At 38.5% G+C, this 60,547-nt stretch overlaps 1 protein-coding gene and 1 non-coding gene across 3 annotated transcripts; both read left to right on the forward strand.

Annotated features, from left to right (window-relative positions):
- Nucleotides 1–8,947: 8,947 nt before the first annotated feature.
- Nucleotides 8,948–50,652, forward strand: REL (REL proto-oncogene, NF-kB subunit). 2 transcript variants are annotated; one of them, XM_003262422.4, is made up of 10 exons: nucleotides 8,948–9,303; nucleotides 19,167–19,309; nucleotides 21,944–22,092; nucleotides 28,533–28,624; nucleotides 44,607–44,747; nucleotides 45,980–46,084; nucleotides 46,180–46,392; nucleotides 47,675–47,743; nucleotides 48,206–48,274; nucleotides 49,393–50,652. In XM_003262422.4, exons 1-10 carry the CDS (start codon nucleotides 9,294–9,296, stop codon nucleotides 50,163–50,165), a joined length of 1,764 nt encoding a protein of 587 aa, XP_003262470.1. In that variant the 5' UTR covers nucleotides 8,948–9,293; the 3' UTR covers nucleotides 50,166–50,652. The 2 variants fall into 2 exon arrangements, with proteins under 2 accessions (XP_003262470.1, XP_030683049.1); XM_030827189.1 differs by lacking the exon at nucleotides 48,206–48,274.
- Nucleotides 39,081–39,218, forward strand: LOC115838516. Its single transcript, XR_004033531.1, has one exon. It is a non-coding gene; the product is annotated as a U4 spliceosomal RNA (small nuclear RNA).
- Nucleotides 50,653–60,547: the final 9,895 nt, after the last annotated feature.

The raw sequence follows: 60,547 nt of genomic DNA on the forward strand, positions 1-60,547 counted from the left end.
CAGTCTGGAGGTCTGGTTTCAAGTTTCAACTCAGCAATTAACTACCTAATGAACACGGGAAGGTACTTAAACTTTCTGTGCCTCATTTTCCTCATGTGTAAAACGAGGGAGATGAACTAAATGATCTATAGGGTTCCTTCCAACCTTAAAATTGAACTAACTCTCTCCTGTTGAGACATAAAAGAGGCACCATATGACTTGAAGGTGATGATGACTTCATTACCCGTTCTGAAAAATGTTAATTCTAAATCGGAACAAGTAATCACTGGATCTCACGGTCGTGACACATCAGACATTACTACAGTTAGAGAAACCCAAGTTAGCACACTGTGTCATACTTCTAAGGAGTGCTATACACGCAAAACTAGCATACCACAGTATAGGGCCTACACAATATAAACAAAAGATTAAAAAGAGATTTTTTTTTTTTTTTGAGATGTAGTCTCGCTTTGTCGCCCAGGCTGGAGTGCGGTGGCACGAGATTGGCTCACTGCAACCTCCACCTCCCAGGTTCAAGCAATTCTCCTGCCTCAGCCTCCTGAGTAGCTGGGATTACAGGCGTGCATTACCATGCCCAGCTAATTTTTTGTATTTTTAGTAGAGATGGGGTTTCACCATGATGGCCAAGCTGGTTTCAAACTCCTGACCTCAAGTGATATGCCCGCCTCGGCCTCCCAAAGTGCTAGGATTACAGGCGTGAGCCACTGTGCCCCGCCGATTTTTTTTTTTTAAATAGAGACAGGGTCTTGCTATGTTGCCCAGGCTGGTTTCGAAATCCTGGGCTCAAGCAATCCTCCCGCCTCAGCCTCCCAAAGTGTCGAGGTTACAGGTGTGAGCCACTGTGCCCAGCCAAGAAAATTTTTAACAATGGATATTTTACAAATGCTTTTTGGAGTTTTTATGTACTAAGATTTCATTTCTCTGGGTGTTCATTAATCTTATGTTTCAGTTCCTTAAATGAAAATAGGTGAGTGGGGCAGGTTTCCTCAGAGGTATAGTTTTTACTTTAGGGACTATCCCTTTCTCCTGAAGTGTGCTTTAAAGACGGCGGCACATGAACTTGTCTTAGATAGGAGGGATAAAGCAGGCAAAACTGATGACAGGATCTGGGTCTGCTGCCACACGCCAAACTATTTATGAAATTTTTTTAAGAGACAGGGTCTCTGTCACCCAGACTGGAGTGCAGTGGTGTGTTCATAGCTCACTGCGGCCTCAAACTCCTGGGTTCAAGTGATCCTCCCACCTCAGTCTCTCAAGTAGCTAATATTACAGGTGCACGCCCCCACACCTGGCTAATGTTTTTTGTTTTTTTTTGTACAGATGGGGGTCTCACTATGCTGCCCAGGTTGGTCTCCAACTCCTGGTCTCAAGTCTCAGTCTCAAAGTGCTGGAATTACATGGGTGAGCCACCACACTTGGCTCTCATTCTTTATGGTTTTTTGTTTTTTTTTGCCCTTAGTTTTGTCTTTTACAATCTTATAAATCACATAATTGAGTTTCAGAGATCTCAAACAATACTAATACAGTAAGTAAACAGGAGAACAGGAGTGGGGTTTGGCCAACAGTACTGGTAAAATTCACTCATAGTGGTTGAACCCAGCTGTTGCAGCTATTTGTCCTTAATAGTGGAAGGACACCTCCTCACTACAGAGAGTTGGGCAGTGACTTGTAGTATGCTAATTGGGACTAGGGCGTACTCTCGATAAGGTTTAATTTTTTGTAAGAGAACCATGTGGCTTAAATTGATGTAAAGTATCTACATAAACTACATAACGGAAGACAGGTAACTCAGATAATGGGGGTATCAAAGATGAAATTTGGCCATTTATCTAGAATTATCTGAGGGAGAACCCCATTGAATCCAACAGATACAATCATTCTGGTTATTAGAGAAGTGTAAGAATCACAGTTATACATGCTGACTTATTCAGAGGGAAGAGTACCAGTGTCTGCAACTTATTTTGAAATACATTTTTAAAAACCAGACAGATGAATGGATAGACAGAAGGATGGAAAAACAGATAGGTGATAAGGCAAGTGCAGCAAAATGTTAATGGTGGAATCTAGTTAGTGGGTATACATATGTTCCCAGAAAAAAAAATCTTTCAGTTTGGCTATATATTTGAGTTTTGCTTTTTTTTTTTGGAGACGGGACTTTCTCTTTTGCCCAGGCTGGAATGCAGTGCCAGGATCATGGCTCACTGTAGCCTTGACATTCTGGGCTTAGCTGGAACCACAGGTATGTGCCACCACACCTGGCTAATTAAAAAAATAATAATTCTTTTGTAGAGATGGTGTCTCACTTTGTTGTCCAGGCTGGTCTTGAACTCCTGGATCAAGTGATCCTCCCACCTTGGCATCCCAAAGTGCTAGGATTACAGGCATGAGCCACCATGCCTAGCCCCAAAAATTTTTATGATAAAACAGGAAAAAACCTGCCAACATTTTTGAGTGCTTTCCCTGTGTCAGGCACTTTGTATTAGTGATCTCAATCAGCCCTCACAAGAAGCCTGTGAGGTAGGTACCATATTACTACCCCTTTTTTACAGATAAGCAAACAGGCACAGAGAGGCTAAGGGACTTGCCCTGAGTCTCACAGCTAACAATCTAGGACAAGCTAAGATTCAAATCCAGGCCCATGTGTCTGCAAAGCCAGGGCCTTTAGCTGTGGAACACAGGGAATTCAGCAGATGTTTTTCAGAGCCTCCATTAAATATTACTGAGTATTATAAAACTTCTAGAAGAAAACATAGGAAAATATTCTTCATAACCTCAGTCCAAGAAGAGTTCTCTAACATTCACAAAAAACACTATCAAAGAAAATAAATCAGACTTAATTAACATTAAGTTAAAAAGCTTCACTAAGATAATGAAAAGGCAAGCCACAGACTAGGAGAGGATACTTGCAATGCATATAACAACTCTGTGGCATCCATAGAGGTGCTCTGCTCAGATCTCCATTCTAGAGAGGATCTGCCTCAGCTTTCAAGCCAAGGCCACAAATTTCCTTGGAGCCACCTAGCCAATTATAAGCACAGAGGTAGTACAAAGGCTAACTATCTCTGTGCACAGTGTTTGTGTTAGAGCTCCCCATTGGATTTACTGAGACTTCCTCAAAGATGCACTCCCATCTCATTTTCTTTCTACCAAATTTACCTTCCTTCCCTCTTTCTTTTCACCAGTGTCAGACCTGCATCTTAAGATTTTCCCTACCTGTAACTTTTTTCTTTCCCCTTTATCTTTCATAGATGTTACCCCCAATAAATCTCTTGCACTGTTAATTTCATATTAGTATTTGCTTCCCAAAGGACCCAACTGGTATACTCATATCCAGAATATATAAAGAATGTCTACAAATCAATAAGAAAAAGATAGATGATCTGATTTTTCTTTTTTTTGAGATGTTGTCTTGCTCTGTCCCCAGGCTGGAGTGTAGTGGTGTGATCTCGGCTCACTGCAATCTCTGCCTCCCAGGTTCAAGCGATTCTCCTGCCTCAGCCTCCTGAGCAGCTGGGATTACATGTGCACGCCATCACGCCCGGCTGATTTTTGTATTTTTAGTATAGACGGGGTTTCACCACGTTGGTCAGGCTGGTCTCGAACTGCTGACCTCATGATCCGCCCGCCTCGGCCTCCCAAAGTGCTGGGATTACAGGCGTGAGCCACCGCGTCTGGCCCCAATTTTTTTTTTTTAATGTGCAAAAGACTCAAACAGGTACTCTGCAAAGGAGGATAGTCAAATGACTAGTACATCTGTAAAAAGGTGTTCAGCATCTTGGCCAGGCACAGTGGCTCACGTCTGTAATCCCAGCACTTTGTTAAGCAGAGGGGGGCGGATCATGAGGTCAGGAGTTGGAGACCAGCCTGGCCAATATGGTGAAACTCCGTCCCTTCTAAAAAAAAAAAAAATACAACCAGGCGCGGTGGCTCATGCCTGTAAGCCCAGCACTCTGGGAGGCCAAGGCAGGCGGATCACCTGAGGTCGGGAGTTTGAGACTAGTCTGACCAACATGGAGAAACCCCGTCTCTACTAACAATACAAAAAAAAAAAAAAACTAAAACAAAACAAAAATACACAAATTAGCCGTGCGCAGTGGGCGTGCCTGTAGTCCTAATTACTTGGGAGGCTGAGGCAGAAGAATCACTTGAACCTGGGAGGTGAAGGTTCCAGTGAGCCGAGATTGCGCCACTGTACTCCATCCTGGGCGACAAAGCGAGACTCCATCTCAAAAAAATAAATAAATAAATAAATAAAAGAAGGAAAGAAAAGGAGTTCAGCATCTCTAGTTATCAGGGAAATGTATATAAAAACCACAAGAAGGTACTGCTACACCTCCATCAGAATGGCTAAAATTAAAAGGACAATACCAAGTGTTGGTGAAACAAATGGAATTATCTTAAGTTTTTTTTTTTTAGATGGAGTTTAGTTTCACTCTTGTTGCCCAGGCTGGAGTGGAGTGCAGTGGCGCAATCTCGGCTCACTGGAACCTCCGCCTCCCGGGTTCAAGCGATTCTCCTGCCTCACCCTCCCGAGTAGCTGGGATTACAGGCATGCGCCACCATGCCGGGCTAATTTTGTATTTTTAGTAGAGACAGGATTTCTCCATGTTGGTCAGGCTGGTCTCGAACTCCCGACCACAGGTGATCCACCTGCCTCAGCCTCCCAAAGTGCTGGGATTACAGGCATGAGCCACCGTGTCCATCTGGCCTCTTAAGTTTTCTTGTGGGAGTATAATTTGGTACAACAACCTTGGAAAACTGGCAGTGTCTACTAAAACTAACATGTATTTACCATATGATCCAGCAGTACTACTCTTGGGTGTATATCAACAGAAATAAGTGCTTATATACACCAAAAGATGGACAACAATGTGGACACAACTCAAATATTTATCAACAGTAGACTGGATAAATAAAATGTGCTATATTCATACAATGGATTTCTCCCCAATAATGAAAAAGAATGTACTACTGTCACACAGTATAGACATGACACATAAACATAGTGTTAAGTGAGAAAGTCATACTTAAAAGAGTATACACTGTATGAATCCATTCATATCAAGTTCAAAAACAGATACAACTAATTATTGTCAAGGAGGTCAGAATAACGGGTACCTTTTGAGGGTGGATATTGACTAGAAGCAGCTCTGAGGCAGCCTTCTGAGTGGCTGGCTGGAAGCGTTCTGTATCTTAATTCGGGTAGTGGGTTACAAAGACTGTCCTTGATGACACTCTGAAGAGGCCTCTCTGAGCCCTGTTCTCCACTAGGCTTCAGCCTTGGCCTGTAACTACTGCAGATTCTGAGCACACATTATTTTATCCATGCCCCACACTAAGAGACCTAAACAAATACTAGCATGCCCCTAGGATGATGACTTCGGTCACCTTTAGCTACTGCCTGGGAAAGCTCAAGACTGCCAAAATAACATATGTTTGTTCCAGTTCTATGAACCTACGGTGACCACGACGTTTGATTTTATTCTGAAACTGTTGTAACTGTATCCATTCAGTTTAATGATGGGTGTCTTGTTCTTTCAATAACAAAAAAATACCTTATGGAGCAATTTCACTTTTGACCCCTCACTCTTACTTTTTCATATTCTGCGATCACAGACTCAGAACACATCCATTTGCTAATCAGATTTGTTTGTTTCCTGGAGGATTGTGACTTTGTGACTGCCGCATCATTAAAAAAATTTTTTTCATATGTTTAAGGTAAGTTCTTTAGCATCAACAGTTCTAAAGGTTCTCTGCCCTTTCAGATCAGTGCCCACTGTTTTATAACATATATTTGTAACATCCCCTTTAGTAGCTTGAAGTGAAATTCATAATCTACCTTACATGAATATTTTCAAATAAATAAAAATTATGTTCTAACAGCAATATTAAGAAATAAAAAGGAATTTATAGGAAAATAATATCGACTTCAGTATGTAAATGCTTGGGCATAACTACATTAAAAGACATAATGGGGCCAGATGCAGTGGCTCATGCCTATAATCCCGGCACTTTGGGAGGCTGAGGCAGGAGGATCATTTGAGCCCAGGAGTTCGAGACCAGCCTGGGCAACATAGCAAGACCCCGTCTCTTAAAAAAAAGAGACATAATGGGCTGGGTGTGGTAGCACACGCATGTAGTCCCAGCTATTTGGATGAGGTAGGAGGATAGCTTGAGCCCAGGAGGTGGAGGCTTCAGTGAGCTGTGTTCATGCCAGTGCATTCCAGCCTTGGTGACAGAGCAAGACCCTGTCTCCAAAAAAAAAAAAAAAGACATACTGAAGTTGCCAGATGTTTGTACTTGTACCTAGAATCAGTGTGAATGCAAGTGCTGCAAATGCAGCCTGATACTACTGTGGTTTTTTGTTTGTTTTCCGAGACACAGTATTGCTCTGTCATCCAGGCTAGAATGCAATGGCGTGATCTCGGCTCACTGCAACCTCCGCCTCCCAAGTTCTAGAGATTCTCGTGCCTCAGCCTCTCAAGTAGCTGGGATTACAGGAGCACACCACCACGCCCAGCTAATTTTTGTATTTTTAGTAGCGACAGGGTTTCACCATGTAGCCCAGGCTGGTCTTGAACTCCTGACCTCAGGTAATCCACCCGCCTTGGTCTCCCAAAGTGCTGGGATTACAGGTGTGAGCCACCACAGCTGGCATACTGTGTTGTATTGATGAGCGGTCAGAGTTACAATTTTCCAACTTTTAAAACATTTTTTAATAAAAGTCTGCCCTCAATTTACACAATATTTGCATTCCTGGGAAATTCAGTACATATTAAAAATCATACAAAAATATTTTATATCTATATATGAAAGGGAGTTGTGTTCTAACCATATATTATTAAAATAGGCATTTCAACTACATGAATGTGAATGTTTGATGAGACGTTTGAAGGTCATGAGGATGCGGGACAATTCTTGACTGTGCTCTTTCCTATCTCAAGGACCTGCTGCCTGCTGTTCCCCCAGCTGGAATTTTCTTTCCCTGAATCTCCCTGTGAATGGCTTTTTTTTTCTTTTTTTTTTTTTTTTTTGAGACGGAGTCTCGCTCTGTCACCCAGGTTGGAGTGCAAGTGGCATGATCTCGGCTCACTGCAACCTCTGCCTCCCAGGTTCAAGCAATTCTCTGCCTCAGCCTCCCGAGTAGCTGGGGTTACAGGCACCCGCCACCACGCCTGGCTAATTTTTGTATTTTTAGTAGAGACGGGGTTTCACCATCTTGGCCAGTCTGGTCTTGAACTCCCGACCTCGTGATCCACTTGCCTCAGCCTCCCAAAATGCTGGGATTACAGGCGTGAGCCACCGCGCCTGGCCGGCTCTTTCTTATACTGAGGACTCAGCTCAAATGTCACCTCCTCAGAACATTCCTCTCCCCCAGTCACTTTTCATTTTGAAATTCCTTCAGAGAATTGAAAATGTTTTCCGTCTCTTTGAAATGTACGTACATATTTTAAAAAGCTAAATAAGCCTCTTGCTAGTTTTGCGTCCTCATAAGGTCCTTCTTGCGGGCCTTGGAGCCATCTCTTGGAAATGTGAACATCAAGGATGGTGCTCCATGTCTCTGTCTCTAGGGGGTTTAAGTGTTGGCTCTTGGTTCAAGATAACTTTCCATTATTTTCCTTTGCATAAAGACAATTAATAGGTACGTAATGGATTGTACGTGCCTGACCATATGAAAGGGTGAGATTTCTTTTTTTTGGTCTTTGCACTCTCTTCAGTGGATTGCCTGTGATGTGCATCATGGTACGTTTTAGTACATATCCAATAACAAAACTGTTTCATTCTTTTGTTGTACATTGCGCATTTCGTGGAAAGAACAGTTTGGGGTTGGCAGGATATTTTAAATTATTTGCCTACCTGGGTCTCCCAGTTTTGGGCACTTGTATGGCAGGCTGATATTCCCCATTACCTCTCCGTACTTATTTTAACTAGAAAGAGACAGGGGCAAGGGCATGGAGCTTTGGAGTCAGACAACCCTGGCTTTAAATTGTGCCTTTTATCAGCATTCTGAAGTACTGTATGTTGAAGCAACTTCTCTGAACCCCGAATACTTCATCTATAAAATTAAGAATAATAAATACATCACAGATTAAGTATGGACATTATCTGATGCATAGCAGGTACTATTCAAATGAAGGAAACGAAGTTATCCTAGGTCCTTTCATGCACTAAATGTTTGCTCCATTTCCCCCTTTCTTGGTATCTGTGTGAAATCTCAATATATAGTGTCCACTAAACTTCAGTGCACTGCCTAATGAGACAACGAACTCGAAGTGCGGACCTTTTGAGTTTAAACGGGTTTCAGTAGGTAAAATACGTAAAGTTCACAGTACCCTCGCAATTTAGATAGAGGAAAAAAAATCAGTCGGGGGGGGGGGTCCCCGTATGCAAATACAAGAATTACAGAAGAAGACAGACCCCCCGCCGCAGCCGCACTTCCCCCTACAGGGCCCAACGTCCCGCCGCTAGCGCGGGGGTGGAGATTTGCATGTGCGAAGTCGGGAAGAAGGGGAACCACCTCTCGAAAACCCCGGCCGTCGCCCTCCCCGGCCGGGAGAGTCGGCCCCGCTCGGCCGCTCGGCCGCCCGGCGCGCCCCCAAAAGCTCCCCAGCGGCCGGCCCTCTCTACGTCATCCGCACCCTCCCGCCCGCTCCTGAACTTTAAACCACACTCGGAAGAACAACCTGGAGGAGGGGGATTTCTCAGGAGCCAGCGGCCTTCTCACGCTGCGAGCCGTCACCTCCCGGCTCCCGCCGTTCCCTGCGCTCCCGAAGCCCACCCCAAGCTCCCGCTCCCTCGACCCCCTCCCAAGCCAGCCGCCACAGCAGCGCCAGGGGCGTATGCGAGGGGGCGGGCGGGGAGCGTGCGCGGGGGCAGGCAGAGGCGGGGCGCTGGGGGCGGTCGCGCGCGCGGCGGCCGCCAGGTCGCCCCGCCCACGCCTCCGGGTGAAGGTTGCTGCGTCGCGCCTACGTCAGCCGCGGGAAATTCCCCTCCCGCCAGGCTGCTCGCCTCTCGGCCGGGCCAGCACTCGGCTCTCCCCGCTCCGCCCCCTGCCCCTGGCTCCCGCACGGTAGACGGCGACGCTGGGTGACCCGGAGCGCAAGAATTAAGGGGGTAGGAAGGTGTGAGCCGCAAACCCAGCGGAGGGCGGGAAGAAGGAGGAGGCCTCTAGGGTGGTCGAGGGACTGGGGGCCCCGCCGGCAGAGGTCCCTCGGCCTCCTGACTGACTGACTGCGGCCGCCTCCGGCCAGGACGCTGGGAGCTGCCTGCGGGAAGGTGCGGGGAGCGGAGCCATGGCCTCCGGTGAGTGCTCACGGGGCGCGGGCCTGGGCCGGGGAAAAGGAGCTCTTCTGGAGGGGGTCCTGCCGCTGTGAGTTTAGGAAGCTCAGTTTTTGCTGGGGCGCGTTCTGTCTTTAAAATCTCATATGGTAAAATTGTCAGCTTTTAAAAAAGTTACCTGCTTCAGGGTTTGCGTGCAAAATCCAAGCCATGCTCTGTAATTTGATTCTGTTGTCATAGCAGGAACCTTAGAAATTCCCAACGACTTGATTTTAGGATTAGGGAAGTCATAAGCGAACTAAAGGAGGACGAAGAGTTCTCATTAAAAATGTATATGTATTGAAGATGGTGGTTTTATGTTTTAGAACAGGAATGAGGAACCTTCAGACCTCCGGCAAGCTCTCTCCCCCTTTTTAATTTCATCAAATGCAAAGAGGTGATCCCCCTTGTACTGACAGTTGTACGAAATGTGGCACGGCTTTAAAAATCATCCGTGGTATTTTAACACGAATTACAAAATCCGTGGTATTTTAAGTGTTAATGTTGCTTTGACCAAGTGTAGGCCGGGCGCGGTGGCTCGTGCCTGTAATCCCAGCACTTTGGGAGGCCGAGGCAGGTGGATCACGAGAGGTCGGGAGTTCGAGACCAGCCTGGCAAACATGGTGAAACCCCGTCTCTACTAAAAATACAAAAATCAGCTGGGCGTGGTGGCGCGCGCCTGTAATCCCAGCTACTCGGGAGGCTGAGGCAGGAGAATCGCTTGAACTTGGGAGGTGGAGGTTGCAGTGAGCCGAGATCGCGCCCCTGCACTCTAGCCTGGGCGACAGAGGGAGACCCTGCCTCTATGTTAAAAAAAAAAAAAAAGAGTGTGTAGTTTTTACTGTGAGATAAAGCTCCAGGTTCCTAATCTGACGAATAGAGACGTTGAATCCCCCTTTCTCCTTGCTGGAAATAAGGGGAAAGAGGAGTTTTATAATATCCGTGCTTTAAAATAATGGGTAGGAATGAATACAACTTTATCACTTATGTGACGATATATTTTCCCTTAATAAATGCTCGATCTATCCCTTTGGGGGGAAATAAGTTTTTAAGAAACACTGCAGAGCAAGAAAGTCTCCTATATACACAGATGTGGTTTGGGGCTGCCTGGAGCTTAAGGTTGGGACGGGAGAGCCGGGGCGGGGGGATAAATCAAGTAGCCTGGGGTCGAGTTGGTCTTTTACTAGGATTTTGGCAAGGCGAGTGGGGGGCACTTTCCAGACAGAGGAAGCAGCGTGAGCAAGGGCAGGGAGAGCTAAACGCATATATTAAATGCTGTACTAAGAGAATGAAGAGGGGGCCCCGTTTATGAACTTGACTCTCATCCCCAAACTGCCTGGTCCAGTGACCCTCAGAAGTAGGCTGATGTCTACTAGAGATGAGGAAGTAGGAAGCTTAAAAAACCTTTTTAAAAGGTTGAGCAGAACAATGCCATAGCTATTGCTGTAGGCAGAAAAGGAAATTGGGGTGTTTCACATGACATTTGATTTCAGTTTGTCTGTGGTTGTGAGAATACTAAGTGTAGTTTAAAATGTTTCAACTTTCCCTTTTCCCACTTAAGTGACAAATTTCAGATAATCCTGTAAATTTATGAATTCAAAGCATGTGTAGATTAGAAGTGCTAAGATGACTTCAAATATTTTGTTAATGTATTGGTTATCAGAAAGATTTTGTTTGGAAGTAATGGAGAATGCCTAGCATTGTAAGTAAGTTCAGCCTCTTGGCGATTTAATCAAACTTTATTGATATATTGCATGAATGTAATACTTCTAATTTTTTCAGTTGAGAGAGGAAACAACCATTTCTATATAGAGTATTGTAAGACCCACAGGATTTTAAAATGTGATACAATTTAAATTTTTGACACCGTATTTTGTGCTGTTGTGAGGAGGAAGGATTCCCTAAAAGTGAGGAGGAAGGATTCCCTAAAAGTAAGGAGGAAATGTTTAAAGAAATGGAAAGTTTTAAAGGTTTAGAAATTGAAGTGTGATTAACTTTTTGTTTTTTGTTTTTTTGGTCTTTTCTAAGAGTTGCATTAAAATGGGACTATTTAAAATGTAACAAGTTATTTAAATTGTAATTCAGTTGTTAGAAAACTGCCAGGCCTGGAATAAAAAAAAAAAAAGTTTAGAGGAATTTGTGTACTTTTCCTTAATCTGTTATAAAGACCTTAGAGACAGAAAAAGATTCACTAATAAAATTCTAAATTCCTATTCTGTTTTGAAACAGTAATTTAACCGGAAGAGTGACCAAAAAAAAAAACAAAAAGAACTTGCTTAGTTTTTCATTGTCTAGTTTAGATTCTGTTTGTAGTGAGGTAGTATTAAAATCTCAGAAAGTACTTTTATTCATTACGAAGCATTTAAGAGCATTTCTTCATTTCTTACCAGATGTCATATGTAAATAGGTATATGTAGTTGAATATGTGATAGCTATAATGTAAAAGTAACATAAATCATAATCTTACAAGCAAAATTATGTAATTTAGAATGTAGTTTAAAATCATGTATATAAATATTCTAAATTTTGTTTAGATAAGTTAGCAGGTTAATTAGGATTTCACAGCTTGTATTAAGCTGCTTTTCATTGCTTTTTAAAAAAATTACACCTTGATTACAGGCTTTTGACATAATTAATAATAGACATAGTGAAGAAAAATGTTCCCAAACCCGTCTAAGGTATGCATAGTAGGCAGTCGTTGCTTTTGTATGTTTATTCTATTTTATTTAATATAAGTAAAATTAGATATTTTATGTCTGAATTTAAACCTTCTCATTGTTCCAGTAAAAAGAGCAAAATGTCTTCGTGTGGCACATAGCTCTGTTAACTAATAATTAGTGCTGTCTTTGGTAAAATGTTTTAAAATTTAGATAATTTATTTTTCTTCACATTTTTCTTTAGTATGGTTCTTCTGTGTCACACAATAGGAAGTACAGAAATGAATTGTTTTTGTAAACCTCACTTCTTACCAACTATTTCTAGTGTGAATTTCAAGAGAACCGTTATTTTTCTCGATTAAAGGGGAGAAATGGAAGTAAGTGTGATGCAACTTAATCTTTAATGACAGAGCTGAAAGTTAGGAATGGATAGCTACAGCAAATGACTTCTTTTTTAAGTAAAATGCCACACATGAGCATGAATGTTTCAGAAATGCAACACATGAAAAAATAGAAATAACAGTGGAGTTAAATAATTAAGGTGACGTATGATAGGCACAGATAAAGGGAATGAGTTAATGTAATGACTAGGGAGGAGCCAGACAATGAATCATAATTAGGAACATCTAGGTTATGCATAGTATCTTTCTCAAATACAATTTAAGGGACTCAGAATTTCATTTTGTTCCAACTTTCTCTCATATGGGTTCTCTGAAAATGATTTTGTTTGTAGGCACATGACCCAAATATTGCATGGGATAAAATTGTTTTTCTGAAATTCATATTGCTCTGGTCCTCCTCTGTTTTTATTTTTAGAACAGAGGTGATTTGGTCTTGCCATTTGTTTTTAACTTTAATACATATATAATCTAGGACAGCTTTTAAAATTTCTTTATTTTACCCTGGCACGTGCAAGAGTTTTTTCAAGACTTACCTTCCCCGCCGCCCCCTCCCGTGGTAACAGAATCCCTATTGCCAGAATCTTTTACAGTTTTTACCTTGTAGTGCATAAATCAGCTGAATACTCATCTGAAAATTTCCTTTCTTTGATTCCTTAAGGCCCAGTTGAAAGTCAGCCTGATGTATTGGAGTAATAAAGTCAGCCTGATATATTGGCATAGCCTTTGGCTGATGAGAGACCTGGTTTGAGGAAAAAAATAATAGATCTTATTTTCTTTTTCTCCAAATTGAGTAGAGGTGATATTTGGAAAAATATATATTGTTAGCTCCATTGGCTCCTTTAGGTCTCAGGCAAAGTCTGTCACCCAGGACCTTTATGAGAGACATGCAGCCTAGTCAGCTGTTCTCAACTGTGGTGTTGACACACTGGTGTGACAATCATTTGTGTGATGTGTTGCAAGAGTTAAAATATTTGTGTTGTAAATTATTTGCTTTTTAAATAAATGAGAGCATTTGAAGGCTATCTCTATATTGTCATTTTTCTTGCTTGCATTTGAGTAAGGTTCTTTCTTGAGTGGGAGATAAAAACAAGTTGAAGTTACAAGTAGCCAGAATTGCTTTGCCTTATTTACTCATGTCCCAGTCCATATTTGTACCTGAATTTTTAGATTGCTTCTCTCAATATGTGCATTGTTGCTTCCACTTCATGTTTTAAGACAGTTATTCTTAATCAGGAGTGTGCTAGAATTTCTTGGAAGGCTTTTTCGGAAACATGTATTTGGGCTTTAAAATCTATGAAGATTTCTTTCTCTTTTAAACATCTCAAGTGGGGTAAGGACGTGTGTGTTTTGAAAAAACTACCTAGGTGATTCTGATGTACATCCCCAGTATGAACTCTGTTCTAGGGATTTCTTTGGATCTAAATACTCATTTGGCTATACCAGGATGCATTATCTTCTTAAATTAAGTTGCATTTATTTTAGATTGCAGATTATGTGCTGTATCAGTTATTACCTCCAGTTGCTTTTATGCTTGTTTTTTAAATTTGGCACTGCCATATTAGCATACCATTCATAATTCATTTTTATTATAACTTCATATAATTTTCAACTTTAGTTTTATCATCTGTAAGATGGGATAATAATTTCTATTGTTTTTCAAATGGAGATTAAAGTTAAGAGGATCAAATGAGAAATGTATATAAAGGGGCCTTAATGTTTTAATTACAATAATTAACTTTTTTTTCTGTATACTTGATGCTGGTTGCTAATTCTAGCAATAAGGTGTTTGTTAATAATGTGTCTATTTCTGATAATTTATGATCCATTTAAACATTTATTTCAATGTAATTTTTTATTTTAAAAACATACTTTATTAGATAGGCACTATGTTTTAAAATAGCACTCTTTCTTGCCTAAGTGCAAATAAAAACATAAATATATCTTACGAACATTTTGGCTGTATTTTAGATGTTATTCTGATGTATATTAGCGTTTTAAAATACTATTCAGAATATAGGGGTCAGTCCCAGCTTTGCATAGTATGCTTAAAGAAAAATACAGTAATCAATTTGTTTAGAGCCAATTTTGGAGACGTTTTGGTGCTTTTCAAAACTGTGGCGATTTGAGGTTATCTTAACTGAGTACTTATTTTCCCTACAATTTCCTGATTTATATTTTACCCTCTTCCACTCCATAGATGACTACATTTCAACACATTTTATATTCAGGAAGAATGGCACTGCGCAAAGCACAGTACTGAGGAAGGAGATAACTAGTGTATTGTACTGATGCATTATATGAATGATTTATAGCTGGGAAGTTTTTTAAAAATCATAAACACAGATAAAATAGGAATGAGTATGAGGAAATACTGAGGTGTAGCAATCCTGGTACCTACAAAGCACTATTTTTTTTCCTTAGTAGTGGAATCTAATTAAAAAATCTGACTAATCACTTATATGATTATGTAACGTTTGAATAACTTGTATAAACAAAAGACCTTAAGATTTTTTAGTCATTCATTCAATAGATGTTTAATGAATATCTCTGTACAAGGCAGTGATGAGTTAAACACAATTTCTGCCTTCAAGTAGCTTGAAGAAATGAAACAAGTACCTTTATCATCAAGAAGAAATAAGACGGTAAGTTTTCCCTAAATTACAGTTACTTGGAATAATTGCCATACACAGAATACTATGGTAGTTTAAAGGAGGGGAGATTATTTCCAGTTGGGGGAATGTAGAGTATTACAGTATACTGTGTTACTTGGTTATAATACTCTACATTCCCCCAGCCTGTTAATTTTTACCAATTAAGAGCTTCTGCAATAGGAAAAATAAATTCCAAGGACTTTAAATACTTAATATTACACGATAACTGATATTTATTAATTTTTACTCTTTAAAAATATTTTATTTAATCTTTTCAACAACTACTTTTCTGTTCTTTTTATAAACAATCTAAAGAAGTGTCATGTAACCAATGAAGTTTTGGGTTTTTTTGTTTTTGTTTGTGTTTTTTTTTTTTTTTTTTCTTTTTTGAGACGGAGTCTCCCTCTGTCACCCAGGCTAGAGTGCAGTGGTACAATCTTGGCTCACTGCAGCCTCCGCCTCCTGGGTTCAAGCAATTCTCTTGCCTCGATCTCCCAAGTAGCTGGGATTACAGGTGTCTGCCACCATGTCCAGCTAATTTTTTGTATTTTTGGTAGAGATGGGGTTTCACCATGTTGTCCAGGCTGCTCTGGAACTCCTGACCTCAAGTGATCCACCCACCTTGGCCTCCCAAAGTGCTGAGATTACAGGTATGAGCCACCATGCCCAGCCTCAGTGAAATATTTGAATGTTCACTATGAACCTAGCAGTTTTATTCACACTCTGTCCTCCCAAAGTTAAACACTTATCATTAATGATGTCATTTTATATTAGTTTCCCACCAAGACACCTTTAAATAAGTGTGGGCAGGGATTTATTTGGCCTTTACTTCAGCCACATAAATTATTTAAAATGTGACTTAAAAATAATGTTGATTTTAACAGTTTTTAAGAGGAAAATATACTTTCTTAAATACTCCTACAAGGATATATAAGGGTATGAAATATTTGAAATTTGCAATGTGAATATAAAATATTTAAAATATGCAAGGATAAAATTGTGAAATACTCATCTGCATATCTTATGTTTTTGAGCAAAACTGAAATAAGGATTATGAACTTGTTTAGGTTAAAGTCAGTTTTCTCTGGCTCTTCATCTTTTGAGTAAACAAATAGGTAGTAGATTCAAACACAGGGAGTTTGCACCATACAGAATAAAATTGAAAGTTACAGTAATACTTTATTCAGTAACCCAAAGTAGAAGCCATGGAATCATCAATGATTCTTTAATTTCTGAGCTATCAGTGATTCTTTAATTTCTTTTAACCCTAATGTTCAGGCACCAGGTGCTGTCAATTTTATCTTTTAAATAATCCTTCATTCCTTTTATGACTGCCATATATCGGACATACCCTCATCATTGCCCATGTTATTATAGTGGTCTCTAAACTGATCACGTTGCTTTCTTTTTTCTCTCTGTCTGCTGTAACTAAAAGTTTTACTCTAAAATGCAAATCTGATCATGTGATTTGCCTGCATCAAAATATTCATTGATTTCATCACACATAAAATGAAATCCACATTGCCAAGTGTGCTCTGACTTTTAGTTCTCTTTTTAAGAGAGAAAGTGTATTCCATTTACGTTGGTGATTCTTAAATAAACCCTCCTCTGTGGACACACTGTTTCCTTTTCCCTGGAATACCTACCTTTTTCCTCTTCATTTCCTCTGCTCTTTTGCTTCATTAACCGCTCTTTTTCCACTGACACAGTTGGGCATTCCTGACTCTTTCGCCCTTATTTCCGCAGAATTTTATTAGTGCTTTCCTTCCTTCTGTAGTCTAATAATATATGTTGTTTGCCCTGCTCTTCTGTAAGGTCCTTTAGAGTGATAGTTGGGATACCACCATGGTATCACTAAATCATTTTTATCAAGAAAGCATCTGAAATAATAGACACCATTTTTTTTTTATACTTTAAGTTTTAGTGTACACGTGCACAACATGCAGGTTTGTTACATATGTATACATGTGCCGTGTTGGTGTGCTGCACCCATTAACTTGTCATTTAACATTAGGTATATCTCCTAATGCTTTCCCTCTCCCCCTTCCCCCACCCCACAACAGGCCCCAGTGTGTGATGTTCCCCTTCCTGTGTCCATGTGTTCTCATTGTTCAATTCCCACCTATGAGTGAGAACATGCGGTGTTTGGTTTTTTGTCCTTGCGATAGTTTGCTGAGAATGATGGTTTCCAGCTTCATCTATGTCCCTACAAAGGACATGAACTCATCCTTTTTTATGGCTGCATAGTATTCCATGGTGTGTATATGCCACATTTTCTTAATCCAGTCTATCATTGTTGGACATTTGGGTTCGTTCCAAGTCTTTGCTATTGTGAAGAGTGCTGCAGTAAACATACGTGTGCATGTGTCTTTATAGCAGCATGATTTATAATCTTTTGGGTATATACCCAGTAATAGGATGGCTGGGTTAAATGGTATTTCTAGTTCTAGATCCCTGAGGAATCGCCACACTGACTTCCACAATGGTTGAACTAGCTTACAGTCCCACCAACAGTGTAAAAGTGTTCCTGTTTCTCCACATCCTCTCCAGCACCTGTTGTTTCCTGACTTTTTAATGATTGCCATTCTAACTGGTGTAAGATGGTATCTCATTGTGGTTTTGATTTGCATTTATCTGATGGCCAGTGATGATGAGCATTTTTTCATGTGGACACCATTTGTTGAATGTATATGTATATATGACACTTGGTAAGAATTTAGCACATATAATCTGTCATCTTCACAACAACCCAGTGAGGTAGGTGCTATTATGATTATTCCTATTTTACAGAGGAGGAAACTAAGAGATTTTTAATTTTAATAACATTTCCGTGGTCTTACTGTTAAGAAGTAGCTGGGGTAGGATTCTAAAGGCCTCTTCTCCATACTGTTCTGATAAGGCCCACTGTGTTACCATTTCTCAGGATTGCTTGCATTCTAACAGGATAAGCCTTAGTCAGCACTAAACTGATTAAGGAACACTTATTATATTTTAATGGAAAACATCTTCACACCCCTATTAACTCCCCTACTTGCAAGTACAGTTGAGTGTCTATTTACCTTTTCCCCCACAATTTGGATAATAAAAGATAGTAAAGTTGCATATATTTTAAATAGCTTTATTGACATATAATTTATGTACAACAAACTGTACTTTTAAAGTATGCAATTTGATAAGTTTTGACATATGTATACCACCTTGGAATCATCATCACAAGATAATTAACATGTCCATTGTCCCCCCTGCCTTTCCTATCCACCATATTATCCCTGTTCTTAGGCACCCAGTGATCTGCTATCATTCATTGTGTATTACTTTACATATCCTAGAGTTTCATATAAATGGAATTATGCAGTATGTGCTCTTCTGGTCTAACTTCTTTCACTCAGCATAATGATTTTGAGAGTCGTCCATGTTATATGTATCAGCAGTTCATTCTGCAGATGCATATTTTGAATTTTAGTTATTATAGAAAGTAAATACTTTTTTTTCTCTGTTGTATCTTTAGAAAAGGTTTACATGGGACTGATTGCACATTCTTTGAGCCTAAAGTCCCTCCTGGGGCTTGTTTTGATATACTATATGTAAGTCCTTTAATATTTCAATGGAGATATAAAAAACTTACATATGCTTCTGCAAGGATTTAAATGCATTTTCATTTTCAGTGAATGGTCTTTTCATTCATTATTATGAATATGATGTAAAATCAAGCAGTTAAATATATTAAACTCACTTTAGGAGTGTAATATTTTACTTCTGAATACTATCTTCTTTACCCTTCTTGGGGAATCTTGGGGGAAACCCTTTTGCTAGGTCTCACGTGGGAGGCGGATATCTCTGAAGTGGTTATCTCAGAACTTCATATTGACGTTAGCTATAGATATTAAGCTATAAAGTGCTAACCAATCAATATGGTTTGAATGACTTGTTTTGACACTACATAGGGACTCAATTTGAATGGAAAAAAAAAGGTACCTCTCCCAGCCAATCTCCAAGATAACATTTCATCCTTGTTATTTAATGTTAGGAGGAAAAAATCTTTGTTTTAGTCTGCTGTTATGAAAATACAGAAGTGTTAAAATCCATTATTAATTGCTATATTAATCTCACTGACCTCCTCCTTTTTAAAAACTTTTCAGGTGCGTATAACCCGTATATAGAGATAATTGAACAACCCAGGCAGAGGGGAATGCGTTTTAGATACAAATGTGAAGGGCGATCAGCAGGCAGCATTCCAGGGGAGCACAGCACAGACAACAATCGAACATACCCTTCGATCCAGGTAATAGAGTCTTCTTCTGTGTCTATCTCGCTATTAGTTGCTTCATATATTAGCTATAGCAATTATTTTAAAGGGCCAGTTTCTTCACAGTCATCTCCACAGGTTTATCTTTTTCTTTTTTCCTTTTTTTTTTTTTTTTAAACGGATCTGTTAAAAAGACATCTGTTAAAAAGACATTAAAAAAATGTCTAAGGACATTTCTTAAATATAAAATGGAGTCTTTCCCACTGCAGATAGTTCTATGGTGCTTGTGTATTAACCTAAGTAGAGTGACTCAATGTTGAGAGTACACTGGCAGCTTTTGGATCATGTTCTTTTTCATGGAACACAAAGATGATAAGGAAAATCCATTCTCTACAGAGGTGAGTGATATTATTCTGTAGATTAAACATGGATTTGAGAACTCGATCATAATTCTTCTTGGCTAGTCTTAGGGCTAGAACATTTTTTTCTCCTTTTTCTTAACTTTATTGCTTGTCTGTGATTCTCTGGGTCATTGACTGATTTGAAATACCATTTTGTAAATACAGTTTTTTCACATTAGCATAAACTTTAAAAAGCTTTTGACCAAAAATGACTTTGGTAAACATACTAATAGTTATAAGATGTACTAAATTTATTTATTTATTTATTTTTGAGACAGAGTTTCACACTTGTCACCCAGGCTAGAGTGCAATGTCACGATCTCGGCTCACTGCAACCTCCACCTCCTGGGTTCACGTGATTCTCCTGCCTCAGCCTGCCGAGTAGCTGGGATTACAGATGCCCACCACCACCCCCAGCTGATTTTTGTATTTTTTAGTAGAGACGGGGTTTCACCATGTTGGCCAGGCTGGTCTCGAACTCTTGACCTCAGGTGATCCACCCGTCTCAGCCTCCCAAAGCGCTGGGATTATAGGCGTGAGCCACTGCGCCCAGCCAAGATGTACTAAATTTATTTATTTTTTTATTTTTTATTTTTTTGAGACGGAGTCTCACTCTGTTGCCCAGGCTGGAGGGCAGTGGCGTGATCTCGGCTCACTGCAAGCTCCGCCTCCCAGGTTCAAGCAATTCTCCTGTCTCAGCCTCCCGAGTAGCTGGGACTACAGATGCCCGCCACCATGCCCAGCTAATTTTTGTATTTTTAGTAGAGACAGGGTTTCACCATGATAGCCAGGATGGTCTCGATCTCCTGACCTCGTGATCCGCCTGCCTTGGTCTCCCAAAGTGCTGCAATTACAGGTGTGAGCCAACATGCCCAGCCCAATGTACTAAATTTATATTTTCTATTTGTAAACTATTTTTCTTTGACTTTCAGCAAAGGGTTTATCCTTTAAATGCCAATTAAAAAACTTTAATGGCAAAGTAGATTTTGAAAAGTGTTGCTTTTTGTTTTTGTTTTTTTTTTTTGAAAAGTGTTACTTTTATCAACAGATCTTAATTCACTGTTTTATAACTAGATTATTTACAAAATCTATTCTGTTGATGAACTTAAAGGGAATTGCTGAATTATAGAATAAACCAATGGCAAAATTATATATTGAATTCCAGATTTCTATTTTTATCACATTTTTGGCAGTAATATGGATTTGGGTTATCTAAGTCTTTTAAATGTTAAGATGGATGAGATGCTAATAAAAAGGAAATAAGGAAATACTATTTTTCCAGTTTTTTGAGTCATTTTTAAACTTTTTTTCATAATTCATCTTTTCCTATGCATCTCTATTTCTAAGATACGTATTTTTACCATTCCAGTAGGTCCTAAACACTTTACAGCTTGAGTTTTGTATTTGCCTACTTATAGTCTTGAGCAATTACCTTCTCTTTCATACAGAAAGAAATGTAATACTTCCTGGTTACTTTCAAATTCTATTTAAATTCAAAATTGTGGATTTTAGTGCCCTCTACCTCGTAAGCTACCCATTCTTACTTTACCTTGCTCCTTTGTGGTATGCTGGTTTTTATATTCCCTGCTTTGTTCTTGCAGATTTACTAGCTTTCAAACTAAGCATTAATTCCTGTCCTCCTTCCTCTTCCATGTTAAACTCTCCATTTTACTCTGTGTTCTAGCTATACTTTCTATGTGAAATTTGTTGTTGTTAAACTCAATTTGATTTATTGCCTATTCTAGAGTAAACACTTGGGGTAAGCTTACTGAACCAGTATTTTTGTGAAGTGAAATGTCACATATTAAGTAAAATGATTATATTTATGTGCTATCCTTTCCAATATGGCTTAAATATATTTTCAAGGAATGTTTATGGTATGACAGTACGTTAAAGAGCTGGGCATTTAGTGACTTAACATCTGTTTTCTCATGTTCTATGGGTAAAATTTGGGTAGAGTTTTACTTGTTTTGAAAGGAAAATAAGCCCAGGCAAATGATATGACCAATTGAAATTAGGGCAGAAAATATGTCAAGAAACTGAGAGGTAAGTTCTTCTGTACTGGTATTCTCTGGAAAGTTTCATCTAAACTGCAGTTGTTCGTCAGTTGGATTTTATCTATCTAGTGCCAGTTCAATTTACATTAGTTATAATATAATTTAATTATAATTATTTACATTAATTATAATGTAAATTGAACTCTCATTTAGTAGATCAGTTTATAATGCAATCTATTTGGATCATATATTTAATTTCCCCGTTTTTTCAGATTATGAACTATTATGGAAAAGGAAAAGTGAGAATTACATTAGTAACAAAGAATGACCCATATAAACCTCATCCTCATGATTTAGTTGGAAAAGACTGCAGAGACGGCTACTATGAAGCGGAATTTGGACAAGAACGCAGACCTCTGTTGTAAGTACACAGTTACAGACATCTTCAGAAATAAGATATAGGATGTTCTGTTTCTTCTCCATGACAATCTGTTACTTTTTAGCAGAATAATTTTCTCATTTTACTTCTATTTACTATATTTTACACTTACATTTTTACTATTTGCATTAGAACTACCCTTTCATTCTTCATTAGTAGACACATCTTATGATGGTCAGCAGGAAGACATTTTTATTGTTATTAAAAGTAAACGTAAACTTATTGTATACTGTGATTTCCTTTCTTGGGGTGGACAGTTTTTGAAATAATTTTTCACTCTGTCCTTTTTTTTTTTTTTTTTTTTTTTTTGAGATGGAGTTTTGCCCTTTTTGCCTAGGCTAGAGTGCAATGGCACAATCTCGGCTCACTGCAACCTCCACCTCCTGGGTTCAAGCGATTCTTCTGCCTCAGCCTCCCGAGTAGCTGGGATTACAGGCATGCACCACCATGCCTGGCTAATTTCTTTGTATTTTTAGTAGAGATGAGGTTTCTCCATGTTGGTCAGGCTGGTCTGGAACTCCCAACCTCAGGTGATCTGCCTGCCTTGGCCTCCCAAAGTGCTGGGATTACAGATGTGAGACACCACGCCCGGCCTCTGTCTTTTCATTTATAGTTAACTTATTATTATTATTATTATTTTGAGACAAGGTCTCACTCTGTTACCCAGGCTGGAGTGCAGTGGCATGATCTCGGCCCATTGCAACCTTCACCTCCAGACTCAAGCGATCTTCAGCCTCAGCCTCCTGAGTAGCTGGGACTACAGGCATGCACCACCATGCCTGGCTAATTTTTGTATTTTTTGTAGAGATGAGGTTTTGCCTGTTGCCCAGGGTGGTCATGAACTCCTGGACTCAAGCAGTCTGTCCACCTTGGCCTCCCAAAGTGCTTGGGATTACAGGTGTGAGCTGCTGTGCCACGCCGATTTACAGTTAACGTAAAATTGCCTGGATGTGAGAAAAATCAACTGGAAAACTCTATAGAGTTATTATTTAGAAAGTGGCAAGTTATGGAATTAACATACAACAATAGTTCTAAGATAAAAATAATCATGTAATACTTCATGATAGTGAGGCTACCAGAAGATGGGCCCATTCATCATGTTAGAATATAAATTAATAAAGACGTCTGGTGGGCAATTTAACTACATAGCAAAAGCCCGAAAAATATTAATGCCTCTTGAGCCAGCCATTGCACTTCTAGGAGTTTAGCCTCAGAAAATAATTAAGTGTATTCAGACGTTATGCTCTAATGCTGTTCATTGCAGTTCTCTTTGTAATGGCAAAAAGCTAGAAGCAATCCAAATAGTTAGCAAAGGGGATTAATTAAATAAACTGATACATTCATGCAACGTACTCCTGTACAGCCTTAAAAATCATATTGCCAATATGTCTATTGGTATGTAAAGATAGTGACAATATATTAGATAAATAGGTTTTCTGTTTTTTGTGTTTTTTTTTTTCTTTTTGAGACAGTCTTGCTTTGTTGCCCAGGTTGCAGTGAAGTGGTGTGATTTCGGCTTACTGCAACCTCCACCTCCCTGGTTCAAGCGATTCTTCTGCCTCAGCCTCCCATGTTAGCTGATATTACAGGCATGTGCCACCATGCCCAGCTAATTTTTTGGTATTTAAACCATTAGAGACAGGGTTTCACCATGTTGACTGGGCTGGTCTTGAATTCCTGACCTCAGGTGATCCACGTGCCTCAGCCTCCCAAAGTGCCGGGATTACAAGCGTGAGCCACAGCGCCTGGCCAGATAAATAGGTTTTAAAACAACACGTAAAGAATAATTTTATTTTTGTCTAAGATAAATTTATACATATGCACGATATGTATATGTTAATACTAAGGTATTAATAGTAGTTGGGTGGGTAAGATTGTAGGGTTTTATGTTTTTCTTTTAACTTATATTTTATAATTCATTTTTGTAATGAACATGTATTGGCTTTTGGGGAAAAATGAACTAATTGCAACAGAAAAGAGATTAATAGTCTCCAAATATATTAGTAATAACCGTTTAGAAAAAAATACTTTAAATGCTCCTCTTACAATAATAACACAAAACAAAATATCTAGTATTATACACACTTGGCAAATATTTGTCTGTATTACTTGACCTCCCAACAACATTTTACACGTGATCACTCCTTATTTGAAACATTTTTATTCCTTGCTTTCTGTGAAAACAAACTTCCATTTTACTTCCTGCTTTTCTGGCTGTTCTTTCTTAGTTACAGGCAGTTAAATTTTTGGATCACCTCACTTATTGTCCTAATAATGCTCTTTATGGCTGTTCCAACTCTCTCCCCAATTCAGGATCCCATTAAGGATTACACATTATAGGTAGCATTATATTTAACATGAATACTATTTTCATGTTAACATGAAACATTTTGGGCAAGAAATCTATAGAAGCGATGCAGTATAACTCTCAAAATATCCCTTCAGTTTTTCACATTATTGGCAATATTATCTTGGCATTCTATTATAAAGAAGAACTTTCCCTTCCTCTGTTTCGCCATTTAAAAAGTATCACTGTAAACTCATGCATTCTTGTATTTAATGTATTATAGTTATTCTGTTATTCTTTTGATTTTCAAATTGACCCAGATTTGACTAATGCAAGCCTCTTCAAACTGTCTCCTGTGTTTTTTTGATATGCCCTCATCTTTCTTTGAGCACTTTTTTACTTTTTGACAAAACAAAATGTTCAAGACTTGTGCTTTTCTTTTTTCTTTTTTTTTTTCCTTTTTTTTTTTTGAGACAGAGCCTCCCTCTGTTGCCCAGGCTGGAGTGCAGTGGTGCGATCTCACCTCACTGCAACCTCCCCATCCCGAGTTCATGCAATTTTTGTGCCTTGGCCTCCCAAGTAGCTGGAATTACAGGCGTGCACCACCACACCCAGGTAATTTTTGTATTTTTAGTAGATACGGGGTTTCATCATGTTGGCCAGGCTTGTCTCAAACTCGTGACCTCAAGTGATCCTCCTGCCTCAGCCTCCCAAAATGCTGGGATTACAGGGATGAGCCCCTGTGCCTGGCCAACTTGTGCTTTGCTTGCCCCAGCCCTGAAGTCATCAGCTTTTTCCAGAGATTCTTGGTTCCTTCTGGTAGGAAATGGTAGTAAGTCTGATTGCCTTCTCAACATATTCCCTTAAATGTCTCAAAAGTACCTTAAGTAGCCAGGCACAGTGGCCCATGCGTGTAGTTACAGCTACTCAGGAGGCCGAAACAGGAGGATTGCTTGAGCCCAGGAGTTGAGTCCAGCCTGGGCAACATAGCGAGATCCTATCTCTTTAAAAAAAAAAAAAAAAAGCACTTCAAATAGAATATTCCCCAAACATGATTTTACGGTGATCATATCTCTTTCCCCTCATAATTGGTCTTCTAATGTGCCATATGTTAGTGATTGCTATAAAAGACCTATAGGTGTCATCTCTGGCATTCCTCATCCAGGTGTACATGTTGATCTACTAACAGTTACCTTCTCAAGTGGTTTTGAATCTATCCACTTCACTCAGTGAAATTCATCACCATCATACTACCACTATAGCCTAAACTGGGGCTGCTGGAATAACCTCCTGAGTGGTCTTGCATCAACCATTTTGTACCTTTTCCAAACCCTCTATCTTTCCTCACTTTAGCCAGTGTGATCTTTTAAAATACAAACGGAATTGTCTTTCCCTTGCTTAAAACATTTTAATGGGTTTATTTGGCTCTTGGAATAAAGACAGCATTCCTTCTATAGCCTGTAAGGCCCACATGACCCACCTTTATTTCTAGCCTTTTATTAAACTCTGCTTTCCTTAATTTTTATACTCCACTCACAAAGCCTTCCTTTAGTTTCCTCTGTTTCCAGTGCTCTTTTCTAGGGGTCTTTGTGTGGCCTGTTCCTTTTGCCTGGAAGTGTCTTTTCTTCTGTTCCAGCATAAGCTCCCATAACATCATGTATACCTCCTTCATAAAACTTGTTATGATTGCAGTTTAGCATTTGTGTATGTGTGATTATTTAATGTATATCTGCTTGACCAGAGACTACCACACTTTTTCTGTAAAGTACTAGATAGTAAATGTTTGGGGTTTTGCAAGCTGTATGGTCTCTGTTGCTCAGCTCTGCTGTTGTAGCATGAAAGCAGCCATAGATAATATGTAAACATCAGTTTGGCTGTGTTCCAATAAAACTTTATTTGCAAAGACAGACAAGATGTTGGATTTGGTCCATGAGTTACAGTTTGCCAATCTTTCCACTAGAAAGCTTCTTGAGGAAAGGGATTGTATATCCCCATTACTTTGCAGAGTTTTTGGTATATAGTACGAACCCCAAAGCTTGTTGAATGTCTGTGAATGAATGAATGAATAATTGATTCAAACAATCTTTTGATCCTTCATTTCAGAATTTCAAAAATTACCACCACCCCTAATATTCTGTGAATAGCAGTCAAATATGAGATTATTCAGATGAAACAAAATGAAGTAATATAAATGTATTAATATGAAGAATTCTGTAAACTCTTTTACCAAAGAAAAAGAATCAAACCAAGAATCTTTCAAAGAAGTGGAATGCTTTTGAGGAAGAGGATTATAGTTGCAAGATTTCAAGAAAGGATTAAGAATTCAAGATTTAGCTGACCAAGCATAGTGGCTCATGCCTACAATCCAAGCACTTTGGGAGGCTGAGGCAGGCAGATTGCTTGAGTCCAGGAGCTTGAGACCAGCCTGGGCAACTGGTGAAACCCTGGCTCTACAAAAATACAAAAATTAGCTGGGTAGGGTATCATGTACCTGTAGTCCAGCTACTCAGGAGGCTGAGGTGGGAGGATCACCCGAGCCTGGGAGGCAGAGGTTGCAGTGAGCCGATATGGTGCCACTGCACTCCAGCCTGGGTGGCAGAGTGAGATCATCTCAAAAAAAAAGTTTTTTAAGATTTATTTTTGTAGTTATTGAAGGCAGAGGAAGGAAATGTGAAAGATATTTTAGATGCTAGCAAAATTGTAAGTGTGTTGAATGTGAAGAGCATGAGCATAAGACAGCATGAGTATGGAGACAGGCAGACAAAGTAGCCTCCGGTTGCAAGTGCCATGTGAAGTTTGAACAATAGTAATGTTATTATAATTGAGTTTTGCTTCCTTATTCACACCCACCCAATTTTACTGATGTCATGGTTTTTCCATGTGGGAACAAGTATGACTGGTGGTGGTGGGGGAGTTCCCCCCACCATCATCTATGCTACACATATGCAAATTAGTAGTATTTGTAGCTATTGGGAAGTTTTTCATAAATGACATTTTGAAACTTGTTAAATATTGTTAGCATTAAACTTCTTTCTAATACAAAAACGTTTTAGTAATTTTTTATGATGAATGGCTATAACTTTATATAATATGGCACAAAACATATTCTACTGCTAGTAACAGTGAATTCAGGGCTCAAAAAGCAAATCTCTGTGGAGCTAGGCAAGCAGCGTAAATGAGTGGTGTGGATCAAGTGTAGGAGGACTAACAGGCACTGTAGCAAACTAAAGAGCCCTGCATAAATGGGGCTCAGTCCCTAGCCTGTTGTTTCTGTGCCAACCTAGTATTGCCAGGTCTTTAAAATGTAGCCGGAAATCCAGATGTTCATATGCAATTACCTGATTTCTAAATGTAGATAACCTGTGCAGATTTTTTAAAATATAGGCAACACTTTTTGAGCCTAGCAAAACATACCTGTGGGTTTCAACCTGTGAGCATCTCTTTACAGCTTTTGCTTTACATTGTCAAACATACAACTTTATTGATTTGATTCTGAATTTGTTTGGGAGGTAAATTTTACTATTTGGTATTGCTTTACTGTTAATCTATGTTTTGGTATGTTTGACATAGGCATATTAGTAAGATGTAATTGTAAAACACTGTATGTTAGAATGATATAGTATATATTATTTTTCTTTTAACAGTTCTTAGAAGTACAACCCTACTTCTTTTTTTTTTTTTTTTTTGAGACAGAGTTTCGCTCTTGTTGCCCAGGCTGGAGCGCAATGGCGTGATCTCGGCTTACCGCAACCTCTGCCTCCCGGGCTCAAGCGATTCTCCTGCCTCAGCCTCCCGAGTAGCTGAGATTACAAGCATGCGCCACTATGCCTGGCTAATTTTGTATTTTTAGTAGAGACGGGGTTTCTCCATGTTGATCAGGCTGGTCTCGAACTCCTGACCTCAGGTGATCCATCCGCCTTGGCCTCCCAAAGTGCTGGGATTACAGGCACGAGCCACATGCCCAGCCATATAACCCCACTTCTTACTCTCATCTTTATCAGAGCAATTGGAAGCACATTCATGCTTTGGTATGTCCAACTGACAGCATGATAACTTCAGTGTTGCTGTATGTTTGATTTTTGCAATATTCCTTGTGTTTATAATGCAGTTTTGAATATTGTTTTTTTCCTGCTAGTTTCCAAAATTTGGGTATTCGATGTGTGAAGAAAAAAGAAGTAAAAGAAGCTATTATTACAAGAATAAAGGCAGGAATCAATCCATTCAATGGTAAGTATGTTTGATAAAATCATTTCTATTTATTTGGGTGTTGATTTCTATTTCTTTTTTCTTTCCCTTTTTTTTTGAGACAGAGTTTCGCTCTTGTCACCAGGCTGGAGTGCAATGGCATGATCTCAGCTCACTGCAACCTCCACCTCCCAGGTTCAAGCGATTCTCCTGCCTCAGCCTCCGGAGTAGCTGGGATTATAGGCGCCCACCATCACACCCAGCTAATTATTGTATTTTAAGTAGAGACGGGGTTTCACCATGTTAGCCAGGCTGGTCTTGAACTCCTGACATCAGGTGATCTACCCGCCTTGGCATCCCAAAGTGCTGGGATTACAGGCGTGAGCCATTGTGCCCAGCTATTTATATCTTGAACCTGTGTTTTAAGTTCTGTGTTTACTTTTCTACTTGTTGACATGTACCTGTATCTGAGGAATGAAGTATACTATTTAAAATAGTTTCTTCACAGTTGTTGAAAAAAATCTTATGCACAGAGAGGTTTCTGGTATTGTTGGAGAGTGTCACCATTTTATATAATAAAACTTCAAAATGTTGTGATCCTTTTTGAACATGACCTTCTTTATGCCACTTCCAGCAGACAACATACACTCCCCCTTTTGAATGTTAAATAGGCACTGTGTTTATAAGGTACTGGAGTGCATTTAGCTCAAGGGTATATTCACCGGTAATACTTAATCCCAATGTGGAAGAAGAAGCGTAGAAATAATAGAAATTACACAAAGTATTTTCATAGCGTATTTGTGTATATGACTAGATATCTACTGTTCAGTGAATTTTATTGGGGATAGCATTTATTAAGTATTTATACTTACGGTACTATCTGTCTCATGCTGTAAGTATAAATGCTTAATACTCCCTGGCTAACTGTTACTTGTAAGCACTGTGTATTGTTTGAATAGATAAGTACTACCACACTAGTTGCTGGCATCCTATACTTAGAATAGCCTCCATTCTGAAGTCTTTGCAGCTACTTAAATATGCAGAAGTCAGGAATTAAATGACTATAATATTTTCAAAGAATATATTTCTTGGTCATATTTGAGACATCCTTATACTGTTGGTTTGTATTTTTCCTGGATGTATAAAAATAATTTAAGAGATACGTTGATAATTTAAGGAATATATTCACAGATAATTACTGTTTTATGAGCCATAAAATCTGCATCTCTTTTCTCTAGGTTTTATTTTTCATACTTCTTCCCTTCCAGTCTTACCAGTCCCCTTCTTCCCTTCCAGTCTTACCAGGGGAGACTGCTATTAAGTTTGATGTATATTTTTCTAGAATTTTCTTTATACATGTGTAGTTATATGTAGACATGTATATTTTATAAAAAAGGAATCATGCTATATATCCTATTCTGCTCCTTCATTTTTTTCCACTCAGGAATATACCTTAAACTTTCCATGTCAATACTTACAAATCTGTTTTTATTTTTTTTAACAGAATATTTTATTGTTTGGATAGAACATAATTTGTTTATTTAGTCATCTTTTTTCTTTTTTTTTCTTTTTTTTTGAGGTAGTCTTGCTCTGTTGCCCAGGATGGAGTGCAGTGATGTGATCACAGATCACTGCAGCATTGACATCCTGGGCTCAAGTGGTCATCCCACCTCAGCCTCCCAAGTTGTTGGTGCACCACCATGCCCATGCCCAGCTAGTTTTTGTATTTTTTGTAGAGACAGGGTCTCGCCATGTTGCCCAGGCTGGTCTCAAAACTCCTGAGCTCAGCAATCCACTTGCCTCGGTCTTCTAAAGTGCTGGGATTACAGGCATGAGCCACTGCACTCGGTCTATTTAGTCTTCTATTAATGAACATGTATGTTGTTTTCATTTTGTTTTAAAAGCTCCACTGAATATACACTTTGAGCTCTTGTGTGATCATTTCCCTAGGATAAATTTTTGGAAGTGGAAAATTTCTAGGTCAAGAGTATGCTCATTTAAAATTGTGATTCATTGCCAAATTAATAGGCCAGACTTTTAAAGAGGCAGGTAAGTCTAGATGCAATATAAAACAAGGAAATTATAAGTGATAGCTATCATTTATTAAGCACTTCTTGTATGTCAGGGAGTAAACGTTAGTGCTTTATGCACACTACTTTATTTAATCGTTGGAACAATTCTGCTTTATGGAAGAGAATACCAAGGCTTTTGTTATTTAACTGTCCCAAATCATGCTGCAAATGTAAGTGGCAGACCTGGAATTCATATGCAGGTTCCTTGACTCCAGTGGTAAAGGCATTAAAAAGGAAAATGCTGTCTGTGGAATTTCTTTTTCTTAGTTTTGGCAGTTCAGAATCAGGCATGTTTTTTGAGATGCCCGGGCTGGAGTGCAGTGATGTGATCACAGCTCACTGCAGCCTTGACCTCCCAGGCTCAGGTGATTCTCCCACCTCAGCCTCCTAAGTAGCTGAGATTACAGGTGTGCATCACCATGCCCAGCTAATTTTTTTTTTGAGACAGAATCTCACTCTGTCACCCAGGCTGGAGTGCAGTGTCACAATCTCGGCTCGCTGCAACCCCCACCTCCTGGGTTCAAGTGATTCTTGTGCCTCAGCCTCTCGAGTAGCTGGAATTATAGACGTATACTATGCCTGGCTAATTTTTGTATTTTTAGTAGACACAGGGTTTCATCATGTCGGCCAGCCTGGTCTTGAACTCCCAACCTCAAGTGATCCTCCTGCCTCGGCCTCCCAAAGTGTTGGGATTACAGGTGTTAGCCACCACGCTTGGCCAGAGTTTTTGTACTTTTTTGTAGAGATGGGTTTTGTCATATTCCCCAGGCTGGTTTCAAACTCCTGGGCTCCAGTGATCCACCTGCCTTGGCCTCCCAAAGTGCCGGGATTATAGGTGTGAGCCACTGGGCCCAACTCGGGCATGATATTAATAGCGAATTCTCAATAATGGCACTTAAAGTAGTTCTTGGTAGATAGTAAGTGCTTTATATATTTTATTTCATTTAATCCTTATAACAGCCTACGAAATAGGTACTATTAATAACTCAATTTTAAAAATAAGAAAATGGAAGCATAGAAAATTAACTCAGGCCTGTAATCCCAGCACTTTGGGAGGCTGAGGCGGGGGGATCATGAGATCAGGAGTTCGAGACCAGCCTGACCAACATGGTGAAACCTTGTCTCTACTAAAAATACAAAAAATTGGCCAGACGTGGTGGCACGTGCCTGTAGTCCCAGCTACTTGGGAGGCTGAAGCAGGAGAATTGCTTGAACCCAGGAGGTGGAGTTTGCAGTGAGCCAAGTTTGCGCCACTGCACTCCAGCCTGGGCAACAGAACGAGACTCTGTCTCGATTAAAAAAAAAAAAAAATTCGCCAGGCGTGGTGGCGCACACCTGTGATCCCAGCTACTCAGGAGGCTAAGGCAGGAGAATCGCTTGAACCCAGGAGGTGGAGGTTGTGGTGAGCCGAAATCGCGCCATTTGACTCCAACCTGGGCAACAAGAGTGAAACTCCATCTCAAAAAAAATAAATTAATTATTTAAGAAAAAAATCAAGTAGGCCAAGCATGGTGGCTTACGCCTGTAATCCCAGCACTTTGGGAGGCCAAGGTGGAGAGGATTGCTTGAGCCCAGGAGTTTGAGATCAGCCTGAGCAACATGGTAAAACCCCATCTCTACAAAAAATTTTTTTTAATTAACCAGATGCAGGGGCACACAACTGTGGTCTTCGCTACTCAGGAGGCCGAGGTAGGAAAATTGCTTCAGCCTAGGAGGTCAAAGCTGCAGTGAACGGTGTTCTCACTATTGCACTTCAGCCTGAGCGACAGAATGAGACTCCGTCTCTAAGAAAAGAAAAGGAAAGTAATTTGTTCAAGGTTATATAGCTGATGAGTAGTAGAGCTAAGATTTGAACATAGGGAGCCCCTGACTCTAAGGTCATGGTTTTAACAACTCTACCATGCTGCCTGGATGAATATTGATTTGGGGAAGGAACAATCCTGCCAGTTAATCCTTCCCACTATTTATGTTTCCTGTTGTTACTTGTTTTTGTTTGAGACGGAGTCTCGCTCTGTCACCCAGGCTGGAGTGCAGTGGCACGATTTCGGCTCACTGCAAGCTCCGCCTCCCGGTTTCACGCCATTCTCCTGCCTCAGCCTCCTGAGTAGCTGGGACTACAGGCGCCTGCCACCACACTCGGCTAATTTTTTGTATTTTTAGTAGAGATGGGGTTTCATCGTGTTAGCCAGGATGGTCTCAATCTCCTGACCTCATGATCCGCCCACCTCGGCCTCCCAAAGTGGTGGGATTACAGGCGTGAGCCACCACGCCCAGCCTGTTTGCTTGTTTTTTAAACGTTCATTCCTTCCCGTGCCCTTCAGCAGTGGTTCTCAATTTGAATGTGCATAGGAATATCTTAGTACTTGTTAAAAATGTAGATTTCAGGTCACACTTCCGCTAATTTGATAGGGCTGGTATGGGTCCTGGGAATCTACATTTTAAAAAATATTTTTAAAATAATAACTTATCTGAGTCACATGGCACCAAAGTGTGTTAGCAGCCAAAAGTATCTGTTCGGGTCTGCAGCAGCCCCTATTCTTGCCTCCTCAGGAGACAGAAGGAGAGACCGAGACAAGTTTTAGAGCAGGAGTGAAAGTTTATTAAAAAGCTTTAGAGCAGGAAGGAAAGGAAGAAAAGTACACTTGGAAGAGGGCCAAGCAGGTGACTTGAAAGACAGGCGTGCTGGGAATCTGCATTTTAACAAACATCTAGATCAGTATTTCTTAAGTCTTTGACCGTGACCCACAGTAAGAAATAGATTTTGTTTTTCAGCTCAATATATATACATACACCACACCCTTAGGATGATACCCTATGTATTAGTCCGTTTTCACTCTGCTGATAAAGACACACCTGAGACTGGGAAGAAAAAGAAGTTTAATTGGACTTACAATTCCACATGGCTGGGGAGGCCTCAGAATCATGGCAGAGGTGAAAGGCACTTCTTAGATGGTGGCAGCAAGAGAAAATGAGGAAAATGCAAAAGCAGAAGCCCCTGATAAAACCATCATATCTTGTGAGATTTATTCACTACCACGGGAGCAGTATGGGGGAAACCACCGCCATGATTCAAATTATCTCCCACTGGGTCCCTCCCACAACACATGAGAATTATGGGAGTACAATTCAAGATGAGATTTGGGTGGAGACACAGAGCCAAACCATATCACCCTACTACATGTGGTGTACTCTATTCTGTTCTGTACCTTTCCTTTCCCTTCTTTTTCTTTCTCTCTTGCATTGTTAGTGCTTACTCAGCCCACTAAATTAATTTTACAATCAGGGTTCCCAAGCTACAATTTGAAAATCTCTATCTGAGATGATTCTGATGCAAGTGATCCATAGAGTATGCTTTGAGAAACTTTGATCTGATCTACATGCTGAGTTCAGCTTCTCAAGTATGGCCGTTAAAGCCCTTCATAATCTGGAAGCCTTGCTTTCCATTCTAGCTTTCATTCTGTACCTCAGCTTCCTACCCCTCCTTCGTCTACCACTGAGTGCACACATGCACTTACTTGTTTTTTGCCATTCTGAACTATCTGCACTGTTAGAAGAGCCATGTTCTTTCTTACCTCTGTGCTTTTATACATGCAGTTCCTTTGCATGAAACACCCTTATCTGCCTGGTGAATTTTTCTTACTCATTCTCCAAGTTTAAGGATCATATCGTCTTTAAAGCCTTCCCTGACCTTCTCTCTGTTTTCCCAAAGTACCTGTGTGTGTGTATATATGTGTGTGTATATATATTTATATATATTTTTTGAATCAGACTTTCACTCCTGTTGCCCAGGCTGGAGTGCAATGGTGCAATCTTGGCTCACCACAACCTCCGCCTCCCAGGTTCAAGCAATTCTTCTGCCTCAGCCTCCTGAGTAGCTGGGACTACAGGCACGCACCACCACACCTGGCTAATTTTTTTTGTATTTTTAGTAGAGATGGGGTTTCACCATGGCCAGGCTGGTCTTGAACTCCTGACCTCAGGTGATCCGCCCACCTCGGCCTCCCAGAGTGTTGGGATTACAGGTGTGAGCCACCGCACCCGGCCAGTACCTGTACATATTTCTAATATGGTTTGCTGTAACTTTGTTTACATGTTTTTCCTTCACTAAATCGTGAAATTGTGGAGGATGAGGACTATCTTCCACGTATCTCTGGCACATGAAAGAAGCTTAATTAAAATGTGTTGAAAGGGCCAGGCATGGTGGCTCATGCCTGTAATCCCAGCACCTGGGGAGGCCAAGGTGGGCGGATCACTTGAGTCTAGTTCGAGACCAGCCTGGGCAATGTGGTGAAACCCCGTCTCTACAAAAAATTGGCTGGGCATGGGTGCGTGCTGCAAGTCCCAGCCTGCTCCAGAGGCTGAGGTGGGAGGATCACTTGAACCCATCAGGCTGGGTTGCAGTGAGCCCAGATTGTGCCACTGCACTTCAGCCTGGGTGACAGTGAGACCCCATCTCAAAAAAACAAACAAACTAAAACGGTTGACAGAATAAATGGACGAACATGTCTTATTTGTACTTTTCTTTTTTTTTTTTTTACGGAGTCTCGCTCTGTCGCCCAGGCTGGAGTGCAGTGGCGTGATCTCGGCTCACTGCAAGCTCTGTCTCCCAGGTTCACACCATTCTCCTGCCTCAGCCTCCTGAGTAGCTGGGACTACAGGTGCCCGCCACCACGCCCGGCTAATTTTTTTGTATTTTTTAGTAGAGACGGGGTTTCACCGTGTTAGCCAGGATGGCCTCAGTCTCCTGACCTCATGTCCCGTCTGCCTCGGCCTCCCAAAGTGCTGGGATTACAGGCTTGAGCCACCGCACCCTGCCTTATTTGTACTTTTCTACCAAAAATTTCAGTTGTTTTCCTTACCTGAGATGCCCTGAAAGCCTTCTCAGTTCTCTTAAGTCTAAGATAACATCTTCCTAATTATACGGTATACTCAGCAATTAATCATTGAAAGTTTTGTGTTATCTGTTAGATCATTTGATTCTTCAGGAATTTTCTTCAAATATTAATTTCATGCTTGTTGTGGACAGGGTCTGTGATGGAATCTTGTTTCCATTTCACTTTGGCACCTAAACAATGTATTTGTTTTACTGTTATCTCTATCTTCTCAGCTAAGTGCCTTGAGCTATTGAGTTTCCTACCTGCACACAATAGATTCCCCAACTAGTGTGTTTTAAGGCCAGTCTTTATCTTTCTTGCCATTTGTTCTTTAAAACTAAGGAACAGTCTCTAGCAAACGGGGCATAAAGCAGTTTAATACTGTCAAATTTGAGGCTTCAAGTAAAGGATTATTCAAATTGTCTAATATATGCCAAAGTCTAAATTGGGTGAGGAATTTAATTAAGGACTCCAATATCAGATTTTAACAGTGTATACTCAGCTAGAACAAGAGTGGCAGTTAGACTTTGTAGAGGACTCTTAACTGCAAAAGCTGAAAAAAATTTTTAATTATATATCATTTTCTAGTTGTGTATTTTGGTAATGAAATATTAGGATTTCTAGTATGTGGCAAACTCCATAGAATATCTAAACTGTATATTAAATTTTATGCAATAAAATTGATTTTGACAATAAAGAATTTGCAATTAAGTTTTATTAGGTATTTTACTATTTTCCCATGTAGAGAATCTTGAGCTGTTATGAGAGTAAAAGGCTGCTATACAGTTGAGTTTGGGAAAACTACTTAGTAGTCTGAAAGGGAATACAGTTTAATAAGACAAGTAGTCTAATATAGATTCTTATCTCTAAAGTCTGGTCTAATACAAGAAAAAGCCTTTCCTTACAACTGAAAACTTAAAGCTTGAAAAAAATGGCTCATATGTACTTCATTGTCCTTTCTTTATTGCAGTCAGAGTTTTCGAAGCCTTTTTTTCATTACTCTAGGCGGAACTTGTGTACTTTCTTGCTTTCAGTATTCCTTGAGCATACTTCCATTATAACATTTTTCATGTTGTATTATATAATTTTAGTTTATGTATCTATTTCTCATCCAGATACTCATCTCACTAAGGTCAGGCATTGTCTTTTCATATTTGTATCTAACACTTTACTATGGTAGCACATGATAGATACCCAATAAGTATGTTTAAAGGTTGAGTAAATTAATGATATACTTCTAGTATACTTCTAGCACCTTTACTGTTTGCCTGGCACATGAACACTTAAATGTCAACTTTTATTATTATACATATGGGATACTTTATATACTTTTTAAGTAACAAAAATGTAAATTAATTATAACTAAATTTTATATATTTTTCCTTAAGTGAGACTTAGTTCATTTTTTTCTTTTCTTTTTTTTTTTTTTGAGATGGAGTCTTGCTCTGTCCCCCAGGCTGGAGTGCAGTGGTGCAATCTCAGCTCACTGCAAGCTCCGCCTCCGGGGTTCACGCCATTCTCCTGCCTCAGCCTCCTGAGTAGCTCGGATTACAGGCGCCTGCCACTGCATCCGGCTAATTTTTTGTATTTTTAGTAGAGACGGGGTTTCACCGTGGTCTTGATCTCCTGACCTCATGATCCGCCCGCCTCGGCCTCCCAAAGTGCTGGGATTACAGGCTTGAGCCACCGCACCCGGCTCATTTTTTTTTTTCTATTATTTGTAGAGACAGGGTCTCCGTATGTTTCCCAGGCTGGTCTTGAACTCCTGGGCTCAAGTGATCCTCCTGCCTCGGTTTCCAAAAGTGCTGAGATTACAGGCATGAGCCACCACTCCTGACTAAGACATAGTTCTTAAAATTGTTATTCCAGGCCGGGCGCAGTGGCTCATGCCTGTAATCCCAGCACTTTGGGAGGCCGAGATGGGCGGATCACGAGGTCAAGAGTTACAGACCATTCTGGCCAACATAATGAAACCCTATCTCTACCAAAAATACAAAAATTAGCTGAGCATGGTGGCGTGCACCTGTAGTCCTAGCTACTTGGAAGGCTGAGGCAGGAGGAGAATCATTTGAACCAGGAAGTGGAGGTTGCAGTCAGCCGAGATGGCACCACTGCATTCCAGCCTGGCGACAGAGCAAGACTCCATCTCAAAAAAAAAAAAAAAAAATTATTATTCCATATGCTGTGTATTTTTGCCTCGTTATTTATTTTTATTTCAGTAGTATTTGACAGTATTAGAATTTTAGAAATGTTACACTTCTAGAGCTAGTAGACGTCATAATTGATTTTAAAAATTTAATTCCTGCTTATGAAAGAAATATAGCATGATAATATCTTCTTGGTTAAGAATGAAATTCTCATTACACACCTACTGATTTTAGGGTTAAAGGAGTGATATTTCTTTCTAAAGGTAGATTAAACATTTAACATAAAAAGGAAGGGGCTGGGCACGGTGGCTCACGCCTGTAATCCCAGCACTTTGGGAGGCTGAGGTGCGCAGATCACGAGGTCAGGAGATCAAGACCATCCTGGCTAACAGGGTGAAACTCCGTCTCTACTAAAAATACAAAAAATTAGCCGGGCGTGGTGGCGGGCGCCTGTAGTCCCAGCTACTCAGGAGGCTGAGGCAGGAGAATGGCGTGAACCCGGGAGGCAGAGCTTGCAGTGAGCCAAGCTCACATCACTGCAACTGCACTCCAGCCTGGGTGACAGAGTGAGACTCCATCTCAAAAAAAAAAAAAAAAACATAAAAAGGAAGGAGAACAGGAGAACAGTTATTACCTTATATTTTGACTAACTACAAAGTGAAATTTTAAACTAAGAGGAATTTGAGAGAATTTGATTGGTCTCATGCTTCCTTCCGTTAGTTTTTGCAAATGTTAGAACGAGTATCAGGCCAGGCACGGCCGCTCACACGTGTAATCCCAGCACTACGGGGGCCCAAGGTGGGCGGATCACTTGAGGTCAGGAGTTCCAGACCACCGTGGCCAACATGGTGAAACCCCGTCTCTACTAAAAATACAAAAATTAGCCAGGCATGGTGGTGCACGCCTGTAATCCCAGCTACTTGGGAGGCTGAGGCATGAGAATCTCTTGAACCCAGGAGGCAGAGGCTGCAGTGAGCCAAGATCACAACACTGCACTCTAACCTGGGCGACAGAGTGAGACTCCGCCTCAAACAAAACAAAACAAACAAAACTGAGTATCAATTTTGACATTACAGAATAAAACACTGCATTTTGTATTATAGAATGATAGGTATCTATTAAAAAGCCTACAGCAAGCATTATCCTAAATAAGAGAAATATCAGAAGCATTTGCTTTGAAGTTAAGAATGAGAAACCAAGGCACACTTTTACCACTTCTATTCAACATTGTAGTGAAGGTCATAGCCAGAGCAGTGAGCATTGTAGCCAGTGTACAGTGAGACCCCCCAAAAAGTAGAGGCATAGGATTGAAAAATGAGGAAATAAAACTATAATTATTTGAAATTACTATAGTGATAACCCAAAAGATATATAAATGGATTATTCAAATAAGTTTGAAAGAGTGAGCTTTGTGCATTGGCAGTATAGCCAAGTGAGGTTTATCTCAGGAGTGGTTATTGTTAATTGAAAACTTTTTCCTAATATCCTGCTGTCATGACTTGCAGTATAGTCAGCATTGGCAATTTTTGACAGTCTTTGGAGACTGAATAAAAAATAAAGTTTAAAAGGGTTAGTGGATGTAAAATTAATATATAAAAGTCAGTCATATTTCCATATCTCAGCAGCAAATAACTAGAAAACATCATTAAAACAAATATTGTCAGGAAATATGAAGTATGTAGAAACAAATCAAAGAAATTATAAGATTTCTTTAGGGAAAATTATAAAATTTTATTATGAGATCTTAGAGAATACTTAAATAAATGGAGAGGTATTCCGTGCTCTCTAAGAGTAATATTGTAAATATGTCATTTTCCTGGGCTGGGCGTGGTATTTCACACCTGTAATCCCAGCACTTTGGGAGGCCGAGGCAGGCGGATCACGAGGTCAAGAGGTTGAGACCATCCTGCGAAGATGATGAAACCCCGTCTCTACTTAAAATACAAAATTAGCTGGGCGTGGTGGCACGGGCCTGTAGTCCCAGCTACTCGGGAGGCTGAGGCAGGAGAATCACTTGAACCCGGGAGGCAGAGGTTGCAGTGAGCTGAGATCGTGCCACTGCACTCCAGCCTGGGCAAAGAGCAAGACTGTCTCAAAAAAAAAAAAAAAAAAAAGTCATTTTCCCCCAATTGATAAATAGATTCAATGCAACTCCATATTAAATGTGATAATTCTAAACAGGAACAGAATATAGAAAAGGAACAATGAGGAGAAATTGACCTCATCAGACAGAAGTATTAATACTAATTAAGGCAGTGTCATATTGGGATAAGAATAGACAGATTGACACATTGGAGTAGAATTGAGAGCCCTGAAGAGATCCAATCACCTGTGACCCTGAACTGGAATAATTGGGTGAATCATTATCTTAACTTGTTTTTATTAATCTTTCTTAAATGTATGTATAGCTCAGATTCATTTCAATATTTAATATTACAAGTGTTTTGGTCTTTACTTATAAATTTAGTGATGTTTTTGTGACCAAAGTCTGCTGTAGAAACTTTTATTTATATTGATTAGCCTATGGTAAAATTGGTTTTATTATGGTGGTGTTTCACTTGAAGTTGCAATTTCCAAGAACCTATAGACATCATCCTAGAAGAACATTAAGTGAAGACTTACTGTGTATATAAGCAGATTTGAAATTAAAAATATAAAAGATCTTCTGAAGTTGCAACAGTGTTCAGAAGTATTATAAAATAGAAATAAATCATTTCCAAAAGAGAGATTTCATTTTTGCCCAAAATCTTTCTTTTAAGCTATAAAAGACAAAACTGTTCAATACACATTTTTGTCAATTTAAATCTACATATTCACCCAATTTTTATAAGATAAAATAAAAATGTATAATTATTGAAAAAAGAAAAAAGAATTGAGAGCCCAGAAACAGAGCTAAGGAAATATGCGACTTCAATGTATGACAGAGGTGGCATGTCATATCAAGAGGAAAGGAGGAAATGTTTGAGAAATAAAGCTTGAAAAAAAATAGTTATTTAATTAAGTTGGATTCCCTACCTCACATCATATACAAATATCAGCTGAAGATGGATTAAAGGCTTTAGAATGAGTCAACACTTTAAAAACTTTTGGTAGACTATGTTGGTAAACATTTTAATCCTTGAGGTGTAAAAAGACAAGACACAAAGTGTTTTCTATAAAACTTTTGATAAATTTGATTATATTCTTAATTTCAGTTTATTATATTTTTCAGTTCTAGAATTTGATTCCTTTTTTCAGTTTCAAGTTCTCCAGTAAACTCAATCTTAATTCCTTGAATATATTAAGTATAGTTACTTTAAATTATATGTCTGAAAACTTCATTATTTGGATCCTTTGTGGTATGTTTTTATTGCCTGTTGCTTTCTTTTTTTAAAAAAAAAAAATTTATTTTGCCTCCTCATATGTCTGGTTATTTAAGATAAAATACCAATCATTTTCTGTGAAAAAGTGTAAAGATTTTAGGCCTACAATATTATCTCCCTGCAGAAAATTTTCTTCTGGCTAGTGGCCGGGTACACTAGCAATCCCAGGTCACCTAAAATCAGTGAATGATTTAGGTTATTTGAAATTGGGCTTTCATCCCTGGAATCTGATACGTTTCCTCAAATCCCCCAAAGCCTTGGGTATTTATCAGATCCCACATCCTTGGCAAACTCTCAACTCTGTTATTTTTTCCCTGTAGTTTATTTAGAGTTCATCTCAATCTTCTTAACCATCCCTTAGAAAACTGTCAGGCTATATTCAGATAAAAGTGGCCTCTCATTCTGAACTGTGGGTTTTCTTCTCTCATATCTTGGTCACATGATTTTTCATGACCTTGTTAGCTCTCTAATGTCATTAGAGAAATTTTGTTTCATATTTTGTCCACTTTATTCTCATGGTTGAATTGGTCCCAGTTTACAGATTATCATCTGCCATTACCAAAAGTAGAACTTCTTTTTATTAACGTTTGCTTTATGCTTTCTTCAGTAACTTGTAAAAGTATCTAAATGTTTGGTTGTTCAATAGGCCTTTAAGTAATTCTTCAGTCATTTGTGTTAATTGAGGAAATGTATAATAAATACCACTATGTTCGATGCCTAGTGGAGACACATCAGACATCCCTTCTGACTTCATTTGAAACTTTGTCTAATAGGATAGAAGAGGCATACATAAATGATTATCATGTAAGATTTTAAAACTTTTAAGGGCATAAGAAAGGTATAGGTCAAGTCTTGCACTGATTTAGAGAGGAGAAATATTCCTTCCATTGCAGAGGATGAAGTTAGGCTTTATAGAAAAGAAGCTTTGAGCTGGGGTTTCAGCCTTACACTGAATCTTGCATTGGGTAAAAACGGGTATCTGTCATGATTCTTGTCTGTCAGTAGTTTTTAACCATGTTGTGCAGAGATGAAAGTAATTCTGATGCAGTAGTAATTGTATTTCCACACACTGAGAAGATTCAAAGCAAAATCTCATAAACAGTGATTTTTTTTTGAGAAGTAGGTAGAATTTCTTCCCTGTAGTAGAACTATTATGTGACTAAATGTTTTTGAACTTTGGCTTATTGACCAGTTTGTTTATTTTTCTTTTATGTACCATTTAAAAATATTTAAAGTAAACTTTTATTGAGATACAATAAAATCTACCCGAATATATCCTGCCACATAACCACATTCAAGCTATGGAACGTTTCCATCACCCCCTAAAATTTCCCTGGTCCCCTTCTCGCTCAGTTCCCTATCCCGCCTCTGCCTCAGGCAATTACTAATCTGCCCTCTGTCACTGGAGATTAATCTTTTCTAAAACTGCATATGAATGGAAGCATACAGTATACTTTTGTATCTGGTTGGTTTCTTTTGCTCAACATGGTTTTGAGATACATTCATTTGGGAGTGTATACCCATAGTTTGTTCTTTTTTTCTTTTTTGAGACGGAGTCGCTCTGTCGCCCAGGCTGGAGTGCAGTGGCACGATTTCGGCTCACTGCAAGCTCCGCCTCTCGGGTTCACCATTCTCCTGCCTCAGCCTCCCAAGTAGCTGGGATTATAGGTGCCCGCCACCACGCCTGGCTAATTTTTTGTGTTTTTAGTAGAGGCGGGGTTTCACCGTGTTAGCCAGGATGGTCTCGATCTCCCAACCTCATGATCCGCCCACCTTGGCCTCCCAAAGTGCTGGGATTACAGGTGTGAGCCACGATGCCTGGCCAGTTTGTTCTCTTTTATTGCTGAGTTTATTCCATTGTAGGACTATACCACACTTTGTTTATCCATTCACAGAGTTCACATAGGTTTATTTTTAAACTTACCAGGAATATCTAGCTACAAATTTATCTTTTTTGCATATTGATTACTCATCTTTGCAATTGAGAGACACTAATATCTTGAATGCTACATTTATAATGCTGTAAAAATGGATTTTGAAGAGGTAGCTCTCATATTGCCTACACAATAGTGCCAGTAGAGTATGCTGCTGTAACACAAGTGTTGGTATCATAACATTTTGACCTTTCAGTTGTACAGAGTACAGATGTGTTTTTATGCACTGTTTCAAAGATTAGGCATAAGAATGCTAGTACTGGGATACTTACAAAAGTTGTGATAGCTACGTAGACTGTCAGTGTCATTAAATAAAAACAGTACAAAATACATTATCAATTTTATTAGTTATTGCCTGTAAAATAAGGAATTTGGGCTTAACTATGTTTCTAAATTTAGCGTTTCAAAATTTAATACTTTGCAAAGTAAAATTGTTTTGTAAATAATGTGCATGTCATGCTTTTTAAAAATATGACTGTTATTGCTATAGCTTATGGCATTTGAAAGGCAATATTTTCTTTTGGAACTGGGTTTCTGGTTCAAATACTAATTTAACAAACTATTATACTATATTCTGTCATGAGCTTGTCTAGTTTTATAGAACTATAAAATTTTTAATTAAAAAATTTTTTAAGTTTGCACATAAAATTTCTTATGGAAACTAGCTATCTTAACATTTTTTTGTTTCTTGGTATTCCATCCTTAAAATGTTGATCCACATTTAGTATTCTTGTGTATGTCATTTTTATGTATAACATATGTACAGTTTTCTAATAGATTTCAATTTTTAAAAGCATAGGCTCTAAATTTAATGACTTGAGTTCACATTTCCACCCTGTCACTGTGAAACTTTGGGCAAGTAATTCATCTCTTTAAAATCAGTTCCAGGCCAGGCTCAGTGGCTCATGCCCATAATCCCAACACTTTGGGAGGCCAAGGTGGGTGGATCACTTGAGCCTGGGAGTTTGAGACCACCCTGGGTGACATAGTGAAACCCCATCTCTACAAAAAAATAGAAAAATTAGCTGGGCGTGGTGGCATGTGCCTGTAGTCCCAGCTACTCAGGAGGCTGAGATGGGAAGATCACTTGAGCCTGGGAGGTGAAGGTTGAGGTGAGCCAAAATCGCATCACTGCACTCCAGCCTGGGCAACAGAGTGAGACCCCCATGTCAAAAAAAACGAATTAAACTCAGTTCCTCATTTGTAAAATGGGGATGAAGGTAATTCTTGTACAGATTTAGGAGATAATTTACAGAGTCCTTAACACAACAACTGGACCAAATACATATTTGTTGAATGAATGGGTAAATGCCATTCTTTGTTGTGTACAAACCTGCAACTATTTTTTAAAACTTTGATTTGTTATTAATGTCAACTTGGGATTTTGCTTTAAATCCCAGGTGAGGGGATAGTTACTTCCTGAACGTGGCTATAATTTATCAAATACTGTTAGATAGTGACTACTTGATAAGAATGATAAAAGGCATTCTTGAGATTGTATACTGTTCTATTTTTATTCATACAGATTTGGATGCTATTCAAGGTTATTGGCTATAATGGGCAGGGAGGAGGACCTAGCAAGTCTTTAGGTCTATGTGACTATTACATTCTTAAAATTTTTTTTTTTCTATTCAGTCCCTGAAAAACAGCTGAATGATATTGAAGATTGTGACCTCAATGTGGTGAGACTATGTTTTCAAGTTTTCCTCCCTGATGAACATGGTAATTTGACGACTGCTCTTCCTCCTGTTGTCTCGAACCCAATTTATGACAACCGTAAGTACTTCATTTTCTTATATTTGTAGTCTTAACTTGTTTTTTGCAATAGTTTAATTCTTAAAAGTATTTTGGTAATTAGAAAAACAATATATTCATGATAGGAAAACTTGCAGACATTACAGAAATATATAACAGAAAGGAAATCTTCTCTAATCTCATCCTCCAGAGATAATCACTGTCCTTAGGTGCATATTTTACCAGTTTCTTCTTCCTATATATACACAGATACATTGTCATCATCATCATTTTTGACACAGTACAATTTTGGCAACTTAAAATCATAAGTGATGATTGTTTTAAAAACTTTCTTCTTACCATATATCTTGGACATTTTCCTTTCAATCACCTTATTCTTTTCAGTAGCAGCATATTTTATTATGTAGTTATATCATAATTTTATTAATTACCCTCTTACAAGACATTTGGTTTGTTTCTTTTCTCATTTTTTCTTTTTGGCCTAGCAAACTACTGCAATACATATTCTTGTATATGTTTTTATTTTTATTGGTTTTTTTTTTTTTTTGGAGACAGGGTATCACTCTGTCACCCAGGCTGGAGTGCAGTGGTGCAGTCATGGCTCACTGCATGGCAAATGCTGGATCAAAGGACATGGATATATCTCATTTTGAAAGATTATGAAACTTTACCCCAAAATACTGTGTGTGTGTGTGTGTACATAAACTTATATATACATCCACCAATGTTGTATGATATACCTGTTTTATGTGTAGAAGGATAGAGAGACGCAGGGCTATAAAGGTAGATTAGAGTATCCTTATCATGTAGAGCTTTAAATGCCAGGGATAATTATAATAATCTTATGGCCAGATAATAGGAAGCATGAAAGTTGTATTGCCATAGGGAGATGTATTGCCATAGGGAAAATTGTATTGCCATGGGGATGTGGTCATGATTTATGAAGATTAATCTGGTGACAGTGCGTAGGATTGATTGGCGGAATCAGAATTTAGAAGCAGGGAGATGTAATTAGAGAATATATCATTACCTAGAAATGAAGCCACAAAGTCTAAAGTAAAGCAGTTAGGAAGTGGACAGATATATAGATGATTAATGTAGTTAGTGTCCTTTATCTATACACTAAAACTTTTATTCTGTGAATGCTTTTCCTCAAATTCTTCCCTGCAAAAAGAAATAAAATATTACTAAGGTAGCAACTCATTTTTTTGAAAATCCTCATAGAAAATCCTCATTTTTTTGAAAATATTTAGGTGCTCCAAATACTGCAGAATTAAGGATTTGTCGTGTAAACAAGAATTGTGGAAGTGTCAGAGGAGGAGATGAAATATTTCTACTTTGTGACAAAGTTCAGAAAGGTATTTATTTATTTCATTGAATTTAGAATAAATTTTAGATTAATAGTTGCAGTTACTTTGTTTTCCCTTTTTTTTTTTGGTTTCTTATTGACTAGATGACATAGAAGTTCGTTTTGTGTTGAACGATTGGGAAGCAAAAGGCATCTTTTCACAAGCTGATGTACACCGTCAAGTAGCCATTGTTTTCAAAACTCCACCATATTGCAAAGCTATCACAGAACCCGTAACAGTAAAAATGCAGTTGCGGAGACCTTCTGACCAGGAAGTTAGTGAATCTATGGATTTTAGATATCTGCCAGATGAAAAAGGTATGACATTTTGCTGGTAATAATTTATATATTTCTTGAAGTGGTACTGCTAATAACATCTTCGTGTAAGATTCATTTGAGTACAGTTATGTATATTCATAATTTATGTTTCTTTTCCTGGAAGCTTTCTGTTGGTTTTTTTCTTTATGCTCTTTGCATCTCTTTATTTGTTGGGTTGTTTTTTGTTTTGTTTTGTTTTGTTTTTGAGACAGAGTCTCACTGTCACCCAGGCTAGAGTGCAGTGGCGCAATCTTAGCTCACTGTAACCTCTGCCTCCCGGGTTCAAGCGATTCTCCTGCCTCAGCCTCCTAAGTAGCTGGGACTATAGGCACGTGCCACCACGCTTGGGCTACTTTTGCATTTTTAGTAGAGACAGGGTTTCACCATGTTGGCTAGGCTGGTCTCTGCATCTCTTTCTTCAAGAAGAGGTTTGATTAGTATGGAATAATTTCAAAGTATCTAAACTGCTTACTAAAATTTCTATTTTTGAAGGTCTATTTTAGTCTTTGTGCACTTACCACTCAGAGAGTAGTCTCTATATTGGTTTCTTATCAAACCTTATTGTATTAGTTGACATTATTGACTTGTGTGATAAGAAAACAAGATGAATATTTTAAACAGTTTGTTTTGGGTTTTTTTTGAGACAGGGTCTCTTGTCACTTAAGCTGGAGTACAGTGGCATGATCGTGGCTCATCAGAGCCTCAGCCTCCTGGGCTCAGGTGATCATCCCACCTCAGCCTCATGAGTGCCTGGGACTATAGGTGCGCACCACCACGCTTGGCTAATTTTTGTGGGGTTTTTTTGGTTTTTTTTTTTTTGAGATGGAGTCTCGCTCTGTCTTGCCCAGGCTGGAGTACAGTGGCGCAATCCTGGCTCACTGCAACTTCTGCCTCCTGGGTTCAAGCAATTCTCCTGTCTCAGCCTCCCAAGTAGCTGAGACTACAGGCATGTGCCACCACATCCGACTAATTTTGTATTTTTAGTAGAGATGGGGTTTCACCATGTTGGCCAGGCTGGTCTCAAACTCCTGACCTCAGGTGATTCACCCACCTCAGCCTCCCAAAGTGCTGGGATTACTTTAAACAATTTTTTACTAAGAGAAAAATATCTTTTTCTACTGATACTACTGATTTGGGACGTATTCTACAATACTGATTAAATCCAACTTATATACATATTTATTGAAAACATTTTCTATATGTGAATAAAATATTTGTTTATTAAAGGAGAGGATACAATCCTATAATTTTTTATCTGCTTTCCTGGTTTCTTTCTAATCAGATACTTACGGCAATAAAGCAAAGAAACAAAAGACAACTTTGCTTTTCCAGAAACTGTGCCAGGATCACGGTAAGAATATTTTGGATCGATTCATATTTAAATAGGTTTTGTTTTATTTACTTTATTCAGTTTTTCAAATTTTATTATTTTTGTTTTGTTTTGTTTTTTGTTTGTTTTTTTTGAGCATCTCTCTCTGTCACCCAGGCTGGAGTGCAGTAGGGCAATCTCAACTCACTGCAACCTCTGCCCCCCAGGTTCAACAATTCTCCTGCCTCAGCCTCCCGGGTAGCTGAGATTACAGGCACGTGCCACCAAACCCGGCTAATTTTTGTATTTTTAGTAGAAACAGGGTTTCGTCATGTTGACCAGGATGGTCTTGAACTCCTGACCTCAGGTGATCCACCCACCTTGGCCTCCCAAAATGCTGGGATTACAGGTGGGAGCCACCATGCCTGGCCAATTTTTCAGATTTTAATTGATAATGTTATTTTTCAAATGACATTTAATAATGGAAAAACTTTATCCTAACAGTTAATTTTCCTGAGAGACCAAGACTTGGTCTCCTCGGTTCAATTGGAGAAGGAAGATACTTCAAAAAAGGTATTTTATTTCCTATAGCATATTTCTTGTGATCAGAAAGACCAGTACTTTGCACAGTATATTGGAATTCTATTTTTAGGAATGAATAACTGCTTCTTTGAAAATTTCCTCTCCAGATTTTTCATGCTTTCAGTATAGGATGAATTAAGCATGGCTTCTGAAGGTTGTGTTAGAAACCGATTGTGTTTTTGGGATTTATTGTTCAAGAAATTACACGTTGTTCATATGGTAGCAATTTTATTAATTACATTGCGTTATGAAAAAAATGTTACTGATTTGGTTAGTTACCTGTTCTTATAAATAAAATTTTACTGGAACACGGCCATGAATATTTGATTAAATATTATCTCTAAACTGCTTTTTTTTTTTTTTTTTTTAACACTATGGCAACAGGGTTGATAGTTCCAACAGAGGCTGTATATAGCTCACAAAGCCTAAAATATTTACAATCTTTTTACAGAAAAAAAAATTGCCAATCCCTAGTTTAGGTAATTCAACCAAGGGCTAATTAGAAGTCTTTTTTCCCCCACGTACATTCTTAAATCATTGCTTTTTCCTGGTTTGGTTTGTAAAGCATTTGTGTAATATGTAAATAAATACAAAATTAATTTTTTCTGTAATTTTTTCTGACTGTGAATTTTATAGTCTCTTAGGGTTCTGTCGTAATATATCTTAAAAGTTACGTGTATTTTCTTACCGCTAATGAGTGTTCTCCATCTTTCCATTTTCTCCTAAAAGTGAAGAGTAAGAGATGATTTTGGCTATTTGGAATCCCATTAATTGTAATTCTAATATTTATCTTTTAGTTTTCAAAAATACCTTTATAGAGCCTCAGAAACTAGATTTTCATATTTAGTTGGAGTGAAATTACATATGCCAAAGTAACTTGACAAAATCATTTTACCTGTATTTGTAAAATGGTATATATGTTACAGAATTTCATTTTGGATTCGTGTAATAATTTTAGTGCTTTTTACTTTTTTTTATTTGAAATGTTACATTGGTTTCCTTGACATTTTTCTTTATATGTATTTGTGTGCTTATGCAATTTTAATTTAGAAATACTTTTTATAATTTTGTTCATTTTAATTTTGTAAAATAAATTTTTCCTCCCACAGAACCAAGCTTGTTTTCTCATGATGCAGTTGTGAGAGAAATGCCTACAGGGGTTTCAAGTCAAGCAGAATCCTACTATCCCTCACCTGGGCCCATCTCAAGTGGATTGTCACATCATGCCTCAATGGCACCTCTGCCTTCTTCAAGCTGGTCATCAGTGGCCCACCCCACCCCACGCTCAGGCAATACAAACCCACTGAGTAGTTTTTCAACAGGGACACTTCCTTCTAATTCGCAAGGTATCCCACCATTCCTGAGAATACCTGTTGGGAATGATTTAAATGCTTCTAACGCTTGCATTTATAACAATGCCGATGACATAGTCGGAATGGAAGCGTCATCCATGCCACCAGAAGACTTATATGGTATTTCTGATCCCAACATGCTGTCTAATTGTTCTGTGAATATGATGACAACCAGCAATGACAGCATGGGAGAGACCGATAATCCAAGACTTCTGAGCATGAATCTTGAAAACCCCTCATGTAATTCAGTGTTAGACCCAAGAGACTTGAGACAACTCCATCAGATGTCCTCTTCCAGTATGTCAGCAGGCACCAATTCCAATACTACTGTTTTTGTTTCACAATCAGATGCATTTGAGGGATCTGACTTCAGTTGTGCAGATAACAGCATGATAAATGAGTCGGGACCATCAAACAGTACTAATCCAAACAGTCATGGTTTTGTTCAAGGTAGTCAGTATTCAGGTATAGGCAGTATGCAAAATGAGCAATTGAGTGACTCCTTTCCATATGAATTTTTTCAAGTATAACTTACAAGATTTAAATCCTTTTAAATCTTGATACCACCTACACAGATGCAGCATTTTGTATTTGTCTAACTGGGAATATAATACTGTATTTATACTGTATATATAATACTGACTGAGAATATAATACTGTATTTGAGAATACAAAAAACTTTTTTCAGGGAAGAAGCATACAACTTTGGACATAGTGAATACAAAATTGGAAGCTGTCATAAAAAGACAACTCAGAGGCCAGGCGCAGGGCCTCACACCTGTAATCCTAGCACTTTGGGAGGCCGAGGCAGGTGGATCACTTGAGGCCAGGAATTCGAGACCAGCCTGGCCAACATGGTGAAACCCCATCTCTACTAAAAATACAAAAATTAGCTGAGCATGGTGGTACGTGCCTGTACTGTCAGCTACTTGGGAGGCTGAGACACAATAATTGCTTGAACCCAGGAAGCGGAGGTTGCAGTGAGCTGAGATCACACCGCCGCACTCCAGCCTGGGTGACAGAGTAAGACTCTGTCTCAAAAAAAAAAACACGCTTTTTTATATTTCTTTTTATAATGTTTTAATGTATTCTTAAATTTCAAGCAAATTTAAGATAAAACTTGTAATGGCTATGCCATTGAAAAACTTAATTTCTTATTTTTGAGGCCCATGGGCCAAGGTAACCCCTAAGGGGTTTTCTTAGGCTTCTTGGAGCTTAGATTTGTATGTATATCAAAATGTCTTTAAAATATTAAGTTGGGCAGAAGGCAGTTGAGGTGAGCTTTCAAGGTATGGGAGGTTTTCTACATTTTATACTATTTCAATCTATTCCTTTAAAGTTGCTTATGATTTTAGCTTTACACTCATATTTTTTAAGGGGAAGAAGTTTCCTTGGACCATTCGCCTTTCTTAGATGTCCTCACTCCCTGTGATCTCATAAAACTGCCTATTTGACATCTCTATCTAGAAATCTAATTAAAGCTCACACTCAGCGTATCCAAAACTGAATTCTTGGTCTTCCCTCCCAAACTTGCTTCTCCTTCAGTCTTCTCCAACTCAGTAAATGGCAATGCCATACTTCTAGTTGCTCAGGCCAAAAACCCTGAAGTCATCCTTGATTCTTCTTTTAGCTCCCATATCCAATCCATTAGCAAATCTAGTAGACCCTACCTTCACAGTATATCTAAAGCTGACCACCTCTTTTGACCTCTACTATTAACGCCCTATTCCAAGCCACCATCATCTCTTCCCTGGATTGAAGCTATCATCTACAAAAATTCTTCTTATATCCTTGTATCCCTATAGTCTGTTCCCCATAAAGTAGCCAGAATGATTATTTTTAAAACAAGTCAACTCATACCATTCATCCTGCTCAAAAACATTCAATGGCTTCTCATCTCACTCAGAGCAGTCAAAGTCCTTAAAAGTTGGAGGCCTAGACTCCCTGTCCTACCTCAGGTACCACCATATCCCACCTCCTCATGCAGCTCCAGGCACCTTGGCCTCAGTGCTCCTAAAGCATCAAGTATGCACCTGCCTTGGACTCTTTGTACTTGGTATTCCCTTTGCCTTGAATGTTGTTCTCCCAGAAAAATGCATAGTTCACTCTTTTACATCCTTCAGGTGCCACTCCACTGTTACCTGAGCAGGTCTTCCTTGAATATATACATCAGCCTTCCCTGTCCCCCCTGCTTTATGTATGTCCATAGCACTCACCATGATCTGACTTTACTAAGTATTTATTCATTTACTGTTTGTTTTCCCATATCGAAATATAAACTTTCTAAGGACAGAAATTTTTGTGCTTTATTGTTGAATCTCCAGTTTGTGGGAAAATGCCTACCTTATATTAAACACTCAGTAAATGTTTATTGAACATTAAAAGTATTACTAATAGAACTTGGGTTTTTGAAAGAAATAATAACTTTAATTTTAAGATGTATATGATTTTTGCAGTTTTACTTAGTGTGACATTGGGTTTATGAGAATCATGTACATTCAAGTCCAGGAATAATAATGGTCACCCAAATGTTTGAAAGGAAAATAATCCCAGTGGCAAAATGATGGTAGAATTTGGGTAATCTTTTTTTTCCTTTTATGAAAAGAGATTTTATTGAAGGTAAAACATTAGAGGTTCATTGAGAATCTCTAAATCCATGTTTTGACATTGTCAAGCTCATTGCAACTTCCAGATTGAGTAACACTTATAACACATTTCGTTTTCAAAGTGCAAGATTTTTAAAAGAGACTTGTCACATATTCATTTGGCTGGTCTCAAATGGTGAGCTGAATGCTGGGTAATCTCTACTAGCTCCTTAATCAGATTTAAAATTCTCAGTGTTTCCTAGTTGTTTCTACATACTTTATCTGAGTTGTTATAGTTGTAACATTACACTTTATTTGCTGTTTGTGTTTCGTGACTTTTGGCAATTCTGGCGTTTAGAAACCTTTTACTTTGCTTCAAAACGTAGTTATATTTTAGGAGTTTTCCTTTGATATATAATTATTTATTTTGCCCTTTTATTTCCCAAAGACATTGTAAGGGTTAATTAGATCATTATATTTTATTATTACAGATTAAACTTGGGCAGTAATCTTAATTGTGATGGAATTATCATTATGCTAAGTAATTAACTTATTAAAGACCTAGTTTGTTTTACAACTAGAACCTGCCCTAAATGTTGAATATCTTCCTAGCAAGAAACAGTCTGTCATTTTACTTACACGATGTCTAACCAAACCATAACTTTACATAAACTAGTCGTTTCGGTCAAATTGAGAAATGTGTGAATGCCATAAAAACAAAAATTCTCAGTTAAATTATACTGGGAAATAGGGAAGAGAGCAAGATAAGACTTGGGCTTCAGGAAGAAAAAAAAAAGAATTAAAGACCCCTGAGTACTATTAATATTCCTCAGAAATTATTATTTCAAAAGGAAATATTTCTGTATTATAAATTTTTCATGAGCAGCCATTATGAAATCTCACAAGAATCATAGAATTCGATAAAAAAGTAAAAAGTAATTTTTTATTTTTTATTTAAAAATATAAATTAAAATAAATTTTTAAAATCATAAGCACATAAATAGAACTTACCAGGGAGAAAGAAAAACCTGAAGGCACAATTTCTTTTCTGTTCAAAATAGGAACCCAGGATGTCTCTAGATAATGATGGACAGGTGGGGAGATTTTTTTTTTTTAATACAGAATCTCATAGTTTTGGATTAATTAGCACCAATCAGTTTAAACACTGACTGTTAGAATAGCTAAATAAGTTTTTTTCTTTAAACTAAATAAGCGTTGGCTACTTAGTATAAGTAAGTATAAGTAGAATTAAGGTTCTGCTACATCTGTGTTTAGAATATTTTTTTACAACTAAATAAGTGTTGGCTAGTTTTGCGGTGTAAGCAGAATTAAGGTTCTGCTACCTCTGTGTTTAGAATATTCCCAATGGATTTTTCATTTTTCAGGTGCTATTTTTTGACCATAGACTTTAATTTAAAATGAATTTGGTAACGTTTCTCCTCTATCTCTACATATATTTATGCTTTTCACCTGCTCTTTTAACACCTGCTTTAGTTTCTGAGGCACTTTTCTGAACTCTGCTTGTGCACTGGATCCCTCCTCCTTTCTCTGCCAGGCTGTGTTTACTTTATCCTTTCATCACCACTTAGTGCTTCCTTTCTTTGTATAAACATGATAAATGTCTTCATTAGCCTAAAAGGAAAGACCAGATAAAACCTTTCCTACCACTTGGATGCGTTTGCATCCTGACTTCTGAAATGCCTCCAGCCTCCATTTTCTCCCTTCCCAGTTACTCCTTAGCCCAGCGATCTCTATCTTTAGCTCCTACAATTTTCTTAGGATATTCTGGGAAAGATGAGCGGAGACTGCCCGCCTTGTCAAATCTAGTGTCTTTTTATCAGTCCTCACGCTGCTTGACCTATTTATAACCTCCTATACTTCCCTCTTTGGATACTCCTCTGGGTTTTCTGTGGTAGACAAGATTCCTCCCTGAGATTTATTTCCCATGAGTCTTGACCCCTCCCCTCAGTTGGTGCTATTTTTTCCCCTGGATGATCGTATCAGAGCCCACAGGTTCAGTTTTCTTTCATGCTACCTGAATGTCCTGATAAACTGGCTCTCTCTCTTCTTTACCTTCCATAATGGCATTACCATTTACCACGCCACCCAAGATACTTACTAGGAACCTCAAAGTATTGTATTCTTTTTCTCCATCACACTCATACTTAATCATCAAGTCCTTTTGAGCTTATCTCCTCTTGCATATGTCCCTTCTTCATTCCTGCTGCCTTTTTAGTAAAGACCTTCATTCTTTTTCCCCAGTAATAATCTTTTCCATATGTTCCAGTTAAAATACCACATTCTCCCTATTCCTTATTACATGGTTAGCATTCCTTGAAAAAAAAACAATTCTCTCAAGCCTCCATACCTTTAACATGTTACCCACTCTGCCTCTGCTCTTCTGGAACTAGAACACTCATCCTTGAAGACTGGGCTTCTCTGTGGAGGTTGGTCCTGCCTCCTTAGTTGAGGTGAAGCTTCGTACATGCCTGTATTACGGACATCCTCTTATTTAAGTGTTTGTCTCTTTCGTCATTGGGACTCCAGCACCCAGCATAGTCCCTAGTATACTAGTTGGTGCCGAATAAGTAGTAGCTATTATTAGAAAAGGAAGGGTGAAATTGACATAGGAATTACTAAAACGTATATGGAAATGATTTTTAAAGGGAAAGGTAATGATTTTCTGGCAGGAAAAGCAGCAATGACAAGATTACTTAAGTCTTGTGAAATACACTTCTCTTCCTTGACCTGCTGCTTCCCTTTTTTACCACACACACGCACACATACCACAGCCCTTTGAGACTGAAAGCAGCTCTATTGAGAATAGTAGTGTCAACTGTATTATGTAGAAATTCTAAAGTTTTGGGGATTATTTCATAGCCCTGACCTTGCTACTTCTCTCCACTTTATGTGGCAGGTTTAATCTCAGGTCTCCCTCATACACTTCTCAGCCTCAGCACCTAACCCTTACACAACACTCCAGTATTGATGCAATCAATCTTGTATAACATTTTTTTAATGTCCAATGTGCAAAGCACCATGTTGGAAATGATACAGAGGTGAATAAGACAAAAACTCTTGCTCTCAAAGATGTCAGTCTTTTTCTTTGCAAGGATAACACATGTAGAGTAAAATGCATAAAGGGGACTAATTTTAAATGTACAGCTTAATTAATTTTTATGTATGTTAACACCCATGTCACCACCATGTTTAGGATATTTCCAACACCCCAGAAATTTCTTTCATGCCCCTTCCCAATCTGTACCTACACCTCTAAATCTATTTTCAATCTTAATGGCGTTTTAAATAACTGGGCCTCTCACAACCATTGTGAACAGAAACAGCTGGGTTGTCAGCGTCTAACCTAATACTTCAGGAAAACTCGTGATGGTTTCCATGTTAAGAGAGACATGGAGCAGGGCATTGGGCATGGTGGATAGATCACGCCTGTCCAGCACTTTGGGAGGCCGAGATAGGGGGATTGCTTGAGCCTAGGAGTTCAAGACCAGCCTGAGTAATATAAGGAAAACCTGTCTCTGCAAAAAAAAAAAAAAAAAAAGCCAGGCATGGTGACATGTGCCTGTGGCCCCAGCTATTAGGGAGGCTGAGGTGGGAGGATCCCTTGAGCCCAGGAGGTTGAGTCTGTAGTGAGCAGTGATTACGCCACTGCACTCCAGCCTGGGCAAGACCCTGTCCCAAAAAAAAAAAGACTTGGAATTGGTGATCCAGGCTGCCTAATGGCATCAAATAATTTGTTATATCTTTAATTGATTTATTGAAGGATCACCACATGCTTTTAAATAGCATGGAGAAATGGAAAGAATAGGGACTTTTTACTCAGGTAATACGCAGCCTGCTACCTAACAGGTTGTGTTGTACTAAATAAAATGGTACATAAGAAGAAACACTGTAAATTATATAGTGCGAATCAAATATTGTTAATGAACCAATATCTGTATATCCTATGTCCCTAATTAATCTTTAATTTAGATACTCCTTCTAGTTATCTAATACACAGCAGAGTGAGAAAAATCATTATGGATTAGGTTCTTTAGTAAGAAACCTGAGATGGACTTCTCATTAGCATTAATTAGTTATTGCCCAGCTTTGGAAAGCCTTCTTTTGGCCTTGTTTTTGCAGAAACATTTCCTATTGATTAATGAAGGTAAGGCCAATTTTAATGACTTCAATTCTGAAATTTTGTGACTCTTAATTTATTTGTAAAAGTTGATTATGAATTGGGAGTGGTTTGACTTTTCCTAAAAATGAATCTCATAGCTAATGAAGTTGCCACTGAAAGGTTTCTCATCTGTTTTGTTTTCAGATGTTGACTATAAAAGGGGAAAAATTGGAATGCTTTTTGTATCATATGTAACAGAAAATGTCATGCCATTTATCATTTATTATAAGCCCAGAAATAGGTGACTAATCAGAGATAAACGTATGGGTTGTCTGTATCTAGTTTTATGCCTTTTTTTTCCTAAGACGTAGTCAAATTAATATTTTAACTAATACATCTTAGCAGAGTTTAGTTAAGCACAAAGTGAACAGTGGGTAAGATTGAATCTCAAAAGTAATCATGTCTGTAATGTTTTTCATGCATGCAAAAAGCACAGACAAAACCACTCATGCCCTATTAATAAACAAAATACAGATCAAAGTTTTAAAAAGTAATCACTCTATTTATTCTAAATGTCTGTGGCTTTAGGAAAATACCACCAGCTAGTACTTATCTATTTAAAGATGTAGAATTTATTATCCTCTAATATTCTTATCACTTGTTTCCACAACTTTAGTTTACTATTGGACTTTCAAAAATTTAAAGAATTACAAGTAAAATTCATTAAACACCTGTGTGTGAATAGTAATACACACTAATTAGTACAGAATGTTGCTTCTTCAACAAATTGAGTTTTCAGGGAAATCAGCAAGTAAATGAAATATAAATTTTTGGTAAAAGTATCAAACATTCATCTTGCCCATTTTTCCTCTTAAACTTTATTATCTAATCAAACATAGTTTTCCATAAGATGTAATAAAATATAGATAAGGTTGGAATATTTGAGCATCCATTTGTGGAATTGAATTTAATGAGACTTCATTGGTGATACACTCGATTTTTACTGGGTAATTAGCTGATAATGTTGGTCACTGTCTCACAGTTCAAGTAGCTTTAAGATGACGTGGCGAGGAAAACACAAAGCTTTTGGGTAACCAGCATTCTTAAATATATGGTTTTTGACCAGGTGAACCCTTTAGAAGTGATTTCTGTTTTGAAAGTATGTACTTAAAATACCTTTGGCTGTGATGAATCTAGATCCCAGCAGAATACCAAAATCCTATTTTTTTTGACTGAGTATTTGTATATGCTTAATGACTGAAATGAATTTGGAGGCACTGATGACAGTGATTTTTTAAAGTTCTCAGGTACTGTTCAATTATTTAATGTTAAGTTTAGTATCAAGATGCAATTGTTTTTAAAATGCCAAAATGCCGTTTATTATACAGAATATTTTATTACATTTGTAATACCTTTGTATACAGTGATTTTTTTCTTGATAATAAATGGAAAAATTCTAAAACACTTGCTGAAATTTTGTTGCTATTTAACTTTTAAAATATCAGATTTTCTTCATATTTATAGCATCTTCCTAACAGGAAAAGGTAGTTTTAGTTGCTTAGAAACATTAGACATTTTTTATGGAATGCTGTTGCTGAATATGGTTGCATTTGTAACTGTCCTTTGAAATAATTTTGTAGAGTACTGAAGTGCCTTTTTTCAAGATTTTTTTCCTTTTTCCTTTTTTGGCTTAACCAACAAAAACCTGTTTTCAGAGTCCTGGAGGCTGAAAGTCCAAGATCGGGGTACTAGGACGGTTTCTGCTGAGGCTCTCCTCCTGGTTTGCAGATGGCTGCCTTCCCACCATCCTCACATGGTAGAGAGAGAGAAGGATGGAGATCTAGGGTGTCTCTTCTCTTTTTTGAGACAGAGTCTCACTCTGTCATCAAGGCTGGAGTGCAGTGGCACAATCACAACTCACTGCAACTTCTGCCTCCTCGGCTCAAGAGATCCTCCCGCCTCAGCCTCCCAAGTAGCTGGGACTACAGGCGCATGCCACCATGCCTGGCCAATTTTTGTATTTTTTGTAGAGACAGAGTTTCATCATGTTACCCAGGCTGGTCTCAAACTCCTGGGCTCAAGTGATCCACCCGCCTTGGCCTCCCAAAGTGCTGGGATTACAAGCATGAGTCACCATAGCTGGCCTGGCCTCCTCTTTTCTTAAATCCTTTTTTTCTTTAATTGGCAAAACTGTATATATTAATATTTATCTTGTACAACATGTTTTGAAATATGCATACGTTGTGGAATGGCTAAACTGAGCTAATGAACATGTATTACTTCACATAGTTATTTTGTAGTAAGAACACTTAAGATCTACTCTTAGCAACTTTCAAGAATATATTTGTTATTAACTATAGTCACCATGTTGTACAGTAGATCTCTTAAACTTATTCCTGTCAAGCTGAAATTTTAAATCCTTTGACCAACATCTCCCCAACTCCGCAACCCCTATCCCAATCTCACCTCCCCAGTTCTAGTAACAACCATTCTACTCTAGTTCTGAGTTCAACTATTTTAGATTCCACATATAGGTGAGATCACGCAGTAGTTGTCTTTCTGTGCCTGACTTATTTCACTTAACATAATGTTCTTCAGGTTCGTCCACATTGTTTCAAATGACAGAATTTCCTTTCTTATGGGTGAATAATATTTCATTGTACATATACACCACATTTTCTTCATTTATCTATTGATTGATAGATGCATAGGTTGATGCCATATCTTGGCTATTATGAATAATGCTGCAGAGACCATGGGAGTCAGATATCTCTTCAACATACTGATTTTATTTCCTTGGGATACATATACTTAAATAGTAGGATTGCTGGATCATGTCGTAGTTCTATTTTAAATTTTGTTTTCTGTTTATATTCCCACCAACAGTGTGCCAAAGGTTCTCTTTACTCCGTATCCTTGCCAACACTTGTTATCTTTCATCTTTTTTGGTAATAGCCATTCTAATAGTTTTGAGGCGGTGCCTCACTGTGGTTTTAAATTTGCATTTTCCTGGTAAGTGATGTTGAGCATTTGTATGTCTTAAACCTGTTGGCCATTTGTATGTCTTCTTTTGAGAAATGTCTACTCAGGTCCTTTCCCCATCTTTTAATCAGGCTGTTTGTTTTCTTGGTATTGAGTTGTTGGAGTTCCTTGTATATTTTGGATATTAACCCCTCATTAGATGTATGGCTTATAAATATTTTATTCCATTCCATAAGTTGTCTCTTCTCTCTGTTGATAGTTTCCTTTGCAGTGCAGAAGCTTTTGTTTGATATAGTCCCATTTGTCTGTCTATTTTTTTGTTACCTGTGCTTTTAGGGTCATATTCAAATAATTGCCCAGACCAGTGTCATGGAGCGTTTTCTCTACATTTTCTTCTAATAGTTTACAGTTTTGGTTCTTAGATTTAGGTCACTTTGAGTTGAGTTTTTAATATGGTGTGAGATAGGGTCTAACTTCATTCTTCTGCATGTGGATATCCAGTTTTCCCAGCACAATTTATTAAAGGGACTGTCTTTTCCCATTATGTTTCTTCACACGTTTGTAAAAAATCAGCTGGCTGTAAATATATGGATTTATTCCTGGGCTCTCTTTCCTATTCTTTTGGTTTAAGTGTCTGTTTTTATGCCAGTACAAAAATGTTTTGATTACTATGGCTTTGTAGTAATTTTGAAATCAGGTATTGTGATATCTCTAGCTTTGTTCTTTTTGCTCAAGATTGCTTTGGCTATTCAGGGTCTTTGGTGGTTCCATATGAATTTTAGGATTTTTTTTCGATTTCTGTGGAAAATGTCATTGGAATTTTGATAGGGATTGTACTGAATCTTTAGATCACTTTGGTTAGTATGGACATTTTAGCAATATTAAGTCTTCGAATCTATGAATGTGGGATATCTTTCCATTTATTTGTATCTTTAATTTCTTGTATCAATGTTTTACACTTTTCAGTGTAGAGATCTTTTACCTTCTTGGTTAAATTTATTCCTAAGTATTTTATTTTTTGTAACACTACTGCTTGTTGTATATGATATGCCTGCAACTTTACTGAATTTGTTTACTAGTTCTAACAGTCTTTTTGGTGGATTCTTTCAGCTTTTCTATATATAAGATCATCATCTGCAAACAGGGACAATCTCCTTCCTTTCCAATTTGGATGCCTTTTACTTCTTTCTCTTGCCTAATAGCTCTGGCTAGGACTTCCAGTTCC

The sequence above is a fragment of the Nomascus leucogenys genome, chromosome 14 (genome assembly GCF_006542625.1).
Source record: "Nomascus leucogenys isolate Asia chromosome 14, Asia_NLE_v1, whole genome shotgun sequence".
Classification (NCBI taxonomy): domain Eukaryota; kingdom Metazoa; phylum Chordata; class Mammalia; order Primates; family Hylobatidae; genus Nomascus; species Nomascus leucogenys.

Excerpts from the sequence above, each read along its gene's own strand:
- REL (XM_003262422.4), top strand. Across the intron at positions 46,085-46,179 it reads TTGTGACAAAGTTCAGAAAG|ATGACATAGAAGTTCGTTTT; the intron begins GTATTTATTTAT and ends CTTATTGACTAG. Across the intron at positions 47,744-48,205 it reads GAAACTGTGCCAGGATCACG|TTAATTTTCCTGAGAGACCA; the intron begins GTAAGAATATTT and ends TTATCCTAACAG.